This window comes from Gasterosteus aculeatus, chromosome 14, assembly GCF_964276395.1.
Source record: "Gasterosteus aculeatus chromosome 14, fGasAcu3.hap1.1, whole genome shotgun sequence".
In the NCBI taxonomy this organism is placed as follows: Eukaryota; Metazoa; Chordata; class Actinopteri; order Perciformes; family Gasterosteidae; genus Gasterosteus; species Gasterosteus aculeatus.
In genome coordinates this window covers 3,161,309-3,228,933 of record NC_135702.1, presented here as the reverse complement: position 1 = coordinate 3,228,933, position 67,625 = coordinate 3,161,309, and the positions used below count along the sequence as shown (strand labels likewise).

At 45.2% G+C, this 67,625-nt stretch overlaps 9 protein-coding genes across 12 annotated transcripts in view; 6 read left to right on the top strand and 3 right to left on the bottom strand.

The window, feature by feature from the left end:
• egfl7 (EGF-like-domain, multiple 7) overlaps positions 1-809 on the bottom strand; it is a 7,737-nt gene extending 6,928 nt beyond the window's left edge. The window contains exon 1 of the mRNA XM_040197980.2: positions 468-809. Coding sequence (XP_040053914.2) covers positions 468-663 — 196 coding nt within the window. The 5' untranslated portion in view covers positions 664-809. The remainder of the gene's footprint in view (positions 1-467) is intronic.
• A 17,266-nt stretch (positions 810-18,075) lies between these two features.
• On the top strand, positions 18,076-23,196 carry LOC120831987 (torsin-1A). 2 transcript variants are annotated; one of them, XM_040197976.2, is made up of 5 exons: positions 18,076-18,517; positions 19,787-20,052; positions 20,138-20,313; positions 20,788-20,915; positions 21,430-23,196. In XM_040197976.2, the coding sequence occupies exons 1-5, from the start codon at positions 18,319-18,321 to the stop codon at positions 21,672-21,674; spliced, it is 1,014 nt and encodes a 337-aa protein (XP_040053910.2). In that variant the 5' UTR covers positions 18,076-18,318; the 3' UTR covers positions 21,675-23,196. The 2 variants fall into 2 exon arrangements, with proteins under 2 accessions (XP_040053910.2, XP_040053911.2); XM_040197977.2 differs by lacking the exon at positions 18,076-18,517 and adding an exon at positions 18,642-19,107.
• A 1,712-nt stretch (positions 23,197-24,908) lies between these two features.
• Positions 24,909-28,900, top strand: LOC120832375 (torsin-1A). The gene is given in 6 exon segments (XM_078088923.1): positions 24,909-25,179; positions 25,397-25,471; positions 25,896-26,161; positions 26,247-26,422; positions 26,959-27,086; positions 27,216-28,900. Coding segments are annotated over 6 exon segments (1,053 nt in total). The 5' UTR covers positions 24,909-25,016; the 3' UTR covers positions 27,461-28,900.
• Positions 28,901-30,915: 2,015 nt separating this feature from the next.
• Positions 30,916-34,114, top strand: LOC144388310 (torsin-1A-like). The gene is made up of 5 exons (XM_078088924.1): positions 30,916-31,165; positions 31,761-32,026; positions 32,112-32,287; positions 32,746-32,873; positions 32,989-34,114. The coding sequence occupies exons 1-5, from the start codon at positions 31,021-31,023 to the stop codon at positions 33,231-33,233; spliced, it is 960 nt and encodes a 319-aa protein (XP_077945050.1). The 5' UTR covers positions 30,916-31,020; the 3' UTR covers positions 33,234-34,114.
• Positions 34,115-35,760: 1,646 nt separating this feature from the next.
• On the top strand, positions 35,761-39,996 carry LOC120831674 (torsin-1A). Its single transcript, XM_040197302.2, has 5 exons — positions 35,761-36,330; positions 36,960-37,225; positions 37,311-37,486; positions 38,414-38,541; positions 38,636-39,996. Exons 1-5 carry the CDS (start codon positions 36,144-36,146, stop codon positions 38,872-38,874), a joined length of 996 nt encoding a protein of 331 aa, XP_040053236.2. The 5' UTR covers positions 35,761-36,143; the 3' UTR covers positions 38,875-39,996.
• On the bottom strand, positions 39,731-42,019 carry nsa2 (NSA2 ribosome biogenesis homolog (S. cerevisiae)). The gene is made up of 6 exons (XM_040197303.2): positions 41,860-42,019; positions 41,044-41,231; positions 40,804-40,954; positions 40,456-40,635; positions 40,094-40,286; positions 39,731-39,995 (listed from the first exon to the last, which is right to left on the bottom strand). Exons 1-6 carry the CDS (start codon positions 41,860-41,862, stop codon positions 39,928-39,930), a joined length of 783 nt encoding a protein of 260 aa, XP_040053237.1. The 5' UTR covers positions 41,863-42,019; the 3' UTR covers positions 39,731-39,927.
• Positions 42,020-42,193: 174 nt separating this feature from the next.
• Positions 42,194-47,259, top strand: gfm2 (GTP dependent ribosome recycling factor mitochondrial 2). The gene is made up of 20 exons (XM_040197304.2): positions 42,194-42,533; positions 42,620-42,704; positions 42,816-42,861; positions 42,950-43,047; positions 43,142-43,267; positions 43,378-43,466; positions 43,555-43,643; positions 43,734-43,794; positions 44,262-44,447; positions 44,539-44,619; positions 44,703-44,851; positions 45,226-45,366; positions 45,446-45,545; positions 45,625-45,811; positions 45,897-45,973; positions 46,050-46,188; positions 46,268-46,453; positions 46,545-46,660; positions 46,751-46,933; positions 47,019-47,259. Exons 1-20 carry the CDS (start codon positions 42,492-42,494, stop codon positions 47,145-47,147), a joined length of 2,310 nt encoding a protein of 769 aa, XP_040053238.2. The 5' UTR covers positions 42,194-42,491; the 3' UTR covers positions 47,148-47,259.
• Positions 47,260-47,703: 444 nt separating this feature from the next.
• On the bottom strand, positions 47,704-52,678 carry hexb (hexosaminidase B (beta polypeptide)). Of its 3 annotated transcripts, XR_013452638.1 has the most exons (15): positions 52,343-52,674; positions 52,099-52,250; positions 51,609-51,674; positions 51,334-51,380; positions 51,142-51,252; positions 50,931-51,032; positions 50,684-50,816; positions 50,419-50,599; positions 50,230-50,316; positions 50,034-50,106; positions 49,445-49,619; positions 48,769-48,949; positions 48,387-48,477; positions 48,147-48,251; positions 47,704-48,007 (listed from the first exon to the last, which is right to left on the bottom strand). XR_013452638.1 is itself a non-coding variant. In XM_040197300.2 (14 exons), the coding sequence occupies exons 1-14, from the start codon at positions 52,609-52,611 to the stop codon at positions 47,944-47,946; spliced, it is 1,662 nt and encodes a 553-aa protein (XP_040053234.2). In that variant the 5' UTR covers positions 52,612-52,678; the 3' UTR covers positions 47,704-47,943. The 3 variants fall into 3 exon arrangements, 2 of the variants coding, with proteins under 2 accessions (XP_040053234.2, XP_040053235.2); XM_040197300.2 differs by lacking the exon at positions 49,445-49,619 and having other exon boundaries at positions 52,343-52,678; XM_040197301.2 differs by lacking the exon at positions 48,769-48,949.
• A 2,664-nt stretch (positions 52,679-55,342) lies between these two features.
• enc1 (ectodermal-neural cortex 1) lies at positions 55,343-66,148 on the top strand. Its single transcript, XM_040198031.2, has 3 exons — positions 55,343-55,741; positions 59,572-61,387; positions 63,739-66,148. The coding sequence occupies exon 2, from the start codon at positions 59,578-59,580 to the stop codon at positions 61,351-61,353; it is 1,776 nt and encodes a 591-aa protein (XP_040053965.2). The 5' UTR covers positions 55,343-55,741; positions 59,572-59,577; the 3' UTR covers positions 61,354-61,387; positions 63,739-66,148.
• Positions 66,149-67,625: the final 1,477 nt, after the last annotated feature.

Here is a 67,625-nt window from a genome sequence, read left to right as displayed (position 1 = left end):
AACACTCAGGTACACGTGAGGCACATTGGCCATGCGTTTTGGGGACACTATTTCCGGCCCATAATTCATCATAATTCAAGTCATATATCTGAAATATGCTTTAGAGATTTAATTGTACATTTATTTCTTTAATTAAATTCTGCAATAGACTTCCAATTGTGTATCTATAGGTAAATAGTTCTACATTTGACCGGCCTATAAACATGAACGACGCTATTAAGCCAAAAAGAAACTGTAACCTTTAAATTCAGTAGCAAGCAGCCATTCAGTAGGTCTTATTTCTGCTCAGTTACTAGTTTAATTTTGTTTTTGTACGTTGTAGAGTACACAATGTTGAACATTGCAGCTAATGAGTGAAAACATCAACAGAAATAAACATTTTGAAGGAAGAATCCCTCCAAAAAAAAACGAGACAGCTGCAAACCTGAACAAGGTCCTTCGAAAACGCGTTTTTAAATCAGTCTTACCGCCGCAGTAGGGGGTCGTCGGGTGCGTGTGCGCGCGCAGGCGGAGCTGCGGCCACGGGCACGAGCCGCGGCACCGGTGGCTTGGAGGACTCTTCCATGCTGCCGCTTCTTCTTTTAAAACTCGGCTCGCCGCTTTTTCAACTGGAAACCAAAAACCCTCTCGGTGGATCGGAGGTGCTCCCTGCGAGTCGCGCATGAAATGTCCTTCGGGCGTCTTTTCGGTTGCTTTTTATGCAGAGCTTCCTGTGGCACGCAGGAATTGGATGGACAATCCCAAACAGGACTTCCTGTGAGTGTTTGCCGCTGATAAAACCCCTCTCCTGCACAAACACTCCCCATCCTGCTCAAATCGCTTGGCGAATCTGATTTTGAAGCAGTGTTCTGTCCCCATTGTGGCGCAGACCTCTTCAAGTGGGCCTCCAGACCCCCACCCCAACATCCCAACTGCACGACCCCTTCTGCTGCTTCTGCAGCCCACAGAGAGACCCAGAAATCAAAGGGATGGAGTGGAGGGCCGTTTTTGCGGTTCCTCAACCTCACACACAGATAATTCCAAATACTTTCGTGGGAGATCAAATCTGTCAAATTGCAGCCCGTTGATGCTTGTTGCACGATAAGCAGGATACGTTTCTCTTTCCTCCTTCTGCTCATTAGGACTGACCGCAGATCAGTGGGGGAATGGTGAACCTGTAACAGTCGTTTGACACTTTCATGCACGCTGTAAAGCCCGTTTGGCGGGTTGCAAAACACATATTAAAGATTGTGTTCCCCCTGATATAAAAAAAAAACACAATGATCCAGCTTTTTAAAATGAAGACTGACTCAACTGAAATTCATGGGCCCTATAAGGACATTGCAGAATTAGAACATTTATGTGATTTTCTATAATCCCCCAAATAATTCACATTGTGTTCCTCAGACGCTCACTGGGGCTGGATTAGCCTTGCAGGATTAAATGAAGTGCAAAGGCTCGGTTCTACAAACCGGTCTGTGTTCGTTTGAGGGCCTTCGCTGACTGAACGTGCGATGTCACCCTCCCCGCGTACAAAGACGGACCCTCTGGGCGACAACTACGAGGCTATACGTGCTCAGGCACCACGGGAACACTTCGCTGAGGGGAGCACCAACACACACCGCGAGGCCGACTGCTTTACAATATAGGATGTCGATGTCGAGGCGCTGCTGTGTGTGTGTGTGTGTGTGTGAGGGAGGCTATATCTCTTAAGGAACCCTTTTCATTCTTTGAAATCAAGACTTGGCCGACCTGAGCACGTTTTCTGTGTTCCAGATTTGTCCCAGAAAAGAAGATGCGGGAGGTGGGACCCGACTGAAGCGAGGCAGCACTTCCTCTCCGAGAGGAAACAGGAAAAGGCTGGGGGAGCGAGATTCGGGAGGCTGCACCCTTGGAACAATAAAAATCTCACTTTGACAGGAAAACGGATCTGCGTCAGAGAGGGCCTGACGGAGTTCGCCGGAGGGCAGCGGCGGTGACCCTGGATGGGGCAACACAACGAGGGCAGCTGTGCCCAGCAACGACTCTCAAACAAACTGCATGTGAACACACAGATTCACTGTAACCAGTGTGCAGATATGTGTGGTAGGCATGCATCTGTAGCAGCGTGCAGATGTTTTCTAATGTCTCCGCGGACAATAGCCCCGTTGTGTTTGTGCGTGAATCTGTGCGCGTGATGCTTTGATTGGTCGCTTCAGATTCATGGTCCGTCATCAAAAGATAGCGGAGAGGAACAAATAATATCACAAGGTTTATTGAGGTGTTGAGTCGCCACCGGCCTTCCGATCACCTTCAGTGGTTCTAGTGAATAGTGATCAGTGGTCAGGGTTCTTCTCGAGGTGGAACTCCGATTGATGCACAGACTGCTGACGAAAATGTTCTCTGACCGGTTGCTTTCTTTCCCTTCTTGTTTTTCTATACTTTCAGAGCAGAGGTGTTGCATCGCGGTGCAGCATCATCGAGGTAAGCAATAGGATGATCGAGGTAAGCAATAGGATGATCGAGGTAAACAATAGGATGATCGAGGTAAACAATAGGATGATCGAGGTAAACAATAGGATGATCGAGGTAAGCAATAGGATGATCGAGGTAAACAATAGGATGATCGAGGTAAGCAATAGGATCGGTCATTTCTTCAGTCATTAGCTCACTGCAGAGGTTCTTATTAACACCGCCTTTGACTTACCGCTCAACTATTGTCATGGAAACACCCGCCCAGGGGTTTGAAACTTGCTCAATAACGGTTTGTCTTCTTTTGAAAAATGGGGGGAAAATATGCACAGTAGCCGTAGCATCATTATAGTTTATATTTCCCTCAGTTTAGTTTTAAACGTGCTTTTCTTTCCGATCTCAATGTTGTGCGATTGTGTTTGCGGTGGGTACGACAACATGCGTACAGCCTCACCCCCCACCGGATGTCCTGCACAGCGCCACTGCCGCCCCATCGTTTATGCACCGGGTTTATGGCCTGTGCTGAATCACAGGTGAGAGACGGGACGGAGACGGAGGGTGCAGGCGTGCGTCTCGCCTCCAAGCGGTTTCCAAGCACGGCGGGCCAAACAGGACGTCCTGTTGTCCAAGGCCCGCCACCAATCCCGTCGCACCCGGCGGCGCCCGGCGGGGGCCGAGGCACGCAGGCGCTCATCCCCAGGCCTCCTGGATTTGAAAATACTTTCTTCTGATGCTTTTGGCTCTTCCTGTGCTCCGCTTCGACAGCCAGAGGGGGTTTCAAAATACATATTTAAAAAATGACGCCGTGGAATTCCAAAACCACGAAATACCCTTGACTAATCATTTGACGTGCCAGCGTGCGGTGCGACGCTCCTCTGGGCGGCCTCTCCTCCGTACGGCGTTTCCGTGGCGCTCCTTGTCAGTCTGTCATGGACACTGTGGAGAGATTAGGGAGTTTATACACATTCCACTCAAGTCTGCGCCTCCCCAAAACACACGTGCCGGTCCGACGGGGCTCATTTCGACGCTGCCTCTCGGAGGCCCGGCGTTTGGAACGAGCGGCCGTGACGGCTGCGCCGCAGCAACGTCTCGCCGCGTTGAACGTGGACGCTCAAGACGTTGACTGCAGCCACTTCAACCGCGATTGAACGTTGTTTCCCCTCCACGCAATAAACGCAAACATCCAGCGCCTCGACGCCGAGGCGACGCAGCACAGGACGCTGTTACGCGAAGAGTAGTGTGATAGTGTTTGGCTCGGACGTCCACCGTGGTATTTATAACTTTTTGGCATTCTATTTGAATGATGCATCGTTGGATATGATCGGTGGATTAGAATCCAAGAATAAGACCGACGGGGGAAGTGATACTGGCATGAGAGCGTCATTCATTTCAAAAGCGGTTAAAGAGACATGAAACAAACGTGAGTTTCGTCTAATGAAATACATTTGATATGAATGTACTCCAAAGAAATGGCAGGAAAAAGGAAAAACTAGGGCATCATCAGCACACGTCGTCTTGGAACCATTGAAGTTCAGTCCACTTTTTTTTGCTTCCCTTTGCTGCTCGTGGATCCCCACGTGACCCTCTTAACCACTCGCTCTTCCCCGTCCATGTGTCTCTCCTCACCCGAGAGTCTGCTCTGAATAAAAGGCCCGACGTGAGAGTCCAGCAGGTCGATTTGATGGATTGTCGATGCATCCGATCCGGCGCGGCTCTGGTGACTGATGCTGAAGGCAAGACGGCGCATCAAAAGGGGCTGAGTGACATCAGGGTGGAGCGGGGAGCGGGGAGGCTTCTTTTCAGCCGGGTCAGCCATCTGTTCCAGAGCTGCCCTCTGGGAGGGTACCGGTGCATTAGCACCAAGACCCCCACCCCAACACATCCACGGCGTCCTCTCTCCAATCCCTGCTAATCAATAAAACCTCTCTGCACATAAACACAAACATGCTTTATTCATTTTCTCAACGATCAATAAAACAATTGTATTTGATGCGAATAATATATATATATAAATATAATGTCTAACCCGATTTCCCTGAAGCCCAATGGAAAATAACTTGTTTTGCCCAACCAAGGTACATCATTCCTTAGGAATCAGGAATCAGGAGCATTTATCGGCAAAGTATGTTAGACACACAAGGAATTAGACACGGCGGTTGCTGCATAGGAGAGACTTCGTCCACATGGCAACGTGATTGCATTTATGTGGAAGTCATTTGGAAAAGAGGGCAGCGGACGGCTCGTCTTTGCTGCTTCTTCTCGTGTTTGTGTGGTTTGAGAGGACGTGGAGGGAAGTTATGAGTGGACTGCTGTCAGAGCAGCACGACTCCCCCTGGGACGAAGAGAGGTTCTGCTCTCTCTCTGTCAGGTTAGAACGAGATCCTCATTTAATGTGATGAATCCATTTTCAGTTGTTTTTGCTTCTCGTGCGTTGCTGTTTGCATGCTCACACTGAGCGGAATCATCAGCGGACCACAACGAGGGAATAACAGCCCGCCGCTGTTACTTTCTCCTCGTCTTAATGACGGGTTCATTAAAACGGTATCAAGCTCACTAACCGAGCACACATGGCAACGAAGCAGTTACGGCCTGTTAGACAGAGACCCGGCGGGAGATTTATGCCGAAACCAAAGCTGAACCCCGGGAACCCCGAGCAGCGGCCTCAGCGCTTAAGCTACTCGATCTCCTCCTGTCCGTCTCCGGTTCTGCCGGGGATCCAAAGCTTCGTTACTGGAGCATGTGAATACTCACTGAAGCCACGCAGAGCAAATCAAGGGGAATCCAAAGTGACAGCCGGTGCAGCCGTGGGACAGTTGACCGATGCCAGAGCATTGAAACCCCGCCGCGACCTCTCGACCTTCGATGAGCACGGCGGCAAAATGTTTCAGGAAAAAAAAAGGAGGCCGACAAACGGGCCTCTCGCCGATGGGGGTTTACAGCTACTGCGCGCCGCTGCACGCAGGCTTTATGAGGCGGGGCGCTCTCGTAACCGCGTCGGGAGACATTAGCCGTGGGGCCCTAATGTGCCCACAAAGTGCGAGTGGCGTCGCCCCATCGACAGACTGCCCACAGGTCAACGGCGCCGATGGAGGCGAGCGTGTAGGTAATGGGAGGGTGATAAAACAAGGGGAAGAGAGGCAAAACAATTGTTAGTTTCAACGTGGGGGGGTTTTATCACCAAGTTGGTTCGTTCATTTATTCTTTAGTGTCATGTCGCGTTAGAGGATCTGCTTCCAGAGAGAAGGGAAAAGGTCCAAAGACGTTCACGTCCAGTCACGTTTAAAGGTGCAGAACAACCGATTTTTGCAGAGTTGTTCTTTCTCTGAATTGGTTTCTTAAAAGTTTCCATTTTAATCTCAACGAATATCTTATGGTCGTTCCCCTGAAATTGACAACTTAATCTCGAAGAAGAGTTCCGTCCCTGGAAAATATCCTCCTCCCCCATTTTTAGTTTGGACTCATAATGGCCCAAAACACTGTTGCAGCTGCACATCTTGAGGGTGTTAAAATCTTTTCTAAATTGTTCACATAAAAAAAATCTGAGATGGCAAGATCATTCATCAACCGGTGTTGAGGGGGGGGGGGGGGCTGCAAGTAAGTATACATTGCTTTGTACCAACGGGGCAACCAGCACTCACAGGGTGGGAATTCACGCGCACATTTCTGAGAGGCGGTCCGACTGGATTTGGAAAAAGTTTGCTTTTTTTCCACTTCAAATCCCTCTGCTGCTGACTGCAGTTTCCTAGAGAGTCATTAGTGGCACTGAGGTTTCTTCTGGAGAAAAATGGTGGATTTCCGGATGTCTGTGTGTGTGGGGAACTGGGCATCGTTGTCCCCGGAGAGCACCCACTTACCAGTCAGGGTCTGTGGACGCAATGTTGCTGCATGACTGACATCCTGTCTTCAGCAGCAGGACGCGGTGGGACGGCCCGGCAGTTTGGGGCAGTGGATGCACACCCAACATCTATGTGACCCGTGCATGTTGCATGTGGCTTTGATGGTGGTTTATTTCACTGGACGGACACACCGCGCGCCCACACGAATACACACACGCAGTCCATTTGTTTGATTTCCCTTTAAGGGCCAGTGTTTATGTCAGCGTGCTGGGACGCACAAGGACGGGCCTGCCACAGGATGTGAGGAGGGTGTGGTGCTTTTCTCATTCTCCCACAGACCCATTTTGGGACATAGCCCATGGATAGTTGGTAATATACCAGTTGCAACAGGCCCCCCCACCCCTGTGTGACTGCAGAAAACACATGAAAGGCCAATGAGATCTTCTCGTGATGCTCTCGCCACCAACTCGTCCATTGACAACCACCCGGGGGTCCGTCCCCACCTCGGCGCTCCCCCGCGCAGAGGTTAATGAACTTGTTTTGAAATTCCTTCACCTCTTTGACAGGAACTACATTCCGAGCCTTGAAAATAGCGGCCCGAGACAAAGAGAGGAAGTGATGTGAGAGCACTTCCTAGCGACTCCCCTCTGAATTTATCTCAATCCTGCAGACCCGCTCGCCCCCCCTCGGCTCCCCGCTCGCCGCCCCCCCCACCCACCCCCACACACTGACCGACGCTTACAAAAGCAGATTTGCCGCTCCGACCTTTTATCCACGCACATCGGTTGGGTTAAGCCCGCTGTTTAACATCAAGAGAGCGTCGTCGTCCACTTGTTGCCCCTCTTTGATCGCCGCTGCGTCGAGCCCTTTCGCTCGGCCTGGTTGTGATTATCCGCCCAGTTTGGCCCGAACTTAAGTTTCTCCTCCGTCCCTTGACGTAAACGTAGATGTATCGGTGTTGAGAAGTGGAGGATACATCTGTAACATGTGTCGGGGTGTACTTTGCGCTTGATTCAATGCAAACCTGCTGTGACCTACGACCTGCGATTCGTACGGCGTTCTGCCCGCGGGGACTGGGTTGGGTGAGGGCAAAATGTCTTCAGCAGAGACGGAGACGTTTTTTGTCTCACTTCGGGGTTCGCCGGTTTGCAGAAGTCTGTAAACGTTCACCGTGCAGACGACTGCTTTTATCAAAATATGCGAACATAAGCTGTTCCCACAATGCAAAATACACGTTCTTCTTCCCTTGCTATGATCCGTGTTCTGCAGCTTGAATGACTTGATGGTTCTTCAACACAGGTTACAAAAGCATTCAGCTTTAATCTGACTTTTAATGTTGATGCAATGGTTCTTTAGGCAACATTAGACGGGGGAACGAGGGGTGGGAGACAGGAAGCGCCGTTTAGCTACTGGCTCAATCTCCAGAAGCAGAACTTCCGGTTGACGGGTGCTTCCCTTCGCTCCTGCTACAATAATATGTGAGCCGATAGATGAGGAGATGGACAGGAGGGAAGGGTGGACTCGGACCCCCACCCCCTCCGGTGCAGCAGCAGTAGAATTAGAAATCTATGATGTAGGAAAGGCCGTTGAGGAGACGGGGGGCATAACATTGCCTGCAGCTCTTCCACTAACAGTGAAAAGGTGTTTTTTCTGCAGTGGGGGAACGTTTCCACGCAGGATACATACAACACTACGTCTGCAACTCACCACATGAGGTACGCGGACGGGCTGGTCGGCCCAACCGCCAGCTTATTTTTTGAATGTAACTCAAGAAAAACAAACTCAATTGTTCCTCCGCCGCACTGTCTGGATTTGGTTGCATTCAAGGACACAAAAGGGGGTCCGATGCCTGCGTTTCCCCGCTCCGCGGATGCAGATATTGGTGTTTTTCTAGTCCCGCCTCTCCCCTCTTAGTCGCCGTCTTGGGTCTCCGTCAACGGCGCCACCTGCACCGTTTCCCAGCATGTAACGTATACACTGAAAAAAAAAAAAAACCCAAAGAAGGGGTGACGAAGAGCTGACACGGAGAACCCCGCGTCTGCACGCCCATTAATCTGACTTCAGCTTTCTGCTCTCGGAAACAACAGTTTGGCGCTCTGTGACCGGCGGGGAGATTTAAAGGCCGCTCGTGTGTGAGACGATGACCTCCACGGCCACACAAACCCGCCGCCCACTCCCCGCCAAAAGGGGCGCAGCGAGCCCCCCCCCCCTCACTCCCCTTTTAACAAGTCTCCCCAGGCCCATCCGTCTTCCCGGAGAGCCTGTCAGTCTGTGCTCAGGGATTTATCGGCCTGACGAATGAAGCGGCTCACATGAAAAGGCGCCATCAGAGGCTACCGGGCGCGGAGGGCGCCTGACATGGTTTTGGACGCAGTTGATTGCTAACGGCCTTTAACTAAATACCATGGCTCATTGGCTCGAGAGCTGCGCCTAAAGGCAACTTTATTAGAAATAACTTTTGGTCGTATTGATGCTCAGAGAGATAAAATATGAAAAAATGAGGATGTTCTGCGATCGTCGAGTCGAGGAGACTCGAACTCTGTCCTTCACTCTGATTGTTGACAACATGTTATTAAAGGTTCTAACTTTAGCCTCAAATAACTTTAATATATTATTGGACTAATATGTTCATTACTTTAATGTTGCAGCCGGCTGCAGGGTAATCATCTATGTCAATAACAAGTACATTAAATATTATTCTGAAATGGAATCATTTTACTTTCTGCATTTTATAGGGAACATAAAATGCTTATTTTCTGGTTCATGTGTTTTGCGTTTCTACTGGAACGTGTTAAAATGTTTTAATGTTACAGCGGCTGTTTCTTTAAGCCTGAGAAAAGCCCAGGCTGCTCTGATTGGCTCGCCAGCTAAATATCCTGAACGTTTGCAAAATGAGTTCCTTGTGGGTGGAGACGCATATTATTCTAATGAAACCTGCATGTGACATAGGAAGGGCAGCCAGATCTCACCGGCCCTTTGAAGCTTTTCTGATCCAAGCAGACCACAAAAAACGCCTGTCAAATTTCACATAGTTGAGGGTTGTGCAAAGAAACCGTTTTAAAATGTCCAAAGGGTGCTTTTCAATTGTAAATCATTTCTTTAAATTGACTTATTTCCATTTTTACTAAAGTAAATTATCCGACTACGTCTTGGCACAGAGTACATCAGAGGATTCGTTAATACTGATTCCTCGGACAGAAATGTGATGATTGCAGATTTTCTCATTTTGTTGGTGCTCGCGGGGCCTCGGTGTGGGTGGCGCTCGATCTTAGCTTTGATGGGGGGAGGGGGGGTGGTGAGTTTAAACAGGAGCACAAACATCCAGACTCCTGCTGGTACAGATGCTGTTTGACCACTAGCGGCTCTTATCATCGCCCGTCTGAGCCGCTCTCAATCGGCAGTCTGAGTTCTTCTCTCTGTAACGGCATTTATTATCTCTGTGTGTGTGTGTGTGTGTGTGTGTGTGTGTGTGTCTGTGTGTGTGTGTGTGTGAGAATAGGGGGGTCAAAGAGCAAAGGAGGGAGAGAAATGAAAAGGATTCCCAGAGTTGCGAGGTTATGAAGGCCGCGGGTGGCTTAGGCGACCTCTCGCTCTCCATCTTTGTCAGGAGGACTGAAGGCAATTAACTGTTATCTCGCAGCTGAGACGTCGATCGAGTCCCTCGGTCTCACCTCATAGTCTCTGGTGTGTGTGTCTGTGTGTGTGTGTGTGTGCTGAGAGTCACCACTTGTCAGTCTGAGGCAGCTTGTCCACCTGAGCAGACGGCACAAAAACCCTCCTCCGTGCATGGTGTAACATACTATAATATAATAAGTATGCACCATTCAGGGGTCAATGTTGTATTTCTCCCCCAAGTTCATTTGTTTAAAAGCGACAGCACATTCCAAGACAGATAAATAATAACAGTATAACATGTAATTACTAAAGGATTAGGTTTCTTTTTACACATATAAGAAGTTTGGACTTATACGGATGGCCTTCATTGCTTTGAACATAAATCGGGTCTTGATATGACATATTGTAGTAAAGTTGTATTTAGGTATAAAGCAGTGGTAATTAATCGTAATTGCAATGATCTCATTATTATTTCACCTTTTGCAAACGTCGGTCTCATCAGACTATTTAAGTAACGTTCACCACGCAAGTTATTTCAATGCCGAGCTTCATCTATTGATAGGAAAGCTTTAACCTGCACTAGCTGACTCTCTTGGCCACTTTGGGCCTGAGGGGTTACATTAAGGAATCCCCGAATCTGACTGAATCCCTCAGTCGGGACCAAAACCTCGTCCCCAGAGTCCCTCCGGGTGATGAAGGACAGCCGGTGGAGCAGGTGTGTGTAAAACCAGCCCTGTGTTTGTTGTTTCCCTCCCGCCCCACCTGCTGTTGCTTCCTCCTCTCCTTTATTTCAGTTCCCCTGCAGATCCTCCCTGACGTCTCTGTCTGCAGCAGGTTGTTCCCGAGCCCCCCCCTTCCTCCCCTCACAGCGGGGGTCCACACATGGCAGATGGATACTTCTCCCCTGCATACGATCCAGGTGGAGGTTCTGGCTTCGTTCCCGTAGAGGTTCCTGGAGACATCGCGGTCACTCACGCGTACCGATTGCCGGCTTTCATTGAATTCCGGCTGGTTTCTGTTCATTTGTGTGGCTACTTTTTAAACGGAGGTTCCGTCTCTCGCTCGAGTCGCATCCAGTGCACCTGTTTGAGGAATCCTTGACCCCAATTCGGTGTGTTTATTTAGCTTTTAGACCAGAAGGACACTCTCTCACACACAGACACACACAGACACACACAAGCAAACAAGACTGAAAGGGCCAGTTACCTTCATGGTCCCCAGCGGTGTGTTTGGCGGTCGCTGTCCTTTCACTGCTCCCTTTGTTGAGAAAAAAAATAAAACAGCAGTCGCCTTGAAACCAGCTGTGCAGTTTTAGGTTTGTAGAATTTGCTCAAGTGCCGGCGCCTCACACACCAGAGTCATTAAGCGTAAATTAAACACATTAATACTCTCATGCATTTCCTTGCAGTCATAAACTCGCTATTAATCAAGTTCTGTGTTTTCTTTTCTTTTTACTTTGTGGTCACGGCTCGTGGATTCTGAGTCGAATTTCTCAAGTTTTTAGGCCTTTTAAAACAATAAATAAAGATAATTCAACTTCCACTGGCTTCTTTTGAAGAGATTTGTCTCTGAACCAGGAGGCGGAAGAAGGGTTCATTTCCTCCCACAAACAGATTATGTCCGAAAGGAGTGTTTATACTGAGAAAACAGGAGGTTTATTCACAATAAAAGTTAAAACATCTTGCACTAAAGTGTGTGGGCAACCTGGAGGGCTACACGGTCGTCTATGTGGGGGAGTGTGTTTTAATAAGGCCCCATTAATGCTTTTTGGCTTCGGCCCAGTTTGAACCTCGTAGCTCCCCCTGTAAGGTTTTCACAACTGTCAGCCAAGCACGTCGGCCTTTTTTCACCAGCTCCATCGCTCCCCGCGGGTTCCGTAGCTCAACCTGGTACTTCTAATGCAATCAGCGCCGCTGAATGTGTTTGCCAACACGACAGGTCCACACCGCGCAGTATGTTGGTTGGTTTCGAGGTAAATATGCTGAAATGACAATTATATTATTCGTTTAGGCAATAATTGTCTCTGTATGTTCTCACGATGGTGTCAAAGGTCACGCCTGCATAAAAGATTTTGGACAAAATAAATGTGAATTTAAGGAGCTCCCCCCCCCTTCTTGGTTCCCCACCTGAGAAAGGAAAGGCTGCGGTGGATGTTGAAGTCACTTCCTGCTCGGGGTCTGAATATAGTCCTGATGGGGTCCAGAGGGGATGTTTACACAGCGGCCCGCGGGGGCTCCTGACACAATAGGAGACGGCATGTTTGTCGGATGACGGCAGGCATCGCATTGTGGTCCACAATGCATTCTCCCTGTCTGTGCCTTCAAGTCGAGCTCCGCTCAGCCCGTATCGTCCTGTTGCATGCTGGGAGATCCAGCGTTCCCTGTTCAGTGGAGCGCCTCGGGCCCGGAGGAACGGGACGGCGCCTTGGCGTCGGTGTTTGAATCCCTGTGCACAACGCAGCGCGTCCCTTCCGCTCTGAGCCACGTCGGGGTCTGTTTGTTGGACCCCTTTGCATTTTTGGGGTGATTTGTGTCACATTTTAGATGAGTTAGTGGGTCTTAGGGGCCAGTTGTAACCAAAACAAGCCCCCTCAGTGACCACCATCCATTTCAGACGACAGACAGTCCTGCATGCAGCAGCACTTTAATGACGATAATAAATAATCAACTTTATTTATGTAGCACCTTTAAAAGCACCGTCACAGCGTAACACAACAAAAGAAATCAATTTAACTAAAAGCCCCAAAAACATACAAAAGAAATATAGGGCAAAACAAACCATAACCATAAAACAAGTAAAATCACAGAAAAATATAAGTAATTTAAAATTTGATACACAGTTTGGAGCGCTGACATCTCCCACATTCTCTGCCTCCCGCAATCCAAAGGCTCTCCTGTATGTGTGATGCAGATGTTGCCACATGTAATCCTTGCTTTGGGTTTGCCTCAGTAAGAAGGAAACATTCTCAAAACACTGTCATTCTTGAACTAATAGGCACGTTTGAAAAGTGATGTTTCAGAGACACAGTGACATCTACTGGATTTAGTATAACATACCTAAACCAAATATAACATACCTAAACCAAGTATAACATACCTAAACCAAATATAACATACCTAAACCAAGTTTAACATACCTAAACCAAGTATAACATACCTAAACCAAGTATGACAGACCTAAACCATGTATGACAGACCTAAACCAAGTATAACATACCTAAACCAAGTATGACGTACCTAAACCAAGTATAACATACCTAAACCAAGTATAACATACCTAAACCAAGTATGACGTACCTAAACCAAATATAACATACCTAAACCAAGTTTAACATACCTAAACCAAGTATAACATACCTAAACCAAGTATGACAGACCTAAACCATGTATGACAGACCTAAACCAAGTATAACATACCTAAACCAAGTATGACGTACCTAAACCAAGTATAACATACCTAAACCAAGTATAACATACCTAAACCAAGTATAACATACCTAAACCAAGTATAACATACCTAAACCAAGTATGACAGACCTAAACCATGTATGACAGACCTAAACCAAGTATAACATACCTAAACCATGTATGACAGACCTAAACCATGTATGACAGACCTAAACCAAATATAACATACCTAAACCAAGTTTAACATACCTAAACCACCATGTATAACATACCTAAACCATGTATAACATGCCTAAACCATGTATAACATACCTAAACCAAACCGTCTCCATGGGTCTATACGAGAGACTCTGGTGTAAACTCAGGAACAATGATCTCTTATTGGTCCATAGTTACACATACCTAAAAAAAATTATAAATCGACATACCTAAACGAAGTATAACATACCTTAACCAAGTATAACATACCTAAATTAAGCGTAACATGCCTAAACCAATCATAACATACCTAAACCAATCATAACATACCTAAATTAAGCGTAACATGCCTAAACCAATCATAACATACCTAAATTAAGCGTAACATGCCTAAACCAATCATAACATACCTAAACCAATCATAACATACCTAAATTAAGCGTAACATGCCTAAACCAATCATAACATACCTAAACCAATCATAACATACCTAAATTAAGCGTAACGTGCCTAAACCAATCATAACATACCTAAACCAATCATAACATACCTAAATTAAGCGTAACATGCCTAAACCAATCATAACATACCTAAATTAAGCGTAACATGCCTAAACCAATCATAACATACCTAAACCAATCATAACATACCTAAATTAAGCGTAACATGCCTAAACCAATCATAACATACCTAAACCAATCATAACATACCTAAATTAAGCGTAACATGCCTAAACCAATCATAACATACCTAAACCAATCATAACATACCTAAATTAAGCGTAACGTGCCTAAACCAATCATAACATACCTAAATTAAGCGTAACGTGCCTAAACCAATCATAACATACCTAAACCAAGCGTAACAAACCTAAAGTGAGAAAGTTTAATCGGGATTAGTTGAATCCAACACATCTTTCAATCAGAGACTTTCAGGAGATTTTGCGCAACGGTACAAACTGACAAGTAGATTTTACAGTATACATTGAATTTAGTGTATGAAACTAAGTGTATGATCCTTATCATGATTTGTGGTTGAATGTTATTGTTAGGGACTTGCTAACAATAAAGCCATAGTATTTTATCAATTGGGAGCTCTAAAAGGTTAAATGGTACAAGTTAATTGGGTGAACTGAAAACGCATGTTAGCTTAACACACCTAAAACTAACATATCAACTTACTATTTTGAGTCATGACTATAACTTCAATGCTGATGCAAGTAGTTTTTATTTGAAAAGCAAACAACTGCTGCAATAGCACATTTCCTTTGGACATTATACAAATATGAAAGTCACTAAATCAGCAGAACTCTTTTATTCAGTCATCACAGGTTTATATTCACTAAATGTGGGCAAACCGGTAGCTTTACCTCCTGGTCTCTGTATCTCTACCGAGACATTAATTCATTACATTAATGAACATTTATCTGAAAAGTAACTGTCCAAAATATAAAAACAAAATCATTTATTTTTAAATACTTTCATTTATAAAATAGGGTTAGTATGAAATGGATTATAAATACTTCACCACGGTATTCAGCACAGAAGTAAAAGTGACTTACTTTCCACCGCTGATGAATTTATTCAACTATTAATATAAAAAGGAAATACATAAACAGCTGCGCTCCCAGCCAGGAGTTCTTCCTCCAACATGCATGTCAATAACAGGGAGAACACATGGGAATTGTTGCACTTAAAAGCATCACATGACAATGTGCCACATAATCTGATCCCTTTTAGATGGAAAAGTAACACTGAGGTGCTGACGGGAACATTTGTTTTCAGACCACAGTACTTTAAGTCCTAAAAAATGCTTTCTACGTGACCACTGAACAATGATTCAACATTTATTGTGGCCCAAGTACCGTATCTACTTTGTGTTCATTGTGATTTGCATAACCTCAGTGGTTGTATTTACTGTAAATCAGTTATTTGTGTGTTGTAATCCCCCCGGGGACCTTTCCAAAGCAGAGACCCTCCGCTTGGCTTTAGGTGGTGCAACAGTTCAAATGCAAACTAATTAACTGCACCGCGCACTTCTCTCTTCTTATTTTCTACCACATGACACTCATCACTATCCAGCCTCCCTTACAAATGGTCTCTCTCAGATCCTCAGATCCCCTCGTTGTAGATTCACAGGAATGCTCTTTGGCCCTGGTGGGGTTCTTGAAGTTGCCTGCGTGGACGGGTGGGGTTTAAGGCCGGGGTTAGTTGGGGTGAACAGAAGGGGGAGTTGGGGGTCAGTGTGCAGTGGTAGTGCTCTCTGTTCATAATAAGATTAGAGGTTGACCTGCCCACCCCCCCCCCCCCCCCCCCCCCCCCTATCCCTCCTCCCAAAGCTCAGACTCCTCCACAAGTCCCATTCTTCATCCAGTGAATGAACCAACTCTGGGGAAACCAGCGGGGAATAAAAGGCCTCCACTCGGGCTCGATACCAGTTTCCCGTCCGGTGACAGAAGAGTTAAACAACTGAACACAAACAAACTATTGAGCCCCGTCGGAGTCATCAAATCGCTTTCCAACATCCACAGCGAATAGACATTTTTACTCCGCAGGCGACGTTAGTGGAAGGGGGGGGGGGGGGGGGGGGGGGGGGGGTGGCACATACTTGTAAAAACTAATGACATTACAATCTGCATCACCTGTACTTTGTTTTTTTTGTGCTAATACATTAATATGCTCACCATAAATACAGCGTCACACTCTTAAATCTGCCTTTTGCAAATACTTGACCTACGCTTTTTACTGACTTGTCATATGGGTGAATTTGGGTTTATGGCCTTCTTCGGGGAGCATTGTGGGGAAAGCTTTGGTAGCCTCAAGGGCCATTTCCCTTCCCAGGGAACACCGTCTGACCCCGTCCACACCGGGAAGGACACGCCGCCACAATGACAGGCTGGATGACAGGAAGGAAAAACACCAGAAGCAGCAGAAAACGAAGGTCCTTTGTTCGGCTTGTGCCTCGTGAGAGTTTGTGTCGGCATCCTGATCACGAGACAGCGGCATTTAGACTGGGAGTCTGAGCGCTCTGGTGGGAGTGGGAGATGTAAACTAAAGCATCTACAGCCTGATTTGAATGTATCGCTGCTGTTTACTTGACCTGCCGTGTTTGTCTTAAACTTTTGGGATGTCTTTAAAAAAGGCATTGCAGCCCATCGTTTGTCATTGTCAAATGTTAAAGTGAAACTCCAAGCCAAAATCAAAATACACATTTTCCTCAAGTTCGATCGCTTTGGGTTTGCCTAGTTTTGGAGATGTCTGCTAAAAGGACTAAATGGCACGCGGCTTGTGATGCTCAAAGTGCAAAAGGAATAGATGCCTCTCAGATGTCTCTTCATAGACATTTTGACTATGGATCCTTTGATTGCTTACCTTCAAACCTGATCCTGGTTACATCATGTGGGCCGAAAACCCCGCAGAGCCGAGGGCGAGTTGCTGGAGGAAACATTTAGTACCTATAAACTATATGCACTCTTATAGACAAGCTTGATCTGGGGAGTTAAAACAAGATTACGGAATAAAAAGGCTCCCAGAGGGGATGAGCTCATGGCAAAAGGTAGGAATGAGCTGTTATTGCCAAAATAATGTCTGCCATTTCAAATACATCAAATCAAATCAGGATTGTGGTATTTATAACCCGATATCGCCTGTAGAATCCATGAGTTTTAAAGTCTGCAGCAGCGGTTCTGGACACAAAAACTCAAAATATAAACTGGGTCAGGAGTCACTGTGCCCAGTAGAAATGGCCAAGCTACAACGTATTATTCCCTCTTTGCTCTGACTGGATGTAAAACCTCCAGTTCAGTGACAAAGGGTGGCATGTTTCGTTTCTCTGGAGCTCTCTTAGCTTTGAATGAAACCGTCCTCATGCTCTTCTTTACTGTGCTGTAAAGTTAATTGAGCTGACGAGAGGATCATCAACGTGGACCCAAACTCAACCTCATGAACCCACTCAGTGTCACCCGGCTTCATATTTGGCTCTTCTTCTGATCCGAAGGTGTACGTTGCTTTCAGAATGTTAACAAACCGCCATCGCAGCAGGCAACTGCCCTCTACTGGCAAGTGTGAATCTAACAATACTTTATCACGATTTGGGTTTTTTACAGAAGGGGAAAAATAAGATACCATGAAGAAGTAATACGTTGTATCTTCCCCCAGTGATTTGTGCTCTACATTTGGATGAAACGGTATCTGGGTTACTCACGCCTACTGCCGGCCTGTGGATGTTGAAGACATTGTTAAATTGACCTGCTAAAGTTCTGTGGGCAAACAGGTTTGAGAGCATCTATTTATGCTCCTCCACCACTTGTTTAAAGTGATACCTGATCAGCACCCAGTTTAAGGCTTTTATTGTGCCCCTGAACTGGGACTTTTTGGGGCCCCCCTGCTGGAGGCTCGTGGCAGTTAATCCAGCCTTGAATTCAAAGTAACCCAATTTCAACATAACCTCCCAATATTGCATAGACACCTGGTTGAACATCAAACAAACAAATCACTATTTACACCGTAGCTTATCAGACCAGTAAACCTTCCCCATTTTTTAAATTATTTCCTAAACAGTCCTCTTAAAGATACAGATCCGCATGAAATGGCAGAAAACCAGCTACAGTGAAATGTGGGATTCTGTACGATTCCTTTATTCCGAGGCGAACGTCGACTTTGAACTCTGACGTCACCTCAGCGCCGTGTGTACATGGCAACCGCAGCGCCTCCACCGCCGGCAGTCGGTACTGCGCTGACCCGGCCCGCTTTGGCAAACCGCTTCACCCGCCAGCGGACACGCCGTCGTCGCAGTTTTTTTTCTCGCCTTAATGAAGCGGCGATTCCGTTGAAATGAGTCCGAGGAAGAGACACGTCCTGCTGCTGTGGATGCTGGTCTGCTCCTGCGCGACGGAGGCCATCGAGCCCATTAGCACCAGCATAGCGGTCGGCATGGCTGCGGCTCTCACCGGGTTTTTAGCCAGCTACCAGAACATTTTCTACTATTTCCACGAGTGCTGTCGACCCGAGTGGATTGCTTTTAACAGGACAGGTAACGCAGCGGCACCCACAACACATTTTACACTTTATTTTACTCTAGCCGCACAGTTTGCTAGCTGTTGTTTGCTTAAACGAACGTTAGCTGCTTTAACTAACGTTTACCGCTCGCGTCGGCGAGCAGTTGAACGTTCGGTAGCCGAACACAAGTAACCACATGCATTGTGCGAACTCGTACACGGCCAGTTGTAATACTTTTACGTTGTCAATGTAGTATCCATTTAAATGTCCAACATTTAACACGACGTCCGGGAACGGAGCGCGCAGTGTTTGTCGCGCGTTCGTGACGTATACGGAAGTATACGTTGTGAAAGAAGCTAACGGTTAGCTGGTTTAGCGTGGATCGTACCGCGGTGGTAATGTGGTCGTCTTTATCAAACCACAACCACTAGCCCACTTCCACGATGAACGCGGCCCGGTTACACTTGTTGCTGCACGTGTTCCTGTCCGCCGGGGTTCTGGTTCACGCGTTTGAGCCCTTCACGACGACATTGGTTCTCGGGGTCGGTGCGGCTCTGGGGCGAACGATCTACAATTATTTACACGAAAGTTGCGATGCGAAATGGATCGTCTTCAATGCAACAGGTGAGAATGTGCAGCTCGAAGGCTTTTTTTCTCTCTCTGTGGAGTTTTGTTTCGAACGCGAGAAGGTAAAGAGACGCACACCTTGCGACGTCCATTGTTTACGTTCAAAGTTCTCCGGACGGAGTGAACGCGTCACTCGGGCGTTTTTCTCCGTTAAAACGGAAATGGGAGAGTAACATGTTTAATAACGTCTCCTTTTGGACAACATATGACGTCTTGTGGAATTTCCGTTCGAGCAACAGCCGCGTCGTTTCATGCAGACGCAGGCTTTTATTGCTCAGGTAGGCCGACGCTTCCGTCTAAAACGACCGTTTACTGTGCGGAACTTATAGCTGGACTCAATTAAAAAATGTGCCTCTGTGTGACTTATGCATGAGAAAAAAGACCATTAAATAGAACCAACAAAATGAGCTCACTGGTTCTTAAATGCCTGTACAATTAAATAAAATACCCACTTGCATGTCTCCAACAGTTGAAGGTGTTTGCATTTTTCAGTTCGCAGTTGCCTAATAATAATAATTCTAAATTATTATTGTGGCTTTGGTTTAAGCTGTCACTGATTAACCAAATGGACCATGAGATGAAGCAGGTTACCACTTCAGCTGGTTTCCTGGTGGCGATGCTGAGAAAGGTGTTTGCAGCCATGAAGCATGTTGACTTGTTGCTGTGTCCTCTCTAGGCCTCCAGCTCGACCTGCAAACCAAACTGTTCGGACAGCACATCGCGTCACGCATCATCCTGAAAGCTGTGACCGGATTCATGAGCAACGACAATCCCAAGAAGCCCCTGGTGCTCTCTCTGCACGGATGGACCGGAACCGGCAAGAACTTTGTTAGTCAGCTGATTGCTGACAACATTTACAAAGAGGGAATGGACAGCAGCTTTGTTCATGTTTTTACATCTGAACTCCACTTCCCACATTCAAGTCATCTGGATACCTACAAGGTACGATGATGAATCCAGTTACTTGTTACAGTTACTGCCCTTCTTGTGTTTGTCCTTTTCATATGGACATGCTGTTTGTCCTCAGTCTCAGCTACAGCAGTGGATCAAAGGCAACGTCACCAACTGTGGACGCTCCATGTTCATCTTTGATGAGATGGACAAGATGCAACCTGGCTTGATTGACAGCATAAAACCGTACCTTGACTACTACGAAAAGCTGGATGGAGTTTCTTATCGGAAAGCCATCTTCATCTTCCTCAGGTGAGAATCTGAATGTATTCCAGACAAACATTTTAATTTATACCTTAGAACATGTTGGGGATTGATTTTCATATAATTTCCGGTTGTTGGTGTGGCGTGAGATTTTTTTCTGTGTCTTAAGTGTGCCTTGACGCAAAAAAGGTTGAAAAACACTGCCTTAGAAGACATTAAAAAAGTTAATTTGGTTAAACAGCAAAATGTATATGCATAAAGATGCTAAATAAATGATATTAAATGAACAGGTGTGGTCTTATGTTCACTTATTAGCAGTATGTAACATTTGAGTTGCATGGTTACAGTTTAGTGTTTTAGGCCTTAATGCATTTCTATTATTAAAATTTCAACAGAGCAGTGACAAATGAATATTTCCGTGTAAAACTTTCTATGTTTCTTTACTCTGTGACAACAAAGAACTACAATCATTTGCTGCTGCAATCAAAAGCAAGTTCTAATATGTTCTAATCTCCTTCTTAGCAACGCCGGAGGGGAGGGCATCATACAGGCCGCGTTAGACTTCTGGACAGCAGGACGAGATCGAGAAGAGCTGGAGCTAAAAGATCTGGAAACGGTGCTCTCTGTATCAGTGTTCAACAACAAGAAAAGTAAGTCCAAGATGAACAAATGTTTCTTTCTTTGTTGGATTCTTTGGTGTCTTCTATCAGAAACTAGATTTGATTAAAAAAAAAACTTGGCTTGTCAACAGACTTTTTGAAATGTATCAATCGTGATTTAAAAGTTTGTCATTTAAAGATGAGTAATAAGCAGTCACTTTAGAGAGTGTGTATTTTAAATACAAAACTATACACATTTGCTCGTCTCCAAGGCAGAATTCCAACGGTGGAACATGTTGAACTACCGACTCTTCCTGCTGTCCTCGTGTAGTTTGACTGCTGTGTTTTTAGTTCCCAACAATCTCGCCGTTTGCCACGTTTGCCACACCCCTTCTGTTTGACACGTGGAGGAATTCTATATTCCTACACACCGGAAGTAAATAAAGTTGTGTTTAAATATCGCATTAATCTCGGCTACATTAATCGCATAGATTGCCGCGTTCATTTTGGCAGCCCTAAAAGAAGCACATGTCCGACCAAAGTGTCTGTTCATCTCTTCCAACAGGTGGTTTGTGGCATACGAGTTTGATCGACAAGAACCTGGTGGACTTCTTCGTCCCCTTCCTGCCTCTGGAGTACCGGCACGTCGTCGAGTGCGCCATGGCCGAGATGAAAGCCAGAGGAGTTCCACCCAACCACAACGTGGCAGACCAGGTGGCCAAAGATGTGGTGTATTTCCCCAAAACCGAGAGAGTGTTCTCTGTCAAAGGCTGCAAGACGATATCCAGCAAGTTGGACTACTACACATAACGGCGTCATCCGATGGACGCCGCGTTCGATCAGATTGTGCACTTAAAAAAAAAAAAGAAGAATAAAAAGAAAATTGGGAAAGAACGCTCTCGGCCAAGTGACTGAAGAGAGGAAGTCAGCCTGACTGAACTCTGAGGAGGATCCACTGGTGCTTTCCCTGTTTGACCTTGTGAACGAATGGAGGATTTCATCGGGCCTTCTCCGATTCTACAAATGGTTAACACTGAACGCAGGAGAGCAGCGCCGGCTGAATTAAATAATTATAAGACTGGAATGTTTTCCTTTGTAGGTGTTGAAGAGGTGCTGTCGCTGCTTATTGCGGCGCCACAGTTTGAGTCTCATGGGCGTTTTAGCTTTCCCGAGCTTCTTAATTACGGCATGTTGCTGTTGTGCATTTTCTTTTTTTTAATGTTCAGCTCCATCTATAGGGATTACTGGAAACACCTGCCTTAATTCTTTTTTAATTTCACAATTTGCATTTTTTGTTTAGATCTATAGAGTTGTAGACATGCGTCCACTTTACATGTAAAATGCACATGTAACCATCAACGTTGGCCTTCATGTCACCATTCAACAGAACATGTTTTATAAGTATCATATTGAAATAAACATCAGCAGGATATGTTTTCTACGCCGCGCTCGCACACACTTTTAATATCTAATTTGATTCTTGTGATGCATTACAAATAGATTCTTGCATACATGAGTAATGTACACTGAAATTGATATTTATGTCCACAGTGGAATATTTCCAAATGTAATTTTTCCTTATGGATATGCTTTTATTTACACCAGTGACTAGTTAAACACTATACGTTCTGGATGATCAGTTTTGTATGAAACACAAAATTCAAATGGTATATTTGAATGGAATTCACGTACTTTGAAAGTTTAGCATGATGTTTTTTTCTTTTCAAACCGCTTATATCTTATTTTTAAAGTGGACGAGGTCGTCCAGGGGGTGTAAGCAATTGTTGGGTTGGTATTTTAAAAGCTGACAGTTTTTAAAACCACAAACAAGTTGTTACTCTGTAAACCTGCAGGTGGAGGAGCTCTAATGTGAAGGGATATTGTTATTATGGAGGGAAAGCCCAGTGAGAGTCTCTGCTGTGTGTATATACACACACACACACAAAAATCACAAATAAAACAAGAACATCTCCAGCTGTCACTGTTTCTGATGCAGGTTTCACATCAGGCTGAAGAGTCCAAACCTAAAGACAATCTAGCAACACCCTGACGAGCTACTTACTGAGAAAGGTGAACCCGATGAAGCCTTATTTCCTAAACGGCACCCGTAGAAGCCAAATGTTCACAAGAAAAATGTCTTTACCGTATTCTGTACACTGGGTGGCGCTGTTTTTGGGTCCTGTGCGCATCTATGTGATTGATAGAATAAGAATTGACATCAGGTGTTGGACCCGGAGAGCGAAAGAGGTTTGACCGCTGTCGCGGCAAGAGAGAGTTGGTTCCACTGGGAACAAAACCGCGTATGTAACAAGTAAAACTAAGATCAACAACACCCGGGACGTGTCGGTGGATTATTTCTTGAATATTATTTCTGATTGAGGCTGGAAGAACAGCGCGTCACACAGACCAATCCGGGGGAATCAGCACCTCAGTGGTCCAGGTAAAAGGACCGGGCTCCTTTAAAAGCATGCAGTGCCTGTGGCAGAAGACCAGCTGCAGTGACATTTGGGATTTTGTATAATTATAAAATGCTAAAATAGCAATAGTGGACATTCGTTTATTCCCAGGATAACGTCACCTCTGGACTCTGACGTCACCTCAGCCGCCTCCGCCAGCAGGCCGCGCTGTGTTGGCTCAGCCCGCTTTGGCAAACCGTTCAACACGCTTACGGTCACACTGCTGACGTCTTTTTGTGTGACTTAAGTTTGATGAAGCGGTGATTCCACTGAAATGAGTCCGAGGAAGAGACTCCAGCCATCGGACATCCCACGACGTGTGACCTCTGCGGTTGTATGGGTAACCACTGCACCACATTTCAACACACTGATCCATGAACCAGCAGGCGGCGTGTGCAGCCGAACAGAACCGTCTGTGAACTGAACCGAACTAGCCGCGCTGTGAGCCCACACACACACACCCAAGCACGCAGACGCTAACAGCACCTACTGAACTGTACAGCAACGGAGCTGACACCAACACGCACGCACACACACACACACACACACGCACACGCACCCATACACACCGGAGTGACCCGGTTAGCTCATGCGGACTGGCACAGCAGACGCTGAGTAACTGTTTATTTTGCCATCTAAAGTAAGTTTATTGGAATGTGAATGTGAAATGCCTTTTAGAAGTAAGCTATATTCTCTGTTAAGTTTCCTGTTCTGGTTAAAGGGAGCCATTTTTAGTTGTCACAAGGGTGAACGTTGCTTCCCCAGGTTCCATGAGAACTTAGAACAATAGACGGGTCAAGTTAAGCACCCAATGTTTGATGATGAGGTGAAACCGAGGTATTGAGTAGCCATTCGTGAGGTTTCTAGGTGACTATTAATGAAACCATTCCATATAACTGTCTCGTATTTGAATATGTTCTCCTTGTGCTCTGTGTTTATCCTTGAGTAAACAATAGAGGGAATAACAGCTGTACGTGTTTATTTAACTTAGTCTAGTATATTTGGCTGCGTATCCGGGGTAGGGGCGCCTCACCTGTTTAGCTAGACCTAGGTAGAGTGAGAAGGGGGGGTTACCTCACCCCACACATACTTCAGACAACCACCTACTGAAGCCCACTTTGCTCCGTCTAAGAAGCTACCGTCCAGTCTAGCTGCTAAATAGTAAACAACCTGTTCACTCACCTGAGCATCGAGGCCACAGGCGTTGAGTGTGGGGGACCCAGATCCTGTCCCACTCAGTCCTCCCCAGAGTAAGTGTTTTATAACCCCTATAAGGCGGCGGTAATAATCCCGACCGTTACACGAACCTTTGGACAATTTTCTAAATTTGTAAAATAAAAATATTACATTTTTTGTAGTCACAGGTCCTATACGCACATACTTCAGTCATTTTCCTGATTCTTTGATTTAATAGCTTTTATTCCGGTTACATTATATACGTTATTATATTACGTTGAATACCATATATGTGCAATAACATTCAAGTGTCTGGTACATTGACAACATGTCGTTATTCTGAGGTTGCCTGGCAACGCTGAAGCAATAGAGAGGAACATATAAGGAGGCGGACAGTGCAGCTACATTCCGTCCTGTAACCGGTTGATGCAGTTCTGGAAAAGTAACCTGACACTTTTCGATCGAGGCGTCACTCAGTGTCGTTTCATCAAACCACTCCAGGAATTATCCTATTTCCACAATGAACGCGGCACGTTTACATTTGTTGCTGCATGTTTTTCTGTTAACCGGCCTGCTGGTTCACGCGAATTATCCTTCAACGTTTGTCAAGAGCAGTGCGACTATGGGGGAAAATATCTACAATTATTTCACACGTGGAAGTTGCGTCTGCTTCAATCCTATAGGTGAGAATGTGCAGCTCGCAGGATGTTTGAGGTCTCCTTCCATTCCGTCCATTGGTGGAGTTTATTTTAATACTGTTTTTACTTTTATTTTTAGTTATTCGTGTGGTTTTGTTTAAGCTGTCGCATGATAACTAAATAGACCGTGAGGTTTCCTGGTGGAGATGCTGAGAAAGGTGTTTGCAGCTATGAATCACTTTGGTTGCTGTGCTCTCTCTAGAGGAGCTGCGAACGATCTACAATAATTTCATGCAGGAACGTTGCGATCCGAAAAACATCGTCCTCAATGAAACAGGTGAGAATGTGCAGCTCGAAGGCTGTTTGAGGTCTCCTTTCATTCCGCCCATTGGTGGAGTTAATTTACTTTGTTTTTACTTCATTTTCAGTTACTGTGCAGAACTTTTATCTGGACACGAATCTCTTAATTCCAAAAATATGCCTCCATAGAAACCGGACATTTAAATAACATAAAATACCCACTTGTGCATTTCCCCCGACAGTTGAAGTGTTTGCATTTGTCTCATTTCCAGTTATTTGGTTTGATTTGATATAATAGTATCTATTATTATTGTGGCTTTGGTTTAAGCTGTCACTGATTAACCAAATGGACCATGAGATGAAGCAAGTTACCACTTCAGCTGCACAGTTTCCTGGTGGCGATGCTGAGAAAGGTGTTTGCAGCCATGAAGCATGTTGACTTGTTGCTGTGTCCTCTCTAGGCCTCCAGCTCGACCTGCAAACCAAACTGTTCGGACAGCACATCGCGTCACGCATCATCCTGAAATCTGTGAAAGGATTCATGAGCAACGACAACCCCAAGAAGCCCCTGGTGCTCTCTCTGCACGGACCGACCGGCACCGGGAAGAACTTTGTTAGTCAGCTGATTGCTGACAACATTTACAAAGAGGGAATGGACAGCAGCTTTGTTCATTATTTTACATCTACATTCCACTTCCCACATTCAAGTTATCCGAATACCTACAAGGTACGATGATGAATCCAGTTACTTGTTACAGTTACTGCCCTTCTTGTGTTTGTCCTTTTCATATGGACATGCTGTTTGTCCTCAGTCTCAGCTACAGCAGTGGATCAAAGGCAACGTCACCAACTGTGGACGCTCCATGTTCATCTTTGATGAGATGGACAAGATGCAATCTGGCTTGATTGACAGCATAAAACCGTACCTTGACTACTAAGGAAAGCTGGATGGAGTTTCTTATCGGAAAGCCATCTTCATCTTCCTCAGGTGAGAATCTGAAAGTATTCCAGACAAACATTTTAATTCATACCAAAGAAGATATCAATAGCAGGAACAAAAGTGTACCACTCTCTGTTTATAGATTAATTATAACAGCAAGTACTACAACAACACGAGAAGTGTTGGTAGAAAACTGGTGGTCTTAAGTAGTGTTTTCTTCAGTTTCTCGGTTAAACAGTAAAATGTATTTGCATAAAGGTGCTAAAATGAAAGATATTAAATGATTGACAACGTGTGTGGTATTATGTTCACTTATTAAGGAGATATTTTGTTGATAACCTCCCAGTTTGTGAATAAGGAAAACAGCTGTTGTGTTCAATGTAGAAACATGTTGCCCGTATGTAACATTTGAGTTGTGTGGTTACTGTTTTTAGACCTTAAAGCATTTCTATTATCTAAAAACTCGACAGAGACATAAATAAATATTTTTGTGTAAAAACTTTCAATGTTTCTGAGATTTACTCTGTGACAACAGAGTGCTGCTGCAATCAGAAGCAAGTTCTAATATGTTCTAATCTTCTTAGCAATGACGGAGGGGAGACGATCGTACAGACCGCGTTAGATTTCTGGAAAGCAGGACGAGATCGAGAAGAGCTGGAGCTAAAAGATCTGGAAACAGTGCTCTCTGTATCAGTGTTCAACAACAAGAACAGTAAGTCTAAGATAAACAGATGTTTCTTTCTTTGCTGGATTCTTTGGGGTCTTCGGTCAGAAAGTAGATTTGATAAAAAGGCACATTGACTCCTGTCCGACCAAAGTGTCTGTTCATCTCTTCCTACAGATGGTTTGTGGCATTCAGATTTGATCAAAGAGAAACTGGTGAACTTTTTCGTCCCCTTCCTGCCTCTGGAGTACCGGCACGTCGTCCAGTGCGTCATGGCCGAGATGAAAGCCAGAGGAGTTCCACCCGACCACAACGTGGCAGAACAGATGGCCAAAGATGTGGTGTATTTACCCAAAAATGAGGGAGTGTTCTCTTCCACAGGATGCAAGACGATACCCAGCCAGGTGGACTACTACACATAGCGTCGGCATCCGATGGACGCTGCCTTTAATCACATGGTGCACTTAAAAAAAAAAAGATCATATGATACTAAATATCATTTACTTTTGATTTAAAATTTTGCTTAACTTTGGACATTAGCCTGTTTTGGGGCCCGCACATAGTAAAATGCTCATTTTATGCAACCAAGAAGTCTTTCTAGAAAATACTTGCTGTCAGGATAAAGGGGAACACGGGAGTGTGGTCTGGTGTGTAAATATCAGTATCCATGATACTGGTTAAGAATTAATGAAGACGGCAGAAAATTGAATCATGACATGACGGACAATCACAGGGGAAGACAGGACAAGGCAGGAAGTGACATGACCCAGGGAGAACAGAGGCAAGGAACTACAAAATAAAACCAGACATTAATCCAAACCGTGACAGTAAATATCAGTATCCATGATACTGGTTAAGAATAAATAAAGACGGCAGAAAATTGAAAACTTTCAGATTTGCTTAGAAATAAAAAGAAGCACTTTTAGGGTATCCATGCATATAAAACATTCAGATATCAGGCCAACATATATAGTTCATAGCCCAGTCTGTGGACAGTGTTTGTGGAAAGTCTCCCTTTGATAGAGTGAAGCAGAACCGGTCTAGAGAGGCTTTAGTACTGGGCCTCACGGGACAGAATCAGGAGCGCATATTTGCATTTTCATGGTTGGCCGATTGGAAATTCCAACTCCTGGTTTTAACAGTTCGAGCCTTTTACACAAGAGTAGCCTAACATGGAGAAGAGCACCAGCTCCCTTAGGCACTCAAAAGCTAAAGCGAGCGATGATGCTCAACGCTGACATCCCCCCTGACTCCCCTAACCTGATCCCAACATGGAGAAAGATGTGAGCTTATTTTCATTGAAAACGGCAAAGTTATATGGTTTACTTATGTGGTTCTGATCAGGGTGGAATGGCCTCCTTGTTTCCCGTCTCGGTGTCTTTGTGAGCTTCCAGCTTCGATGATGGTTCCACAAATTCACCCTGTGCCCAATTTTGGGGCAGATTTTACAAATGATATTTGAACCCTTATTACTTGTTAAAGAATATATTTTTACTTTTAAGTCGGCCTTGTAGGCAAGACTCTAATGATTCCCTGGTGTGAACCATTATTATATTTGTTTGGGATGAGAGTCTCTTATTAGACGGTAAGTGGCAGAATTGTCGGGTTGGACCTTGGTTCTGCGTCCAAAAGGGGGACGCTTGATTTAAGCTTTTTTTTTTTAAAAGAACGTATATTTTGTTCTAAAAGAGGGGGAAGGTGTAGGGAAATGTTTTCTAAAATCAGAATGGCTTTAAAACAACAAAATAAAAGTTGTTATTATCTGTATAACTGCTCGTAGTTCCCTGCAGGTGGACGAGCTTTAGGTGGAATGTGAAAGAACAAGTTATTGTGGATGGAAAACAAATAAAAAATTCACCTTTCTTGCTGTCACTGTTTCTGATGCCTTTGAGACAAAGTTCATGGACAATCTAAAGAAACAGCTGCACATTGATGAGATACAAGGATACAAGACGATATCCAACAAGTTAGACTACTACACATAACGGCCGATGGACGCTGCGTTCGATCAGATTGTCCACTTTAAAAAAAGGAGAAAACGCTCTCAGCCAAGTGACTAAAAAGAGGAAGTCAGCCTGGCTGAACGCTGAGGAGGATTCTCTGGTGGTTTCTCCGTTCCACCTCGGGGCCAAGTGGAGATTTCATCGGGACCTTCTTGATTCTGTCTTAACTACGGCATGTTTTGCATTTTCAACTCCATCTATAGCGATTACTGGAAACACCTGCCTTAATCATTTTTTTAATTTGACAAGTTTACTATTATTATTTTATTATAGCTTTATTATTATATCTTTAATGTGAAAGAACATTGTTATTGTGTATGGAACGCCTAGTGAGAGTCTGCTGTACACACACACACACCAGACAAAAGTCACAAATAAAACAAGAACTTTTCCAGCTGTCACTGTTTCTGATGCAGGTTTCACATCAGGCTGAAGAGTCGACAACTAGAGACAATCTAGAGAAACAGCTACACTCTGATGAGCTGGTTACTAACGAAGGTGCACCCCGAGATTCAAGTTCCATCTTATTTTACCCGAAGAAGCCCTGGTGCTCTTTCTGCACGGATGGACCGCCACCGGGAAGAACTTTGTTACCATCCTCACATCTGAACTTGACTTCCCACCAGTCGGTTTGTTGCTTTTCAATGTCATGATGAACGCAGATTTATAAGATTGAATGGTTTTGGTTTATGGCCACATACTTAAAAAACAAATGACATTACAATCTGCATCACCTGTACTTCTCTATTGGGCTAATACACCATTATCATGCTCACCATAGCCGACACATGCTTAACATTACAACGTTATAATGAGGCACTCTTTAATAACTAAATAATAACATGTTTTCCAAATCAGTTCCATCTTTTAAATCTGTCAAAAATAAAACTACTTTGATGTGTCAGAATGGATAATTCAGATATGTTGCCTTCTTCAGCGAGCATCAGTGGGGAAAGCTTTGGTAGCATCTGGGCATCTTCCCTTCTCTGAGGAGCCGCCCTGAGGAACTCGAGGGCAGATCCTGGAACACAAGGAAAACCATCTAACCCCGTCCACGCTGCACTTAATACATTATCAGGGTTTTTTTTTTACAGAAGAGGAAAAATAAGATCCTCCCATGAAGTACAAATAATACATCTCCATGTGATTTGTGCACTACATTTTAATTAACAGGTATCCGGGTTACTTAAGACGTCTGCAGGCCTTGTGGTTGTTGACGACATCGTCCGATTGACCTGCTAGAAATTTCATGGGCAAATGTTTAAGAGCATCTATTTATGCTGCTACACCACTTGTTTACATGCCGCCTGATTGGCACCCACGTTAAGGCCTTCGTTGTGCCTTTATTTACTAAATTACAACCTTTAAAGAAACAGATCCCTGCTGTTCTGCATGAAATGTCTTATGCGGCAGAAAACCAGTTACAGTGAAATTGGGATTTTGTATGATGACAAAATGTGAATTCAAAAGAATTATATTTGGACATTTATTCACAGGATAACGTCACCTCTGGACTCTGACGTCACCTCAGCGCCGTGTGTGCATGGCAACCACAGCGCCTCCACCGCCGGCAGTCTGTGCTGTGTTCACTCAGCCGGCTTTGGGAAGCAGTTCATCACGTTTATGGTCACACTGCTGTCGTCTTTTTGTGTAACTTTTGATGAAGCGGTGATGGAAATGAGTCAGATTAAATAGGTTTTATTCCAGTTAAATGATTAATACCGTAGATGTCAGCACATTAGTGCAATAACATTCGAGTGTCTGCTGATTGACAACAGTCGCTATTCAAAGGTTGCCTGGCAACACTGAAACAATAGACAGGAACATATGAGGAGGCGGACACCTGCAGCTACATTCCGGCCTGTAACCGGTTTATGCAGTTCTGAAAAAGGAACCTGCCACTCTTCAATCGAGGCGTCACTTGGTTTTTGTTTGTTTCATCAAACCAAAAACACTCCAGGAATTATGTTATTTGCACGATGAACGCGGCACGTTTACATTTGTTGCTGCATGTTTTTCTGTCAGCCGGCGTGCTGGTTCACACGTTTGATCCGTTTTCGTATTTTTACAATTATTTCAGACATGAAGGTTGCGATCCGGATTGGATCGTCTTCAATGCAACAGGTGAGAATGCAGCTCGGAGGTTGTTTTAGGTCTCCTTCCATTGAGTTAATTTACTTACTTCGCTTTTACTTTATTTTAAGTTACTGTGCAGAACTTTTAGCCGGACACGAATCTCTCAATTATCACTCACAAATGCCTCTATGTGACTTATTTATGAGAAAATGACCATTTGTCACGGTGTGGTTCACTTCATGTTGTATTTTGTAGTTTTCTGCCACTCGTGTCCCCGGGTAACTTCACTTCCTGCCTTGTCCCGTCATCCCCTGTGATCGTCTAATAGTTTCCACCTGTGTCCAATCACCTGCACCTCCCTAGTGTATTTAAGCCGTGTGTGTCTGTTGTCACTGGTCGCGTCATTGTCTTTGGCCACGCATGTCCTTGTCTTTCGTCGCGGAGTTTCATAGTTTCCTGTCTCCCGTTTTTCCCCTGGTTCCTGTGTGTTTTTGCCCCTTGGCCTTTTGCTTTAACCTTTTTGACAATTAAAGTCCCTTTTGTTTTGAACTCTGCGTCTGAGTCCTACCTCCCGTAATCCCTGACACTGAGAAAGGTGTTTGCAGCCATGAAGCATGTTGACTTGTTGCTGTGTCCTCTCTAGGCCTCCAGCTCGACCTGCAAACCAAACTGTTCGGACAGCAAATCGCGTCACGCGTCATCCTGAAATCTGTGAAAGGATTCATGAGCAACGACAACCCCAAGAAGCCCCTGGTGCTCTCTCTGCACGGACCGAGCGGCACCGGGAAGAACTTAGTTAGTGAGCTGATTGCTGACAACATTTACAAAGAGGGAATGGACAGCAGCTTTGTTCATGTTTTTACATCGGAACTCCACTTCCCACATTCAAGTCATCTGGATACCTACAAGGTACGATGATGAATCCAGTTACTTGTTACAGTTACTGCCCTTCTTGTGTTTGTCCTTTTCATATGGACATGCTGTTTGTCCTCAGTCTCAGCTACAGCAGTGGATCAAAGGCAACGTCACCAACTGTGGACGCTCCATGTTCATCTTTGATGAGATGGACAAGATGCAACCTGGCTTGATTGACAGCATAAAACCGTACCTTGACTACTACGGAAAGCTGGATGGAGTTTCTTATCGGAAAGCCATCTTCATCTTCCTCAGGTGAGAATCTGAAAGTATTCCAGACAAACATTTTAATTCATACCAAAGAAGATATCAATAGCAGGAACAAAAGTGTACCACTCTCTGTTTATAGATTCATTATAACAGCAAGTACTACAACAACACGAGAAGTGTTGGTAGAAAACTGGAGGTCTTAAGTAGAGTTTTCTTCAGTTTCTCGGTTAAACAGTAAAATGTATTTGCATAAAGGTGCTAAAATGAATGATATTAAATGATTGACAATAGATTTGGTATTATGTTCACTTATTAAGGAGACATTTTGTTGAGATCTTTGCAGTTGTTGTGAATAAGGAAAAACATCTGTTGTGCATGTGTACATTTGAGTTGCATGGTTACAGTTAATGCATTTCTATTATCGAAAAACTCGACAGAGCAGTGACATGAGTATATATTTTGTGTTAAACTAAACTTAACAGTAACTCAAATCTTCTTCCTAGCAACGCTGGAAGGAAAGAAATTACACAAACCGCGTTAGATTTCTGGACAGCAGGACGAGATCGAGAAGAGCTGGAGCTAAAAGATCTGGAAACAGTGCTCTCTGTATCAGTGTTCAACAACAAGAACAGTAAGTCAAAGATGAACAAATGTTTCTCTGGTGTCTCCCGTCAGAAACTATATTTGATTAGAAAAAGCACATTGACTCCTGTCCGACCAAAGTGTCTGTTCATCTCTTCCTACAGGTGGTTTGTGGCATACGAGTTTGATCGATAAGAACCTGGTGGACTTCTTCGTCCCCTTCCTGCCTCTGGAGTACCGGCACGTCGTCCAGTGCGTCATGGCCGAGATGAAAGCCAGAGGAGTTCCACCCGACCAGAAAGTGGCAGAACAGATGGCCAAAGATGTATCCTATTTACCCAAAACCGAGAGAGTGTTCTCTGTCAAAGGCTGCAAGACGATATCCAGCAAGTTGGACTACTACACATAACGTTGTCATCCGATGGACGCCGCGTTCGATCAGATTGTCGACTTTAAAAAACAAAAATCAAATGATTACGTACATCTGAATGGTGGTATCCATTTACTTTGATTTCAAATGTAGCTTTACGTTGGCCCTTTGCTCCAAAAAAGGCATGCATGCACATTCTAAAATGATAATTTTATGCCACCCCACAGTCTGTGGAAAATGCTTGCTGTCAGCAAAACGGGGAACACGTGTGAGTTTGGTCTCATGTGTAAATATCAGTATCCAAGAATAAATGAAAAAAAGCACTTCCAGGGTATCCATCCCTATAAAACATGGAGATAAAAAAACATATAGGCTATGGCCCAGTGTGGGGACAGTCTTTGTGCAAAACACTGGGAAAAAAAATGCATTTTTTAATAGAAAACGTCAAAGGTTTATGGTATACTTATTTGGCCGTAATCAGGGTGGAATTGGCTCCTTGTTTCCTGTCTTGGTTTCTTTGCACCGTGTGGACAATTTGGGGGCAAATTTTACATATGATATTTTCTAATTCTTTTACTTCTTGTTTGAGTTCCGTTTGGAGCATTTTCAAATGTGTAATAAGCATTATTACATTTGTTCGGGATGAGGATCTCTTATTAGACATGCAGTATGTGGCAGAATTGTTGGGTTGGACCTTGGTTCTGGGTCCAAGACGGTGACGCTTAATTAAAGCTTTTTTTTTTAAAGCATGTGGGAGTTGTTGGGAAATATTTTCTCAAATCTGGCAGGATTTAAAACCACAAAATAAAGTTGTTATTATCTGTACAACCGCTTGTAGTTCCCTGCAGGTGGACGAGCTTTAGGTGGAATGTGAAAGAACAAGTTATTGTGGATGGAAAACAAATAAAAAATTGACCTTTCTTGCCGTCACTGTTTCTGATGCCTTTGAGCCAAAGTTGATGGACAATCTAAAGAAACAGCTGCACATTGATGAGATACTTACTGAGAAAAATGGACCCCGACATTCAGGTTCCATCTTATTAACCCCATGAAGCCCCTAATGCTTGCAGAGGAAAAGTCATCACTGAACCACTGTCATATGTCTCCTGTCCTGCTGAGGGACATATTATAACGTATTATCCTGCGACATGACTGAACTCATGCCCGGGAGAAGGGCTGAAGGAGCTGAGGACACAAGCTGATATAGTGGTGATGGACGGACCCCAGAGGAGCAAAAGCCACCCGAGAAGAAGCAGAATAAAGAGACTAGACACAATTAAGAAGATCCAAATGCAATACCAAAAGCACCCAAAGAGTAAGACCCAAATGTATCATATTGAAAGTTTTAGCAAAACTTTTCCATATCCGTTAACGGACATGAAGTAACATTTTTGGTAGACTCGGGAGCTACTACATCTCTTTTGACCACATTGCTCCAAAACTCAGCGGTAGAAGCTGTTTAACTGTTGGCGACAGACATTTAGAGACAGTCATTCAGCCCCTATTGGGTGTGAATTGGATGGTCAGGTGACTAAACATTAATTTGTTGTCTCAAAGAACTGCCCGGTCAATTCAGAGAGCTGATGTGCCGTTTTGCCATAATTCTTCACTCCAGGTCGGAGTTTGAAGGTTTTGAGATGAAGCGATTCATCCATTCACAATGCAGATGGTTAAATATCAGAACTGCTGTATATCTATGTATGGAAGCTATTGTATAACTCACTCACACTTCCCTCAGAAGAGTTATGGTCATTTGCACACACACACACACACACACACACACACACACACACACAGAGCACACAAGCATAAAATTGCATAACACCACAATTCATTTAAATTCTTTTGTGTAGCCCAAAATCGCAAATTACAAATATGCTTCAGAGGGCTTCACAGTCTGGACACATGAGACACCCTCTGTCCCAGGACCCTCACATCGACACAGGAAAAACTCCCCCAAAAATAAAAAACCCTTTGATTTTCACGGTAGAGATATTTCCTTTTTAGCATAAGAGATGTCAGCGATCCTAAACACACGTACATCAGCAATTGTTAAGAAATCAGCTTCAATAGACTTCAAATCCTGGGATGTAAGCTTTTAGATCCTACAAATATGCTTTTACTTAAAAATGCTCTAAGTAAAAATATTTAATTTTATTTAGAAGAGTATTTTTTATTACAGCTCAAATATTGAGAAATTATATTTTTGAACATGTAAATATGGGACTTTTACTTTGGAGAAATTCCAAACATTTTACAGTAAAACTATTTCATTTTTTTGTACAATAGTAGTCAGAGAGGTCCACACGTGTAGATTAGTCTTTGTCTGGAATTATTGATTCCATTTTATTCTGATTGCAGGTTTAATACCGTAAATGTCCGCATAAAGGTGCACTAAAATTCGAGTGCCTTCTGAGTTGATCACAGTCCTCATATGATGGGAACATGTCTGTGGGAGCTATTAGTTATTTATTATTAAATATAGTTTGGTTAGGTATTACTAATAACTAGGTAATACCGTGGCCACCTGGAGGTTACTTAAGGGCGAAAACCAGGTAGGACCAGCATGCACCTGTTTGTTTACCAGTGAGACGCAGCACTGCATGGGAACGCAGCCAAGCCAATTGTGTTTGTTGCCTTCTTTGGAAATAAAATGTGAACAAAAGCAACCGATGGCCTGGACAATACGCTCTCAAACAAAAACGGACAGTAGGTGCAGCCAGTGGCCCTTTGGTTTAAAGATCTGTAGGACAAATGGCCACTAACTACAACGTCGTTATCCAGAGGTTGCCTGGCAACGCTGACGCGCTAGAGAGGAGAGGCTACATTCTATTCCGCGACCGGTTTATGCAGTTCTGAAGAAGGAACTTTCCCTGTCGAGGCGTCCCTCGTTTTGTTGTGGTCGTTTAATCAAACCAAGAGCACTGCAGGAATGATCTCATTTCCACGATGAACGCGGCACGTTTACATTTGTTGCTGCATGTTTTTCTGTCAGCCGGCGTGCTGGTTCGCGCCTTTGATCCGTTCACAGTGACGTCATCGCTTTTCGGGATCAGCGCGGCTCTGGGAAGAACCATCTACGATTATTTCAGACATAAAGGTTGCGATCCGGAATCGATCGTCTTCAATGCAACAGGTGAGAATGTGCAGCTCGGAGGTTGTTTCGCAGAGAGTTTTTGTTGATATAGTGAGAGAAGGTAAAGAGACGCACACCTGCAACGTCCATTGTTTACCTTCATAGAGAATCCAGGCGCAGTGAAGGTGTCATGAAATCGGAATGGTGGAGTAACATGTTTGGAGGTCTTCTTCCATTGGTGGAGTTAATTTACTTACTTCGTTATTACTTTATTTAAAGTCGCTGTGCAGAACTTTAAGCTGGACATGAAACTCTTAATTCCCAAAACATGCCTCTCTGTGACTTACTTTAGCCAAAAATTAAATTAGCTGACACTGAAAATTTAACTCTTTAAGTAAGTAAATAAAATATCCACTTCTTGTGCATTTCCCTGACAGTTGAAGTGTTTGCATTTGTCTAATTTCCAGATATTATCATTCGCCTGCAAATCACTTTGATATAAATTGAATTGGATTTGATATAATGCTATTAATTATTATAGTGGCTTTGGTTTAAGCTGTCACTTATTAACCAAATGGACCATGAGATGAAGCAAGTTACCACTTCAGCTGCACAGTTTCCTGGTGGCGATGCTGAGAAAGGTGTTTGCAGCCATGAAGCATGTTGACTTGTTGCTGTGTCCTCTCTAGGCCTCCAGCTCGACCTGCAAACCAAACTGTTCGGACAGCACATCGCGTCACGCATCATCCTGAAAGCTGTGACCGGATTCATGAGCAACGACAACCCCAAGAAGCCCCTGGTGCTCTCTCTGCACGGACCGAGCGGCACCGGGAAGAACTTTGTTAGTCAGCTGATTGCTGACAACATTTACAAAGAGGGAATGGACAGCAGCTTTGTTCATGTTTTTACATCGGAACTCCACTTCCCACATTCAAGTCATCTGGATACCTACAAGGTACGATGATGAATCCAGTTACTTGTTACAGTTACTGCCCTTCTTGTGTTTGTCCTTTTCATATGGACATGCTGTTTGTCCTCAGTCTCAGCTACAGCAGTGGATCAAAGGCAACGTCACCAACTGTGGACGCTCCATGTTCATCTTTGATGAGATGGACAAGATGCAACCTGGCTTGATTGACAGCATAAAACCGTACCTTGACTACCACGAAAATCTGGATGGAGTTTCTTATCGGAAAGCCATCTTCATCTTCCTCAGGTGAGAGTCTGAAAGTATTCCAGATTCCAGTATTCTGTGTGGAGTCTGCATGTTGTCTGTGTGAGTTCTCCCTCAGTCCAAAGACATGCTCTGGGGATCAGGTTGATTGGTGACTCTAAAGTGCCAGTTGTGCGTTCAGTGTGGAAACGTGTTGCACCAGTATGTAAGATTTTAGTTGCATGGTTACAGTTTGGTGTTTAAGGGATTTGTATTTATACCGTAGAACAGTAATCCCCAACCACCGATACCGGTCCATGGGCCATTAGGTACCGGACCGCTTGGAAAGAATAAATACGTTTTTTTTCTGACTTTTCTCTCAGAAAAAATGTTTTATTTTGAAAAATGATCGGGTTCTCTCTCTTGACACATTTCAAGACACTTTAGCCCACAAGCTCCTGAAAATGAGCAAAAAACAAACATGTTCGGAGAGTTTCATTTGGAAAGGGGAAGAGGCCCCCGAGGAGACAGAAGAAGAGCTTAAAAAAAGGAAAGCTTCATTTAACAGGAAGCGTCAGGAGTAGTACTTAAGATAAGGGTTCATCAAGTCAGGTGATCCTCATGTGCCAAGTTCCCTCCGCGTTTCACGTTTGTACGTTTTCATACCGATCGTATTTCGTTGTTTATTAATTACAGCTTGAAGTCTGCAAAATCTTGTCTAGCATTAAACTGGCCCGTGACCGCTGCTGCAGAAGATATAAAACTGGAGGTCTTACACAGTTTTCCTCAGTAAAATATACAAGCATAAACATGCTAAAAAGAATGATTTACAACATGTGTGGTATTATGTTCACTTATTGAGGAGACATTTTGTCAATGTCTTCCCAGTTGTGGAACGTGAAACGTGTAAAACTTTATTTCTGAGATTCTCTCTACAATCGTTTGCTGCTGCAATCAAAAGCAAGTTCTAATATGTTCTAATCTTCTTAGCAACGCCGGAAGGGAGGGCATCATACAGACCGCGTTAGATTTCTGGAAAGCAGGACAAGATCGAGAAGAGCTGGAGCTAAAAGATCTGGAAACGGTGCTCTCTGCATCAGTGTTCAACAACAAGAACAGTAAGTCTAAGATAAACAAATGTTTCTTTCTTCTGGATTCTTTGGTGTCTTTGACTCCTCTCCGACCAAAGTGGCTGTTAATCTCTTCCTACAGGTTACTTTTCAAGTTTGATTGACAAGAACCCCGTGGACTTTTTCATCCCCTTCCTGCCTCTGGAGTACCGGCACGTCATTGAGTGCGCCTTGGCCGAGATGAAAGCCAGAGGAGTTCCACCCGACCGGAACGTGGCAGAACAGGTGGCCAGAGACGTAGTCTATGACCTAAAAACTGAGAGCGTGTTCTCTGTCAAAGGATGCAAGACGATATCCAGCAAGGTGGACTACTACACGTAACATCGGCATCCGATGGACGTTCGATCACATTGTGCACTTAAAAAAAACGAGAAATTGAAATGATACCAAATATCTGTATATTTTAAAATGATAAAATTTGTACGTTGGACCCTATCCTGTTTTGCAGATCAGATTATATCCACTTTGTCAAAAAACAGGTTCTTATATTTGGCTTTTTGTATGAACATGCTTGTGTTTTTCCCCCAATCTCAACTAGAGCAGAGAATCAAAGGCAATAGCCCCAAAGTCGAAAAGTATGAAAGTATGTTGCTAAAAGTTTGTCAAGTAGAAAACAAACCTGTGTAATAACTTAATAGCTTGCCAAACACTTCTGAGCAAAGTGGAACTCTCAGCCCGACGGCAAAAGAGAAGGAGAGCTACAGTCATTACAGTGAGCTAAATGCTGTATGCAGACACGGCCTTCCGCTGTGTTTGTTTGAAATGAATTATGTAGTTAGTTTTCAACACAAAGTTTGAAGCATCACAATATCTGTATTTTTTAATTGGGATTTATTTTTTGTACAAGATGTACCTCTGCTTTGATATGGCTCTGATGTTAACAACTTTACCACAATTAATCTAATTCATTCTTATTATTAAGATAGGATTGTTTTAATTGATTGTTGGCCTCCTGGTTTGACATGTTAAATGTATAATTCCTCTTGTACATTTACTCACCCAGTTATTGGACGAATTGGTTATGTCATAGGTAATGTCAGATAAAAGTAAAAACCATCTTTCCCCCTCAGGATATCAGCAAGGGTCTGTGCTACAGCTCCTAATGGAAAAGCACTGGCTTCACCCCTTGACTTATAACAGAGTACATTACAGCTAAAAGAAAACGACACAAGTAACCTGGTGTCAACAAGTTTATTTATATCATAATTAAACATTGTAATCACCCCGTTTTCTTCTTCCGTTACAAAACTCGTCTTGTGCCGCATCAGCGATCTTCCTGCCGGCCTCGTGATTCGAAGCCGGTTGCTCGCGGCCTCTCGGTCGTATTCAACACTCGGGAGTTACCGAGCACAGTCTGTGTGAAGGGTCCGAGTCTTACACCAGCAGGACAGCGTTAATGCAGCCATCATTCTCTGGGTTATTTGTCACCTGGGCATATTTACCTGGGAAGTCAAATAAAGGTTTCAGTTACCACATCGTCCCGTCGGCGTAGTGCGTGTAAATCCGTATGACCAATGAATACACACAGAGGAGCACTCACCCCAGATAACCTTTCCTCCTTGTGTAACCAAGCCCAACTCGCTGACGTTGACCTCTATGACCGTTCCCTTTGTGATGACGCCCAGAGAGGTGTAGAGGGGGGAGGACGGGTTCTTCTTCACCCCGAGGATGGGAAGGCAGAACGTGGCCTTCAGCTCAGGATGCGTGACGTGAGCTTTCTTAAAACGCAAACCCTGGAAGCGGAATACAGAGCGGGAGGTCGCTTGTGAGTTAGGCACTGATCTCAAAACGGAAATTGAACATTAGGGCTCAACTTGTGGGAAAAATCTGTATTGCATTGAGAAGTGTAGAATGTTTTAAACGTAGCAATCAATATAATTAAAAGGTGTGCTGCAGTCTTACCATGGGTCTGATGAAACGCTCATATTTGGGAGGTTTACGGGTGAAGCCGTCGCCGACGAAGGTCACTTTGGTGACCATCCTCTTCCAGGCTTTCTTTTGTCTCTTTCCGGTTTTGATGACTTTGAGCACTTCCATCTCTCCTTGTGCTCGCACTTTTGGCAGAGGAACCTCCCATTTGCCCTTCAGGAACCAGAACAAAGTGGTGATTAGAAATCGGGCGTGTTATTTTGTCACACAGATATAACAAATTTAAAATATGTTAACTAAAAAAGCCTGAAATGGTCACAGTGCAACTACACAACCATCTTCAAGAGACCTGCTGATGAGGATATTTTATCTGGTACTTACAGCTTTCTCTTTCCTCTTCTGTTTGATCATGTTGGATAGCACCTTAGCGCGGGACTGTCCCTCTCTGTCTAACAGGTAGGCCGGCACCGCTCCCTCTGGGGTCTTATCGTCGCTCTTCTGCTTTGTCTTCCTCTGTTCGTGCATTTTGATGCTGCAAAGACACACGGGAGAATTATTTAGCTGTTAAATTGGAGCGTTTTGGTTTCCTGGGAAAGGGCCAGATTCCCTGTATGTACTCACGTCTTCTTCATCTGGATCTTCTCTGAATGTCTCTGTTTGTGGTACAGTTTGGCCTTCAACCCAATCAGCTTCCTGGCTTTGTGGGACCGCGCATGGACCTCACGACTCTCCTTCTTCCTCTTCCTTTCATGGTGGTCCAGGCGGTAGCCATGCCGCTTGCGGTGCAACTCAATGTGCTCGTTCTGGGGCTACAAAAAGAAAAACAAACATCAAATCCAACTCCCTTATGAACAGTAATGAACGCAAAGATGCAGAGCAGAAATCTACAGTTTCTAGCGAAGTGAAAAAACTACACAAGAAAGAATTTCTCATTGTAATGTCTGATATTGGATTGCTCGTACAAGCAGGAGTCCTATAGTGGGAAACAAATGCTTCATTATTTTAATAAACCTTCCATAAATATCACCTACGTTTAGTTCCAGCTAAATTTTTCATTTTTTTGCTTTAATTGAATTGGATTGTAAATAGAATACATTTGGCTTGGGATTGTTGGTTGGTTTTAGGAAACCGTGGGGAAAATGTGTGATGTTTGGCTATTGACATGATGATACACACAACCAATTAGCGAACCATGCGATTGGTCAACAAGTACGTTAAGCTAACATTCATACTCATACAACTATCATGTTTGCAGAACATATCATGTCTTGTTACGTAGAGGAAAACATGTTTTAATATTAACACCATATACAGCGAAACACGGCAGACCGTCACGCTGCCACATGTTAACTACAGCTAATGCTAGCACAGCATGCTAACGTGTTCAAAAGCCTGGTTAAAGTTATACAAAGCAATAAAAAACAATTGACTTCTTACCATTTTGTTTTTAAGTAGTTACGTGTTGCGGTGAACACGTCGCAGGTGGTAACAGTTGGTAAAGACCCAGAATATTCTGTGTTTCTGCTTGGGGCTAGGGTCGTTTCGATGTTGTTTTCCCCGCAGCCGATGTTTAGAGGAAGTACGTCATTCTGACGCGACGGGTTGACGGTTGGTATAATTTAAAAAGCTTTGACTTCAACTCATATTGAACCCCGTTAAATAAAAGCGACGTTCTTTAAGAAATATATATACATTTAATTAATAATTTATGCATGCCTTTATATACTTATATTAAGCATGTTTACAATGTTTGGTTTTAACGGAACCGACCGACACGCAGTCTTGTTTCTGGGGATGTATTTCGAAGCCGTACATTATGAAGGCATGACGTTTAGCGTCAATCATTAAATAGCGTTGTTTGTTATTTTGTTATAGAACACTTTAAAGCTTTAGTGTGTTACATTTTAAATTAATCTGCTCGTTATAGCCAAAGTATGCCTTCCTTCTCTTGTTATTGTGTGACGTTGTCCTCTTTTACTGCTAACGTTAATTATGTTGCTCCACAACGACTCGTCCGAAGCTCAGACTAATTCCGGAGAAAATACATTGAACATAAGCAGTCATTAAAGATGGGTGTCAGAGGCTGTCGGGCATTCAGCGGGATGGTTTGGGTAAGATGCACTCTGCCTGGCTAAGTAATGCCCTTTTATTTGTTTCCTTAATATCACGTTGACTTCGGGGTGGTTTTCATCTACAGGGAAGGTCTTTATTAACAGCCGGGCTCCGGTGCTGCAGAAGTCCGGTGAGCTGTCACGTGTATCGGCGCTACAGCTTTCTGCCAGGTACGTTGTTTTCATAAATACATCCGTTCTAATCAGCTGTGGAAAAAGAGCGCAGCGTCAGTGATTCAGCCAGATCATCATCATTATTGTGCTTCACGTTTACTGTTACAGATGATGTCAAATCACTGAAGGCTGTGGTCAGTCCTGATATATCCAAGTAAGCTGAGTTGAATGTAATTGAAATGTACAGTTAGTTCTTTGAAAGGCGGTTTAGATGCAGTTCTGTGTTAACTCGTTTTCCGCAGAATCCGAAACATTGGTATCATGGCCCACATTGATGCAGGAAAGACAACAACCACAGAGAGGATGCTTTATTACTCTGGCTACACGCGAGCACTAGGAGGTAAGAAGAATGGATTAAAAACAAGATGAGGACACAGCAGATGTTCTCTGTTTTGGTCTCTTTAACTTACTTCTTCTCCTTTTGTTGCTTACAGATGTGGACGATGGGGATACGGTCACAGATTTTATGGCTCAAGAGAGGGAGCGCGGCATCACCATTCAGTCTGCGGCCGTCACCTTTGATTGGAAAACTCATAGAATAAATCTCATAGACACCCCAGGTACAAATAACGTCCCTGTGAGAATATCCCCACCTAATGGACATGAGAAGCAGCAGCCGCTCAAGTGGGACTGTGTGTGTGTGTGTGTGTGTGTGTGCGTGTGTTTACAGGACATGTTGACTTCACTCTGGAGGTGGAGCGAGCGCTTCGTGTTCTCGACGGGGCTGTCGCAGTGTTTGACGCTTCCGCCGGTGTTGAGGTGAGATCACCGCTTCCCTCCTTTTCCTCTCTTGTCATTGGTCGCACTTTGAACACGCTCCCTTCTGTTGCTTTGACGACACCGACAGGCTCAGACTCTGACTGTGTGGAGACAAGCAGAGAAGCACCATGTTCCCTGTGTTTGCTTTCTGAATAAAATGGATAAGCCTGCAGCAAAGTGAGTGACCAAACAGTTCATCCATTCATTTTGTACTTATTTCTCAAAAAGTACCTTTAATTATTCTAGAAACTTTTCTTTTTTTTTCAGCCTTAGTTTTTCCATTGAGAGCATAAAACACAAATTAAAAGCCAACCCAGTCCTCCTCCAGGTGAGCAAAATGCCATTAAAGTACTTTTTTAAATGAAATGATAAGATTGTTATGCAAAACGTGTTATAAGCAAAGTTGGTACTCCGATATTTTACTTTAGTAAATGTGTAAATCCCACAGAGTAGAAATTCTCTCTAACAAGTAAAAAGTCAAGCATTAAAAAAAAAAAAGTATTCGCATTAAGAATGTCCATTAAGAACCTAAAGTATATGATGATTAAGGAAAATATCCCATTTCAGAATCATATACATACATACATTTATTGAGACGTGTGGCTTTATCACTTGATCCCGTTGTTAAAGCTAATTATGATTGTTCTATATACTGCTGTGTAGCTTTACCTGCAATATAATATTAGATTATTTTAGTATTTATATAAAAAAAATCTAGCTGAACCAATAAAGAATGCTTAAAAAGTAATTGCAATTTTGTCCCCATGTAATGGAGATGTCCTTTGTGTTTCGTAGGTTCCGGTCGGCAGTGGCAGAAACTTCTCCGGTGTGGTCGACCTGTTAACCAACCAGAAGCTGACGTGGAAGCAAACATCTACGAGAGATGACGGACAAGTCTTTGAAAGCAAACCGCTCGATCGGTTGGACGACCCAGAACTCCTGCACGAGGTCAATGAGGCCCGAACAGCTTTAATTGAGCAGGTATGTCATGGTATTTACAACAGTATTAAGCGCTCTAAATGTCTAAATGTTCAGGATTCCTTGCTGCAGTCAATTCTGTTTCCGGTCACAGGTTGCTGATCTTGACGATGAATTTGCCGACCTGTTGCTGACAGATTTTAGTGACAATTTTGATGCCGTTTCCTCATCCAAAGTAAGTGTATCGAACCAGAGCATAACCCCGTACAGTGACACCGTTACCCTGTTCAGCAGCGAGCCGTGCCAATGTGCCCCCAGCTACAGGAAGCCGTACGGCGGGTGACTCTGGCCCGCAAAGGCGTCCCGGTGCTCTGCGGAAGCTCTTTGAGGAACAAAGGCGTTCAGCCCCTTTTAGACGCCATCACCGCCTACCTGCCCGCCCCCGATGAGCGGCACCACGACCTGGTGTGAGTGGACAACCGACTCAGACGTCAGCTGATGATTTCAGCATGATTGGCGTCAACTTTCTGCATTCTAATACTGTTTTTATTGACATTCATTTTTGTACGTTAACTATTGTAAAGGTCCACAGCTGTGAGACTCTTTTGTGACTTTGTTTCCAGGGGACACTAATAAGTGATGCACACAATGGGGCACGCTTGTTTCCATTGTTTTGGAAAATGAACAATAATGTATTTTTTTTGGTTAACATCCTGAGGCTCGCTTCAGATTCCTGAACCTCCCTCAATGGATGGAAGATGGATACACAAATAAACAAAGACTGAACATGCTTTGCTTTTATGAAACCTGTTGACCATAAACTGTGTTCATCACCCTACAGGCGGTGGTACAAGGACGACTTATGTGCTCTGGCCTTCAAGGTTCTCCACGACAAGCAGCGAGGCCCTCTGGTGTTCCTCAGGATTTACTCCGGGACTCTGAAGCCCCAAAGCGCGGTCCACAACATTAACAGGAACAGCACGTACGTAGCTTTGATCACCAGACGTAACAACGTGGGCCAAAATCTTTGCGGTGTGTTCAAACCTTTTTGCATCGTGTAGTGAGAGGATGAGCAGGCTGCTGGTGCCGTTTGCTGATCAGCATGTGGAAATCCCTTCCCTGACAGCAGGAAACATCGCCCTGACCGTGGGACTGAAGCAGGTAGAGCAGCATAGAAACACGAGATTCGCCCTTTTGAATGTTTTCCCATCGAAAAGCTTACTCATGTTTTCCACATTAGACCGTCACGGGGGACACTATCGTCGCCTCCAAGGCCTCGGCAGCAGCCGCAGCCCGACGAGCCCACAACGCCGGCGGGGCCGGGAAGAGGCCAGGGGAGCATGCCAGCGTGGTGCTGTCAGGGGTGGAGGTCCCCGATCCCGTCTTCTTCTGCACCATCGAGCCGCCCACCATGGCCAAACAGGCGGGTCAGTGATAGCGACCTGTAGCTCCGCTCCACGCGCTCCAGCAAGTGCTCGCTGACGCATTTCATTGTTCCTCCTCCCCGAAAAGACCTTGAGAATGCGCTGGGTTGCCTCCAGAGAGAAGACCCCAGTCTCAAAGTCAGGGTGGACCCCGACTCGGGCCAGGTAAGGGCGGGGGGGTCCGTTCAGCGGGAGCCGCTTCAACTGATGTCCAGAGTCCACTGATGTTCTCCGTCCTCAGACCATCCTGTGCGGGATGGGAGAGCTGCACATCGAGATCGTGCACGATCGAATCAGGAGAGAGTACGGCATTGAGACGCAACTCGGGCCCCTCCAGGTGGCCTACAGGGAGTCCGTCCTCCACGGGGCCTCGGCTGCAGGTACCCGCTGGGGAGGGGGCGCAAGCATTGCTCTCGCTTTGGTTCCTGTGTGAATTTTCCTTTGACAACTGTGCCGCAGACACGCTGGACCGCACCGTCGGCGAGAGGCGGCATGTGGTGAGCGTGGAGCTGGCCGTCGCACCTCGCGACCTCGCCGCCCCGGGTGGCTCGTGTGAAGTGGCTTTCACAGAGGAGTTGGGGGGGCAGCTATCGACGGAAATTAAGGCAGCGGTGGAGAACGGAGTGAACGGCGCATATCTTCAAGGTATCGTTTCCTCCTGCAAACCTTTTTGTATTAGTATCATCATCAAACAGGGCCCGCTGCTAATCACTTTCAACGCTCGCGTCCCCTTCAGGTCCATTGCTGGGTTATCCTTTACAGGGTGTAGCTACGTTGATCCAACGGGTCACCATGGAACCAGGAACATCTCCTGCCATGGTCTCGGCTTGCGTGTCCCGCTGCATGCTGAAGGTAAACCTTTCTTTAGGCTTCCTGTATTTAGGCCTGAACAATACAAGATGATCGATGGATAATGAGACCGTAGTGTTTCTTTGGCCGTAGGCCCTGAGGCTGGCGGGAGGTCGGGTCCTGGAGCCCGTCATGTCCCTGGAGGTGACTGTCGGGGAGGAACGCCTCGGCACTGTGTTGGGCGACTTGGCCCAAAGACGAGGGACCGTCCGAGACATCCAGAGTCGCCACGACGACAAGGTGCTGCTGGCTACTGTGCCCCTGGCTGAGATGATGGTGAGATGCAGGTCACCCGTTGGTCGGTGGTTTTCGGGCTAATTGGCCACCCTGGTTTACCGTTCCTACCATTTTCGGTCTACAGGGATATTCCACCATCCTGCGAACAATCACATCAGGCAATGCCACCTTCTCCCTGGAACTCGACACCTATGAGGCCATGAACCAGCAGGACCAGAGCAACCTCCTTAAAAGAGTCGCTGGTCTGCTGTGATCCCGGATTCTCAGTCACGTGACCAATAGCCTGGATAGCACCAGAACTTCATCAGGACTTTGTTAAAACCAGACAAAATAAAATGCTGTTCATAGAGCAAATATCCAGTGTACAATGTTTCAAGCTTCATTAACCAGAAGACTTGTAATTAACTAGTTATCTTTGTATACAAACAAGCCTTTCATGGCATGTGATAAGACTACTATGGTGCGGATTCTGAAATGATGTGTCCAATCGCATCCGTACAGGGTCATTTCTGATGAGGAATGTGAGGTCTTATTAAATGTTCTTTTCTGATAAGACAATTTTATTTGGACATTTTGTTAAAATGACTGCCGAAAAATACACTTGTTTCTCTCACACACACGCTTTGACAAAACAAATGTGAAAGACTTTTTACAAAATACTAAAAGTACACATTGCCTAATTTATATTTAATGCCTCATGATTCTGACTTTTTGAAGTTACTTGCAGACGTACTAGACACCCACATGTCTGAATATTTACTTGATATTTACTCACCCGTTGACCAAATGGGAAAAAGTTAAAAAAAAACAACATCAAAACAATGTTTGATCATTTTATTCAAAGATTCATAAAAAACAAAGCTTGCATTCATTAATTCAAAAGGTTTATGAAATTAGATGTGTAGAGTTTTGTAGCGCATTTAAAAATGCCGTTGTCTCTTGAATAGCATGAGTACAGAGACATTGGCATTTTGATCTCAGTTTATCACACAAACAGTTGATTGTACATGAATTTAATTCCCCTTCTGTTCCATTGGCCCCTCAGTTCTTCAGACACCTTTGTACTCCCGGGGACAGTAGCTAGAAAACAGTGGCTCAGCTGGGATCCCGCGCCTTGGGTGGGAAAAGAGCATAAATACGTTAATGTCACATCTTTTGTCCCTCGTGCAAAGGAGACGCCCTTAAGCTGCATTAACATTCGGAACCAGCTGAATACGGGTGTGGAAACGAAAAGTGCAAAGACTCTACTTACTCCACCATGCGACAGCGATGCACAGAGAGCCGACTGAAGGCGTCGTTGATGTCCGTCACGTCCACGGCGCTCCACAGCCGCTCGCCCACAGCGCTCGCACGCGGCCTGGAGGACAAAGCGATTGGAAAAAAAAAAAAAAATTAATAAATATATATATATATATATATATATAGGCCTGAAGTCATTTTGTGTGTCATGATCCATTAATTTCTGAAAATGTTTCACTAGGAAACCACATACCAGAGTCTGGGTGTCAGGTTGGTGGCGTCCACGTACTCCCCCCACAGGCAGGCTTCTCCACCAATCACAAGCTTCTTCTGTGCCTCAGTTCCTGTTGTGAAATGTGACACTCGATGAGATCAAGAAACGGCACCGCGCCACAACATTTAGTTCAGAAAATTTCATTTAATCGGGGATTTTCTGAAAGCAAAATTCTCCCACGTGTTCATTCAACAGGCTTAGACGCATCAGCACAGCAGTGACCGGCAACGACATGACACGTCACGCATGTTTCTGGAGTCAAACGTAGCGGATAAAAATCAGACCAACAACGAACAGGCAGGAGATGGGAGAGAGGGGAAGGGGGGGTCTCGCCAATTAAAATTGAATAATGCAGACGAACCCTTGAAATCCTGTGGGTCGGCCTTGTAATGGCCCTGCCAGTCCTGGCCGTAGGAGATACGGTTCAGGTACCAGGGAGTGGACAGCAGGGTCTGGAACCCCGATGATGTAACATTTGCCATCTCACTCTGGTATTGCTCCTGGTTTCCTTTCCAAACGTGGATAATCGTGTCTGCTTTCAGCTACACAGCACACAGAACACACACCAGCAAGATGGAGGGGAAAAATGGGTTTGAGGGACGAAGACGAAAATGCCCGAGCCTTTTATCGCCATTTGTGTTTTGGGATTCTACTTAAAACGTAATCTTTGTGACTGGAAATCAAACCGCTTTAGTCCTCGTTTACGGAAGCCCAAACTATTCTTTTCTCCCCAGGACGCAGAGGATAAAGTGTTAAAGTGTACCTGCTTTTATTTACTTCTACCCTCATTTAGTTCATCCAACCATTGTTTCAGATTCCCCAGGATTGTTCCTCCACCATGTGAACTACATCGCCTCGCGAATTAAACCATCAACCACCATCTTTCTCCTCGTCACAACTGTGCAGTTTAAGAGTAAGCCTGTTGAACAAAATCCACAATTCTTTTTTTTTTTTTTGCCCAAATCAGCCACGTCCAAATAAGAATTCGCCACCACCAAATTAAAATTGCTTTTTTTTTTAATGGAAAGAAAACTGACCCTTGAAGTTGAGCGGCTCAACCTTGTAGTACTTCTGCCAGTCCTGTGCGTAGCTAATGTAATCTAGGTACCACGGGGCGGAGAGGATGGTGGTGTACCCCGCTGCCGTGACCTTCCCCATCTCCTCGTTCGCCCCGCCGCCGATCCACACATGCACTACCGTGTCCGGCTTTAACTGAAAATAGTTACACACCAAGCTACTGGATTCAGGATAGATAGTGGATGGCTGCATGCTAAATATGAAGCTAGTTAGCTTTAGGCAGACAAAAAAAGAAAAGCTCAACAAGAACACAAATGACGTCTAAATGGTGATCAAGTATTCATCAGTCTAATTAAACTTGGTCTAGTCACTGATTGCAATTTCCAGATAAAAATAAAAAAATAAGATTTCTGTAGGGAAAAATTTAACTGTGATCCCAAATATTAGCAAAGAACCTGATAATGATCCTATATGGTTTATGGAAAGCCATTATAGTCAACACGCCTACTTATCATATAAAACTAGGCATTCATTTTGTTGAGCTACTCAAATTGTACTTGTTAGTATATAAAAGTTCATCATTATCTCCAACATCTAAATAGCAGTTACCTTAACACCGTTGTCAAAGACCTCCTGCCAGATCATGTAGCCCTTCTGCGTAGTGGCAACGATATCCAACAGTCTGAGATCACAAATGCACACAATAAATCATCACCACAGGTTTCTGCCTTTTGAATAAGAGATAGAACTTTGTGAATGAGACACTAATTACAACTAAAAGACAAGTACGAAATGAGCAACACACTTTTGGATGTAGAATGACTCCAGTTTGCTGAAGTCCTGTCCGAAGCCCTGCTGCTCCATGAACTTCTGGATGTCCGGGTTCGACTTCCTGCAGGGAGAGAAAAATAAAAAAAAAATCAGCCAAATACGATCTGCCGTCTAATCATTGACGCTGCGGAGAAGTTCCTCAACTTGTTGAGCGCCGACTTACCAGCAGTTGAAGTCGACCTCGTCGCCCCCCAGGTGGACGTAGGCGTCGGGGAACACGCCGCTGATCTCCTTGAAGAACTTGCTCATGAAGTCGTACGTGGTGTTCAGGATGGGGTTCACTGGGCCGAAGGAGCCGGAGGGTTTGTCTCCAGAGTAACACGGCGTGAGCAGGTCTTTCTGGCCTGAGGAGAAAGCGATACGTGCAGGTAGTCCTCAAAAACAAAGATGGCGGCGATGTCTCTCCATCAACACGATTTGAAACTCACCTTTACCCCAAGACTGGGTGTGTCCCGGCGTGTCAAACTCCGGGACCACGCGAATGCCCCGCAGGCGGCCGAACTCGATCACCATCTTCACGTCAGCGGGCGTATACACGTGCGTGTACGGGTGGTAAGCGCCCTGCCAACGTGTTTAATCAATTGTGGAGAGAAAATAAATAAATAAATACGGTTTGTATTAAAATGTCTCGTGGTTTTTGCGGAGAATGAATCACCAACGAGTCGTCCTTCTGACCTGCTGGCTGATGTGCGGGAACGTCCGGCTCATGTAGGGGAAGGATTGATCATCCACGATGTGCCAGTGGAAAACATTAAATTTGTTCATTGCCATTGCTTCCTTCATTAGAACAAAATAAGTTACAACAAAATAAGTATTTAAGCAGAGAATAAATGAATAAAATAAAATAAAATGGGAAAGCAAAATAAAACACATCTCATTGACGTACCAGATTAGCCAAGATGACTTTGATGGGCAGAAAATGCCGAGAGGTGTCCAGCAGGATGCCTCTATGCGCAAATCTGGGGAAGTCGCTGATTGTTGTTGAATTGATGCTTTTCTGTAATTAACAAAAGTATGAAAATCAGCCTCAAGTTCATCATTGATGGAAAAGTGAAGAATTTAAAGTTGTTTCACTAACGGCTCCATATTCATCTTCATACACCAACTGGCTGAAAGTCTCCAGACCTGAAAGACACCAAAAACAGATAATCATATAGAGAGCTACAGTTGAGCAAATTAATAAACCAGCTTTGCATTTTGGGGAAAATACTTAATTGAGTGTGTGACAAAAAGATCAAAAACACTAAAGTCTGTTAAAACAAAATATTGAACTAGGCCTTCAAGCTTTTCTGATTAATTGAAAGAGGAAATCATTCAATGCAGCTTTAATGCAGAGTTTGTGATCAGTCCTACCGCGCAGGGCTCCCCAGACCTTTGGTGCTTTCAGGACAGCATACGGCTGATCCACAGTCAGCTCATCTGCAGACACAGCGGTTGTGCATTTCATTGTTACACAGTGTAGTCAAAGCTCGGCAGGGGGTCATTAGGACACTTAAGGCAAGGTCTTAAGTACTCAGGTGGGTGAAGGGGGGCTTTAAACATTAGGTCTACACGGACTGTTAATCCCAGTACCAGGTAATCTCTAACCACCGGTAAATCAGAGGTCCACAGCCTCCCTGGTTGTAAGGTACACATCATTTAAATGAGGCGGTTACAAGTAAAATGTTGCATTCACTTACGTAGCAACTGGTATAAGTGCATAATATTTTTGTGTCAATAACTTTCACTGTAACAGAAACTAAAATGTAGAACACAAATGACCCCCCCCCCCCCTAGAAAGGAAGAACAACAACTGTACTTTGTCACGTTGCAACACCATCAATGAGGAAGCGGCGGAACTCACATGACTCGTCCGACGTGACAGCGGGGAAGCGCTCACATTCCGAGTCAGCTGATACGATCAACACCTGCAGCTCCGTCAGCACCGAGGGCCCCGCTCGCCTGCCTTCAGCCCCATGCTGCACTCTGGAGCCCCCAAATATGTACTCGTAATACCTGCGGAGTGAGACGGGGAAAGGGGCGCGGCGGTTACAGGTGCCCCTGAACGCACCGCGGCGCTTTTATAGTAAACGGGAAGCTTTCCTCACCTCCTGTACGCGTTCTGCAGGAGGCTGCAGCTCGCCCCCGAGCTCGAGCCTTTGGCGTCGGTTATTCGGAAAGTGACGCCGGTTAATTTGAACGAAACGTCGGAGATTTTCACCTTCTGCGGCAGGGGCCACAGGGAGCCGTACTTCGAAGCCGCAAAGACGCGCTCCGTCTCGGCCGACTCCTCGTAGTCGTCCCGGGGGCCGGGCTGCAGCCCCCGCGAGAAGCCGAGGGTCAGCAGCAGAAGCGCGAGCTGCAGAGGGGCGGTCATGCTGGCGGGCCGCACGGAAGTGTCACGAGACCCAACGGGCAACAGTGTAGCTTTATGTGCGGGGAACTGGGCGGGGCTTCGGTGTTGTGCGGAAGTGCAGATTTAAGATTTAAAGGGGAAGCACAACCCCGACCGCCTTGTAGACATTTTCATTAGAAAATAACGAGGACGCTTATCGACATTTTCATTAGAAAATAACGGGGACGCGAAAAAAAGATGTATCTCTTAATTTGTGCAACTAGTAGCTGGAAACCTTTCCTTTTAAATTCTAAACATTATTTCTCATGTTGACCTAATATGTTTTCTACTTTGTTTTCAACTTTAGTTTTCGACCTCTTTTTCTTCTTGATTTTTTCCCCCTATATTTCGAGCAAACATATTTAGGTTTGTTTTCAAATTACGTTTTGATTAAATTTTTCTTTTTAGCTTTTTTCCATGACATTTTTTTTCAAAAATATCTTCAACGTATTTCTTTTTCAAAACATTTATTAACAATGTTTTTTTTCCTTTCTTTGCATGGCATGTTTTAACAAAATATTTATAAAACCAAAATATTCAACAAAAAGTTTTTTAATCACGTTTTTGACCTAACGTTTTTCAATACATTCTTTTTTGTTTTGTTTTCCAGGATATTTAGTACATATTTAGACTTTTAAAAAATACTTTTGGACCCAATATTTTTGTAACAAGTATTCACATCATTTATTTGAATATTTTTTCAAAACAGTTTTTGAACTTCTTTTCCATAACATTTTCTCACCTAATATTTCAAAACCTTTTTGGACCTAACATACTTATGTTAGTTTTTTTTGTTCTTTTTTCATAGTTTTTTTTAATATTATTTTTTTTACCTTTCCTATTGCTGTTCATTCTCAGATAATCTACTTTACTCCCAGGAATATTTCGACCACTAGGTGTCCCTCTTGTCATATTTATTAAAATAAAGATGTTTATCTGCACACCACTATATCATTAATGTATTAACAGTCTGTATCTATGAGACAATTGAACACGCTGTTGATTTTTTTTCAACAGGAATCACTTTCTGGCCATTTTATTTTTTGATAGTGTAGAGTACAACCGCTACAATAGCAACGTAAATTGATTAATAAATGAAAAAGGACAATATTGAAAATACATCAACAAGGATATCTCTTATTTAATTTCTAAGCTTGTCTATTAGAGGTCTAAAAGTGATATAGACCACAGTTATAACTTACCCCAAACATTAATAACTCTGTTGTGTAGCACAACATACATTTAATTGTAACTGGATCAATCTTGGCAAAAAGAATCAACTTACATTTTATAAGCCCAGTTTTTTGGCAGTGGGAGGGGTTTTCATAAGGTCAGAAAAATATATTAAAGCAAAGATTGATTAGGCAGATGTTATTTTTACACAAACCGCAGGGGGGCCTGTGTGAGCTCAACAACCACGAGGAAGTAAAATCAATGTTAACCAAAAGACAAGGTTAATAATTAAATGAATTATTCCCCAGTCCCAGCTTTCAGTCTTTGGCACTTGTTGCAGGAACATTTCGTCCACTAGATGTCTCTCAGGTCACGTACGGATGTGAAACACAACATGCCATAATAACCTTTTCTCCATAATACACTTCGGAACACTGTGCTGTAATTTGCTGGATATGAAGATACAGTAACAGGCTAATTATTGTCGTCATAAAAACATTCAATGGTAAAAGAAATGTGTCACAGGACACAAACACAAACACATAAAAAACAAACACAACACGAACATTACAGCCTCATTTGTTCACCGTCAAGTTTAGTCACAGCCAAGTCTGGTCAACAAGGCCTCCAGAAGTGACTCAGACAAGATGACCGGGGATAAAATTAGACTTCCGGTTCCCAACTAAAACCAAACCCAAAGTCTTTATAATCCTATGGGATTTATGTCGCATCCATTGCATTCAGTGAAGAGTTTTCTGTGACTCAGTCCAGCTTTATGGTCTTTTCTACATGGCATTGTTATTAACTGTATAATTGGAGCTCATTTATTTAAAATCCTGACACAAACAATGCATTTAATCTGCTTCATTTTAAGAGTGTTTACATTCAACTCCTGTACACTGTAAAAAGAAATTGAGGCTTTTGTTCATTCAACTAATTTCGAACAAAAAATTCAGGGTTACTTGAAATATTAAGTTCAGCGGTGCTCAACTTTTAGTTGTAATAGTGTACTAATACCCAAACATCATTTGGTAAAAACAACAAAGCTGTTTTACATCCTGTGTCCTTTAACTCTTCCTCTCCAAAGGGAGAAAATCTCTCCTCCCCCAAAAACTTGCAGAGGGAACAAAATGGAAGAGGGGGCCTCACAGTACTTCTCTCATTGTTAAAACACTGTCCCATGTAGTAATGTATTACTCACAGGGGCCTATATCTGGGAAGAATTCACCTTTTTATATTGTTATATTGGTACTTTTACAAACAAAGTACCACACTTCCCCCAGGTACATGTATGTTAAAAAGAAAATACTAACAAAAATACCTCAGCGTCTTAATCTGGCAGTGATGTATTTGTAGTATTTGCGTGGGAGGAAACTCCAGCCTCGGGAGACAAACTGTTCTTCCACATCTTTCCGCATATTCCCCCCCCCCCTCTCTCTCTCTCTCTCTCTCTCTCTCTCTCTCTCTCTCTCTCTCTCAGAATTCATTTCCTGCGCGCGGACGGCCCTCCCCCCTCTCAGCGTAAACACACCCATCGATCCGAGAGAGAGAGAGAGAGAGAGAGAGGGAGGGAGGGAGGGAGAGAGAGAGATGTGGGAGCGCAGGAGGCGAACCGTCACACAGGAGCAGAGCCGGAGCGCACGACCAACGCCTCCAAACGACCCATCCTGCGCGTCAAAGCCCGTTTACTCCACCATTAATGTGCGTAATCCCCAAATTCCAGACAACGCAGATTAGTGTGTAATCTGAGGGGTGGAAAAAACAACAACAACAACCCGGCTTCGTCCCCCCCCCACAACCGATTATCCAGCGCAATTTCGGAAATAACCAAAGGAGAGTTGTTACACTCCCCGAGCGCAGAGGCATCGTGGCGGTTTCAGAAGGGGCATGTTCGAGCGACACCGCGGACACCACCGAACTCCTGCTTTCACCCAAAGAGGTACGTTCCGCGGCGACGTCACACCACCTGTGCGCGCGTATCGGTGGATACGCGGCATCAGTAACGGCGTCACATTCCGGTCACCCGGTGGTGCAAAACTCCGGCGTTGTGGCGCAGAAAGCGCAACAGAAAAACCGGAGCACGCGGATAAGAAAAAAAAAAAAAAAAAAGACATTTGTTGAAACCCCCTCGATTATTTCTCTACAGTTTGATTGCTGCGCCCGCGCGTGTCTCTACTCTCCCCCCGGCTCCTTTGTGCTCTCCTCGCCATCGCATCGCTGCGTGCAGATATACGCGCGTTCGGGAGGTTTGGGCATGTTGTGGTTTTTTTTTAGAGGCGACATCATGTGCGACTCGCTTTGTTTTCAAACACGGTGTCACCCTCATCTGAGACGCCTCGGGACCCCCCGGGGAGGAGGGGGGCTGAGACCAACATCGATGCACATCAATTGCTGCCGTTCGCCTCCTCTTGTTCTGCGTCTCGTGTCCACAGGCAGATGTACAGGAGTGGCCCACATAAGCCCGGTGTTTACTTTAGGAGTCTCCCCCCACCGATACCCCTTCCTGTGTCCACGGTTGACTGTGGACACCTGGCAATGATTGTGGACAGACTGCAGCCAGCCAGGCCTCAGCTATGGTGTCCAGAGGCGGCGTGGCTTTTCTCTCCCCCCCGCTCCTCCCTGTGTGCTCTGCATGCGCTTTGCTGGTATGCGCCCGTGGATGTGTTTTCTGTGAGGGGGGACTATTCTCCCACAGCCATCCTGCCATGTTTCCTTCCTCTCAGGGCACGTCGGCGTTGAAAGCACTGACTAAGCACACGTTGCAACACCACAAGGATTAATCAGCGATACTAATGATGACAGATGATTCAGTAGCAGTTCAATGTGATTAACAATCGATAGTGATTGGTTTTCATTATTAAGCTGTTCATTTGTTGTCAGAAATGTAATGTAAAAACATTTTTAAAAAAATCCCAGAGCCCGGATGACGTCTTCAGGCTTCTTCAAACCAACACTGCAGTTTTTCATGTGATGAAATAAAGAAAAACAGGCAAACCCTCATATTTGGGAAGCTGACGTGCATGTGTAGCATTTTTTAAGTGACTGAAAAAGTTGTTCAACTAATTGATGAATGTTCCTGCTGCAGTGGCTTCATGCTGATGTACGAGGCTTCTACTTGTGTTTCCCTATTTGTATTTCATGGTGCGTGAGATATGAATGCAAACAACCTCCACGATGCGTAACAAACAGTCTCACTGTAACACCTGACCGTAACCGGGGGAAGTCAACGGGGTAAAAAATGGATTTGTTTACTGTCATTTGAAGCAAATATAAAACTGACGGTGAGGGATAACAAGTAATCATCCAAAACTATGACGACTATTCAAAGTGCTCCTCAATGATTAACAGCACGCGGACAACGATTAACAGCTATCTTAAATTATTCCGTGATCGTTTTTGCATTTAATCACAATGTTCGGTCTATCCAAACTGAAATCGCATGTTTTCACCACCTGTCAAGTGAAAAAGATATTCAGTGCATAGACGGCAAAGAGGCTGGTTCCAGTGAATGTTGAATAACACACAAAACAATTCAGCAATCATACGGCTCTCGATCAACCACGTTTTCGAACACAAGACATTAATATCAGCCAGTCGGTCGTCAGGAATCGTGTTACTTTGGGGATTATTTTGCCCGCCTTGGGTTGACAATGAGCAACCAGATTAAGGTTATATGGGATGAAGTAATCTGCTTTCCCAATAAGCCGTGTTTACAAGTGTTATTGTCCTTAGGGATGTGTGGTAGTTTGAAGAAAACCCGTTTACATTACGGGCAAATGGTCTAAATGGATGTTTACCATCATGGCGAAAAAGGTTCATGTGAGAAGATAGTGAGAGAACTTTGTTTACGCCTTTAGAGATGCAGAAATGTTCACAAATTAGGTTTGATCTTTTTCACATTTTCACTATTTTCCAGTGTTTTTCTGCCGGTCAGCCGTTGAGGGTTATTTACAAGCTAATTAGTAGCATCTGAAGAATCTCTCGCATGTTGAGCCTGATTTATCAGCTCCACATATTCGAAATGACACAACCTCCAATTATAAAAGACGAGCGGCGCTACCAGGACTGTGTGTGTGTGTAGGAGGTGTGCAGGTGACAGACTCGGGATAAGCGAGGATATTCTCATTATAGCCGACCCAGAGGCCACAAGATGACGGGTTGCCGGTTTTGTCAGTCCTGGAATGCAATAAATCCTTTCCAACCACGGTAGCGGCTGCTTTGGTACTAAATCAAGTTGTAATAAATGGTGATGACAACGTCAGCGTGCTAACGTGTATGACGACGACAATGCTGACAGTATTTTTGAGATGAACAGCTGTTAATTGCAAGATTTTAACCAACTTCTACAAAATCAAAATGCGTCGTTGGAATGCAGTGCAGGTAGTTTAAATAGCTCATCGCCCAACACGGGTCGTGTTTCCTCCATCGACATCTGCACCTCGCCACTGACCCGCGCGTCCGGTAAGCAGCTGGTTTTTGGAGTTAGCTTCCTTGGAATTTAGACCCACCCCTGGAATGTTTTACATGTAGCATGTACACGTGTCAGCGACGGCGCTCAGCGGAAAGCCCCGTCGGACTCATTCATACATGCGGCCGTCAAACCTGATGAGGTTGTTTGAGCACGTGATGCAACTCAAGCTAAAGAGAAACCGTGCTCTCATCTCCACAGGTGGGTCGCAGGGGAATCGTCCACCTGGGAAGTAATTAGGATACTCGTCCATAATTGGTCTGGAGATTTATCGTTCCTTAAACCACTGGTGTGTCTGAGGTCTGACAGCTGTGGATTTACAAGGTCAGACGGAAACCTCTGGGAGGAGGAACTTGACTAGTGTGGAAATTGGGTGGAGTGAACGTGGGATGCGAGCGAGGACGGGGGCACGGACAGCGATGGCGGGAGCTGGGACCTTTTGGAGGGGAGTAGATTCCGCGCCTCTATTCTGAGGTTTAAAAGAGCATCGCCGTCTCCTTTCTTCCTCTTTATAAAAAAATCTCTGCAAAGGGACTATTACTCGTAAATCGTGGTCTCTCTAAAACGGGAGGGATTAGTGACGCTTTAGGGCTGGAATCAGAAAATCCTTGAGGTCTCTGCGAGAAGGCAACTGTTATCTTCTTGACCTTCAGAACCCCCACGCATGTGCTGTTGTGAAACTTGTAATGACGGTATCTCTTGCTAAATGCCCTTTTATCTCTTAGGAAAGATTGCAAATCTCCTCAAAAATGCACGTCATCCATCCTATTATGAACATTAGGACTGAAGCATTTGAGATTTTACCATGAATATCACCTTGTGCCTCTAAAGTATTCAGCTGAGAACGCATTTTATCTACAAACCTGTATAACCAGAAACACTTTATCTTATCAGTGGCACAAAATTTAGTGAATGATAGGTGTTACATTGATGCAACACTTGAATGATCTAACGTTTATTACCCCTTATTGTCTTCTTGACAGCAACCGACTCCCATATAATTGCTGAAAGCTCGTCTCCCCATTTCGGGGAAACTCATTATTATGAAGGTGAACTCGAAGTATCTGTGTTGTTGTTTTAACAGAGGACGTCTGTCCTGTTGTGCTGATGGAACGTTATTGGACTTCTTTAGAGGGGGAATGAGGCTGTTTGTCTGACTGTATTTACTGGGACTCATATCGAGAGGCCCTCTTGAGATGACTCACCATTATAATGGAAGAAGGACTGAAATACACCTTAATGCACCTTAAATACGAAAAACGCATTAAAGAGAGATTTGTCTTGTCCTTTCTCTTTCTCAGGATTCAATGAAAATGTCCGTGTGCGTGCATGAGAACAGAAAATCCCGAGCCAGCACAGGCTCCATGAACATCTACCTGTTCCACAAGTCCTCCTATGCGGACAGCGTCCTCATGCACCTCAACTCGCTGCGGCAGCAGCGGCTCTTCACGGACGTCCTGCTCCACGCGGGGAGCCGCTCCTTCCCGTGCCACCGCGCCGTGCTGGCCGCCTGCAGCCGCTACTTCGAGGCCATGTTCAGCGGCGGGCTGAGGGAGAGCACGGCCAGCGAGGTCGACTTCCGCGAGTCCATCCACCCGGAGGTTTTAGAGCTCCTGCTCGACTACGCGTACTCATCGCGCGTGGTCATCAACGAGGAGAACGCCGAGTCCCTGTTGGAGGCCGGCGACATGCTTGAGTTTCAGGACATCCGGGACGCCTGCGCCGAATTCCTCGAGCGAAACCTCCATCCGTCCAATTGCCTCGGCATGCTCTTGCTGTCCGATGCCCACCAGTGCACCAAGCTGTCCGAGCTCTCCTGGGGCATGTGCCTCAGCAATTTTCCCGCCATTTGCAAGACAGAAGACTTCCTCCAGCTGCCCACAGATATGGCGGTGCAGCTGTTGTCACACGAGGAGCTGGAGACGGAAGACGAGAGACTGGTTTATGAAGCTGCCCTTAACTGGATCAACTACGACCTGGAGAAGAGGCACTGCCACCTTCCAGAGCTCCTGAGGACTGTCCGTCTGGCCTTGCTGCCCGCCATCTTCCTCATGGAGAACGTCTCGACAGAAGAGCTGATCAATTCCCAGCCCAAGAGCAAGGAGCTGGTGGACGAGGCCATCCGATGCAAGCTGAAGATCCTGCAGAACGACGGCGTCGTCAACAGCCCGTGTGCCCGGCCCAGAAAGACCAGCCACGCCCTGTTTCTTCTGGGAGGTCAGACGTTCATGTGTGACAAGTTGTACCTCGTGGACCAGAAAGCCAAGGAGATCATCCCCAAGGCTGACATCCCCAGCCCCAGGAAGGAGTTCAGCGCCTGCGCCATCGGCTGCAAGGTGTACATCACTGGTGGGAGAGGCTCAGAGAACGGCGTGTCCAAAGACGTGTGGGTTTACGACACCGTGCACGAGGAGTGGTCGAAGGCGGCGCCGATGCTCATCGCCCGCTTCGGCCACGGCTCGGCAGAGCTGAAACACTGCCTCTACGTGGTCGGCGGTCACACGGCGGCGACCGGCTGCCTCCCGGCGTCCCCGTCCGTGTCCCTCAAACAGGTGGAGCAGTTTGACCCGGTGGCCAACAAGTGGACCATGGTGGCTCCGCTGAGGGAGGGCGTGAGCAACGCGGCGGTGGTCAGCGTCAAGCTCAAGCTCTTCGCCTTTGGCGGAACCAGCGTCACCCACGACAAGCTGCCCAAGGTGCAGTGCTACGACCCGCAGGAGAACCGGTGGTCCGTGCCCGCGTCCTGCCCGCAGCCGTGGCGCTACACAGCCGCCGCCGTGCTGGGGAACCAGATCTTCGTCATGGGCGGCGACACGGAGTTCTCGGCGTGCTCGGCTTACAAGTTCAGCAGCGAGAGCTACCAGTGGACTAAAGTGGGGGACGTGACGGCCAAGCGGATGAGCTGCCAGGCCGTGGCGTCGGGGAACAAACTGTACGTGGTGGGCGGGTACTTCGGCACGCAGCGGTGTAAAACGCTGGACTGCTACGACCCCACGCTGGATTCCTGGAACAGCATCACCACCGTGCCGTACTCGCTCATTCCCACCGCTTTCGTCAGCACCTGGAAACATCTGCCCGCATGAGCCCCAGGCCGCGTGCCTGCATTCTTTCCACGAGGTAAGTTTGGCTGCTCATTATCCGACCCGAAGATACAGCACATAGAACATTACACCAAACATTTGGCGGTTGAGTTACAATGCGCTAAATTCAGGCCTGTTATCTAAAAATCTAAAACATTGATATTTAATTGAATTTTACTATATTTAATGTATAGTTTTTGGTATTTATTTGTTTGTGAATTAATCAGAATTAAGACAGAATGTTAGTATTTTGACTGTACACACAGAAACACACACACACTCACATCTATAAATATAGATAAATTGGCAGATATTCTATTTACCACTTCACATCCATACGATTTTGGCTGTGATGTTTCCAATCTGTCGAAGGTAAATAGGTCAAATTTATACAAAAATGGAACCAAGAAAAGTAATGAAACTGAAACTTAACTCATTCTGACAATCTGAGATTGATCAGACTCTGATATGCGCTTGTGATCCCCTCCAAGCTGTGACATTCCCTGAACTCTTCTCAGAAGGCGAGCGGTGTGGGTGGGTGGGGGGGCACTAGAGGAGGGTGGGTGTGGGGGGATGATAGCGGCCTGTGTGCATTAGTTAAGTGAGTTATGTGGCTGTGGGGACGGGCCGAAGGACAGAGAGGGTAATTGAAAGAGAATAGGATACTTTTATTGCTCCTGTGGGGGAAATCCCTCTAATAGGAAAAAGAGGCTCTGCCAATTAGACAAGCCACACATCAGCGGGCTGCAACGCCCCGGCGGGGCTAATCCACCCTCGGCCGCCTTCCCTTGACGAGGTTACGGCGTCGGAAAGCCATTCATCACAAGTGGAGGTGACAGAGAGAGAAACGGCGCGACGCAGAGGGTCGTGTGTTTTGGGGAGCAGCGTCCACGCTCCGTGCGTTGACCCCGCGTGACCTTCCTTGCCCCGGTCCAGGCCCTGCCCTCCGTGCCCTGGCGTTAAGCGGGTCAGTTACGCGCGTACAGCAGCGGCAGCCGGCTCGGCGGATCGCTCTCCGTGCCATAGCCCCCCCCCCCCCCCCCCCCCCCCCCTCCCCCGATCACGTCACATCGGACCATCGCTGCGCCCGACGTCCCCACGCAGCCCGTCTTTTTCACCAGGCTGAGCTTATTGAAAAGGAGGCCGGGGGGCCTCTCTTCGGAGAAAAGCCGAGGAGAGAAGCGTGCGACTCTGTCGCTGTCCGGCGCGGCAGCGTTTCCCATTTGACAACGCCAGGAAGCGGCTCAGAGCGGCTCTCCGCTGCCGCAATAACGCGACGTTCTTCCTCGCCGCGGGGATGAAATATTCGCTGAGACTTATTATTCCCTTTCTTCTCTGTGACTCGTCCCTGAGAAGTAGAGACTAGTTGGAGCTGTCGCTAAGCCGATGCAACACAGCGCTCGGTGAGGGATATAATCCCGCCACTAATTTGATACGCCGTTTGTTTTTGGTGCGCCGGCCTGTCATGGCAACTGGCAGTCTACTCGCTGGGCGCAGTGAAGAGACGAAATGTGCAGGAGCGGAAAAGGAGGCCGACTGTTTAGGAATGAAAGGGGAAAGGAAGTATGCGAGACCTCACAGAAGGAGATTGTAGCGGAGAGAAAGAAGAAGTTCCCTCTCCAGGTTTTTTTTTCCCAGGGGAGCAATAGAGCGATTTTGGTTTTCTTCGCTCGGAGAACGTTCAATCGGGAGAAAATCCAACAACGCAGATTCTTTCCCCGCCTCGCTTTACGCGGCGGCCCAATTTCAGGAGCATCTCGAGAAGTAACCGAAAAGAACATATTCATTTAATATGTTCACATTACAACAACAAAATTGCAGAACAAATGTAGCATCACAACACCGCTCCACACACTTTGGTGGTCTGACCAGCTTCCCGTGGCACTTCCAGGAAATGGAAATCATTTGGCATTTCGGTAAACGCACTTTTTTTGGGTTTTGTTGCTGGGACGATGATCGATACGGAGCTCGTCACGTTTACGTCCTCTGGCAACAACGGCGAGGGAAGGACTCACGCCGGCCGAGATGTGTTATTACATTCCCATCAGCATCACAGAGGGCGGCCAACTCCGGAGCCACCTGCGCCGTGCAGATAAGGCCTGCGTGTTTCGTAAAACGCTTTGAACGGTCGAAAAAAAAACACACCCAGGTGTGAAAAGCCTAGTTGGATGAGGGCGAGATGAGGAGATGATAAAAGGGCTGCAGTGAGTGGGCGGAGTCGAGCAATCGGCAGGAGATACAGAGCGGAAGAAAGCAGGAACTAAAATGTTGAGAAAGTTGCAAAGTGCACAAGGAGGCTTCCTTTGAGTCATTAATAATCCATATTTATCCTGTTGAGTGTTTTCTCTGCTCGTTTTAACCGGCTCTTCTTCATCTCCTCTCCTTCAGATTCCACTTTTTTTTTTGTCTTTATCTACTGGACTCCAACTGTGAAGAAGCACCCGTTATCTTCCTCTAAAAAGACACGCTGAGCCGTATCCGCCGGACAGCCGCGGCGTCCATCTCGACGTGGCAGAGGCTGGAGCAAAAGACGGTGGACGCTTTACTTGAACGCCGTCGCCTCATTTTCACGAGAAGGAGGCGGAGGCTCGCCGATCACAGATCGCGGGCAAAAACGAGCCAAGCAAACGCCGAAACCGTGTGCACATCTGGCATCAGGCTTCCACGCTGCAATATGAGGACTGCAAACATATCACGCGACCTGCATTTTCCCCAATTAGTGACAAAAGGCTCGTGAGGCTTCCTATTGATGTTTTTCTCTATGATAAAAAAAAAAAAAGTCAACAAAAAATACTCTTTTCATTAAGGCTGCAATGTATAGCATGATGGATGTTCTGTTAAGATCCAAGGAGGGAGAATGCAATGAACGGTGCACTAAAGAAAACAGGACTCAGTTTGACTGAATGTAGCTGATTTACAAAAAACACAATGAAGGAGCAAATCTCCACCTTCTCTTCTCTAATAAGCTTTTTTTTTGTTTGACCCCTTGTGACTCTTTACTTCGCCGACCCTGAAAACAGCAAACCTACGAGCGTTCCTCCTATGAATTTCGGGCTTTGGCAGTTTTCTGTCACTGCGAGTTCGACGCGTTGACGACCAACACCAGCTGAAGGGTCGAGGAAGGCCGCGCTGCCCGCAGGGTCGCGACCTTACGCGTTTTGCTGTTTTTCCCAGCCACGCATTAGCGGCCCTTTTCCAGTTAACCAACCCCGCTGCTGCGCTTCAGACACAACGCCGTCACATTTTTCGGCTGCGGAAGCCGGGCCGGCTGCGCTCGCCGCGGTCCCGGTGAAAGCAGTTGCTCGCTCGCTGAGTCATAGCTGAACCCTCGCTGGAGCACGTCCACCCGTAATGGCCATGAACTCTTCTCTGTGGTCACGGAAATCTTGTCACCTTAATCTAAACTGAGAACACATCAGTTTCTCTTTAAAACTTGCTGCAATGTAGTCTTAATTTATATGACAATGCTTGCTCTGTTATGTTAATATCTTTAATCCTATTTATTTCTACTCTGCCTGCGTTTTCATGTGACTGTATGTTGGGGTTATGTCATGCATGGCCAAGTGTTTTTATCTCGGTTGGGCTGCATTTTGCACAATTCCGTCTTTCCCAGGAGGACTTTTAACTTCTTTTACAAGAGTATGTATGGGGGGAGGAAGAGTCCTGACGGTGGGGAGCAGTTGAGGCCGCAGGGGTTCGCTGCCCCGAGGAGGGAGGCCGAAGGGGGTGAAAGAAATTTACATTTTTCATTTTTAAAGACACTCTTTGAGCTCTAACGTGGGTCCAAACCCGTCTTGAATCCCCGACAGAACCAACAAAACACAAGATTATGAACCCTAAGAGCTGCTGGTAGGACATGGTAGGAATGGGACAGTCTTTGCAGCTGTCCGTGAGACAGCTGGAGGAGTGTCTCATGTACAAACTTGTTGACCCAGAGTCCTCTCCACCCTTTGGTTGAGAAAGAGTTGAATCCAGTAAGCTGTGCATTGATAAGGGCAGACACCGCAGTGCTTTTCATCATAGTGTCAATGATGCACAAAAAAAAAAGAAAGAAAATAAAACATTGCAAGTTCCCAAAAACCAAAAAGAAAGATTGTCTTAAACACTTGTACATGAACTATTTGGTGAGTCTTAAGTCCAGTGTTTTTGTCTCTGTGTCTGTCTCTGTGACCTGACGTTTTACAATTGAATTATAATGAAACCACTTGAATTTCAATGTAAGGGGTAACGTGTATATATTTCTTTTTTTTTCGAATGTCCTTTCGTGCGTATTCATCAAACAAATACGATCTGTTATGGCACGTTGATGAGCTGCTCTGTAAATTGCCGCTAAGCCACCCCAAAATGTCATCCTTTCATTGGCCGTCTCGGGGGCCTCTGTGGAGACCCTCGGGGCTCCGTAATGGTTGACCTGCTCCGGCCACTGAAAACAGACCCTTTGGCCCCATCAATCAGATCGGAGCATTTATTTCCCACGGAACGCCGGTCTCCCTGGCAACAGCGAGGAATGAATGCCCCTTCAATTTGCACCTAATTGCCGGGTGGCATTTCCCGCTCCTCCTTTTGCTCTTCGCTTATCCTCTGTTTTCTCTGGAAGTCCATCTGGCTCTAATAGGAGCAAAGTATCTTGCCCGGGCATAATGATGTAAACGAGACAGATGCCTGTCAACGCGCGCCGGGTTTCATTTTTCTTTTGTCATGTAAGAATTTAATTTCTATTTTTTATGACATTATTTTGTACATTCTTTTCACAATGTGAAATTCATGGCTAATAAACATAAGAGTTTTTTCCTCTTGACTGTAAAGTGTCGCGTCTCTGTCTTCGGCGCGGAGAACGCTTTGTCTTTACGACATGTTTCCCATATCCAGGCAGCCAAAGTGTCCCGAGGTATTAGAGGCAGTACATCATGCGCACGGCTTTTGTTCTGTGGAGGAGGGACTGAAATCATCTTATCTATCTGCCTCCGGCTTCTGAGCTTTCCCTGCTAAAGAAAAACAGGCAAAAAAAAAAAAAACGCAGCCAGATACTTTCCCTTTCTCTGCGGAGTCACCTTGGCAACGGAAACCTTTATCTGCAAACTGTGGGGGCTGGAGGAGAACACGAAATCTCTCAAAAAGCACCGCTCTCCTCTCCTTCCTCCCCTCTCGCTTCCTCTCAACAGTTCCGATGGGTTAAAAAAAAACTGTCTCGCATCTCAGTCGTGAGTGACTGCAGCTACTTGCTGCATTCCTCCAACGGCGATGGTCAGGCCTGTTCAGTGTCTGCGCCCCTTCGCTCTGACGAGACCGCTGACCGGGGTCACTTGAGGCCGAGAAACACCAGCTTCACTGGATCCAGACCCTCACAAACAGAATGCACCCGAACACTGACGACGGGTGTGGTGTGGGGGGGGGGGAGGAGCTCGAGAGATAAACAAATATCTTGACGGCTGTCACAATATTTGCTGAGCCGTTAAATATGGCGTCTGCGTTATTTCAAGATAACTTTGTCGCAGGGGGAGTTTTCTGCAGCCCCTGTTTTTTTTTCCGGCCGACAACCGGGGGTTGACTTACGATGTGAAATGTGGGAGCGCTGTGTGCGGGAGGCCCCTCGGTGACCCCGTGTGATCCAACAGCCCCCCCGCCATCAATCTAGACAGGAAGTTGAATTTCCTGTCCGCCAGGAAGAGGGTCTTATCCGCCCACATCCTGCACAGAACACACAGCTCTGAGTCCTTTGGGCACCGCTGGCTCGGCTGGACGGACTGAGGTCCGGCGTTCTGTGCGCGCGGCGGAGCGCGATGAAAAACAATGTGCCCACATGTCGCCGTCGCCTGGCAACACAGGCTTTTAGCCGCCAATCAGTCATGCGAACGCACACACACACACAGGCAGACAGAGCCGCTACATGTGAAATAAGCGGCGTCCATACGATACAGCGCCAGGATCGGTGTGGCTAATAATTAAAGGAAAGATGATTCAAGCGGTCAGTGCATGATGCGTCAGGGATGCTAAGACGAATATGACATTTTATAACCAAACATTCTAAAGGTTCTTTTATTTTTCTGTCAACAAATTAAAAATTGCATAGTACAAAAGAACCCCTGATGAAATGACCAATTCATCTTTTCCTTTCACTTTAAACCACAATTTCTCAACGCTGAAGAAGAAAAATATAGAATATTCCCAGAATGTTTCTTTTTTTAAATGATCAGGTATGCACATGACGACCTTTATTAAATCTTTGTTGCGCAAAAGTATTGCATGGTCTGTAAATAGTTTGTCATTAGATTGCA

What these genes read in the sequence shown, in the direction of transcription:
- LOC144388310 (XM_078088924.1), top strand. Translation starts at nt 31,021, where the DNA reads ATGAACGCGGCACGTTTACATTTGTTGCTGCATGTTTTTCTGTCAGCC. An exon ending in GTCATCTGGATACCTACAAG is followed by an intron (nt 32,027 to 32,111) that starts GTACGATGATGA and finishes GTTTGTCCTCAG; the next exon opens with TCTCAGCTACAGCAGTGGAT. An exon ending in AGTGTTCAACAACAAGAACA is followed by an intron (nt 32,874 to 32,988) that starts GTAAGTCAAAGA and finishes CTCTTCCTACAG; the next exon opens with GTGGTTTGTGGCATACGAGT.
- gfm2 (XM_040197304.2), top strand. Translation starts at nt 42,492, where the DNA reads ATGGGTGTCAGAGGCTGTCGGGCATTCAGCGGGATGGTTTGG. An exon ending in GCGCTACAGCTTTCTGCCAG is followed by an intron (nt 42,705 to 42,815) that starts GTACGTTGTTTT and finishes TTACTGTTACAG; the next exon opens with ATGATGTCAAATCACTGAAG. An exon ending in CCACGGGGCCTCGGCTGCAG is followed by an intron (nt 46,189 to 46,267) that starts GTACCCGCTGGG and finishes ACTGTGCCGCAG; the next exon opens with ACACGCTGGACCGCACCGTC.
- nsa2 (XM_040197303.2), bottom strand. An exon ending in AAGATCCAGATGAAGAAGAC is followed by an intron (nt 40,955 to 41,043) that starts GTGAGTACATAC and finishes GTGTCTTTGCAG; the next exon opens with CATCAAAATGCACGAACAGA. An exon ending in AGAAGAGGAAAGAGAAAGCT is followed by an intron (nt 40,636 to 40,803) that starts GTAAGTACCAGA and finishes TGGTTCCTGAAG; the next exon opens with GGCAAATGGGAGGTTCCTCT.
- hexb (XM_040197300.2), bottom strand. Translation starts at nt 52,611, where the DNA reads ATGACCGCCCCTCTGCAGCTCGCGCTTCTGCTGCTGACCCTCGGCTTC. An exon ending in AAGTCATCTTGGCTAATCTG is followed by an intron (nt 51,033 to 51,141) that starts GTACGTCAATGA and finishes GTTCTAATGAAG; the next exon opens with GAAGCAATGGCAATGAACAA. An exon ending in CGACCCACAGGATTTCAAGG is followed by an intron (nt 48,478 to 48,768) that starts GTTCGTCTGCAT and finishes ATTTCACAACAG; the next exon opens with GAACTGAGGCACAGAAGAAG.
- enc1 (XM_040198031.2), top strand. Translation starts at nt 59,578, where the DNA reads ATGAAAATGTCCGTGTGCGTGCATGAGAACAGAAAATCCCGAGCCAGC.
- LOC120831987 (XM_040197976.2), top strand. Translation starts at nt 18,319, where the DNA reads ATGAGTCCGAGGAAGAGACACGTCCTGCTGCTGTGGATGCTGGTCTGC. An exon ending in GCCATCTTCATCTTCCTCAG is followed by an intron (nt 20,314 to 20,787) that starts GTGAGAATCTGA and finishes TCTCCTTCTTAG; the next exon opens with CAACGCCGGAGGGGAGGGCA. An exon ending in AGTGTTCAACAACAAGAAAA is followed by an intron (nt 20,916 to 21,429) that starts GTAAGTCCAAGA and finishes CTCTTCCAACAG; the next exon opens with GTGGTTTGTGGCATACGAGT.
- LOC120831674 (XM_040197302.2), top strand. Translation starts at nt 36,144, where the DNA reads ATGAACGCGGCACGTTTACATTTGTTGCTGCATGTTTTTCTGTCAGCC. An exon ending in GTCATCTGGATACCTACAAG is followed by an intron (nt 37,226 to 37,310) that starts GTACGATGATGA and finishes GTTTGTCCTCAG; the next exon opens with TCTCAGCTACAGCAGTGGAT. An exon ending in AGTGTTCAACAACAAGAACA is followed by an intron (nt 38,542 to 38,635) that starts GTAAGTCTAAGA and finishes CTCTTCCTACAG; the next exon opens with GTTACTTTTCAAGTTTGATT.